Consider the following 64,344-nt stretch of genomic DNA (forward strand, 5'->3'; position numbering starts at 1 on the left):
CACCATCAAGTTCAGTGAGAATAAAGCCAATCTGGACCTAGGGAGTCCATAGTCAGCCATCCCGTTCACTTGCCCCTCATCAGAAAAATATCAAATGACAAAAATTAACACGGAAAAAAATACTGGGAGTGGCCAACTCCCTTCTAACAGAATTAATGATAAAGTTCCCTGGAGTATGGGCAGAGACCAGTCCTCTGGACTGGCCTCACATTGGCAGCCAATTCTTGTTCAGCTCTCAAGCTCAGCCTTGCCTATAGGTGTTAAACAGTGCCCCATCTCAAGGGCAGCTAAGGTGGGTATTAGAAAGCACAGCAGCTGCCTTAGGGATGCGGGAATTTTGGTCCCCAGCACTCGCCTTGGGACACTCCACTGCTCCTTGCAATTGAGCCTGTTCAGGACTTAAGTAAATAGGAAGTGGAAATTATCCACAAGAGTGGTGCAAACCCTTACACTTTGCTCAGCCTATTAGATCCAGGAAAAGCTGTATATATTGTCCTGGACCTGAAAGATGCCTTTTTCTTTCTACCCTAGGGTCCTGTGAGCCAACCTATATTTGCTTTTGAATGGACAGACCCTTAGTCAGGGTTCAGTGACCAACCGACCTGGACCTGACTACCACAGGGGTTTAAGAACTCCCCTACTCTGTGTGAAGCCCTTAGTGCAAATCTGCTTGAGTACCTCCAAGGACACCCAAAGGTCACCCTCTTACAGCATGTGGATGATCTCCTCATTATTGTGTGTACCCCGAAAGAATGCCAACAAGCTACTGAGGAACTGCTTAAAATGCTCTGGCAACTGGGCTACCACATGTCTGCCAACAAGGCCCAATTATGCTCCAATAAGATAACTTATCTGGGGTATTGCTTACAGGGTGGCAGCAGGACTCTGTCCTTGAGCAGGATCTAAGCTATCTTGAATATTCCTGAGCTACAGAATAAAAGGCAGATGAGAGAATTCTTGGGTACAGTTGTATACTGCAGACTATGGGTACCAAACTTTGCAGAAAAAGCAAAACTATTATACCAGAGTCTAGGAGAAAATGGACTCCTGATCTGGGAAAACCAAGAAAAGGAGGCATTCCAAAAACTGAAGGAGGCTTTGATGTCAGCCCCAGAACTCAGGCTACTGGGCATTACCAAGCCTTTCCATCTGTATGTGGATGAACGGCACAGGGTGGCCAAAGACGTACTGACTCAGACTTTGGGACTCTGGAAAAGGCCTGTGGCTTGTTTATCTAAATGCTTAGACCCTGCTGCAGCAGGATGGCTACCTGCATCTGGACCATTGCTGCCATGCACTATTGCTAAAGGAAACTGATAAACTGACCATAGGCGAGACAGTGTGCAGCTTGACCTGCTTAAGGGGCTCCTTGGCAGTGGGATCAGGATCCTTCCCTTGTGCATGCGCGGGCTCTTTGGAGACTAGTGCCTATGGTGGGGCACCTTATGCAGCCTTGGTGCAGGGGGAGGGGCTTGGACCTGCCTCAACTGAATGTCAGGCTCTGCTGACTCCCCATGGGAGGCCTTGCCTTGTAAGAGGTGGGGAATGGGGGATGTATTGGGGAGGGGGAGGCTGGGGGATGGGAGGAGGATGGAGAGGGGGATTTGTGGTTGGTATGTAAAAATGAATAGAAAATTTCTTAATTAAAAAAAGAAGGGATGGGACCCACTCCACCCTCTTTTGGGACCCACCCCTCCCTCTTTCCTTTTAAGCGATCATATATGTGGAACAGAAGCCATGCCCTAAGACTTATACCTCAAAGCTAATTGGTGGAATGAATTTCCACTACAGATTTCTCACACCATGATGAATGAGGTACTATCACTTGACAGACAAGGCCCGCTGAGCCTTAACAGCAGGAAGTACTTGTTGAATAGCTCTTCAGTGCTGTGCATAGGGGATGAACTCAATGCTGAGGCCAATTCCAGATGTGAGTCACAGGGAAAAAAATTACTGCACTGCACATCTAGATGGCCGACTTTCTTCTCTCTATCAGAAAGGTCTGAATCACATGGAATAGGTGGTTGTTATGGGCTGCCATGTCACTGTTTTCTGAGATTTGGGCATTAAGATTTGGGGGTAGGGGTTGTTTGCTTTTAAAATAGAGTGTCATTCCTCCTAGACGGACCTCCAACTCTCTATGTTGGAAGATGACCTTGACCGCCTGATCCTCTTGTCTCCACCCTCCAAAACTGGGATTCCCAGCATGCTCCACCTGGTTTTATTTTATGCTGGACAAGAACCCAGGGCCAAGAACCAGTGTGCATGCAAGGCACATAGAGAACTAGTCCTGTTGTTCGATTTCTGTGTTTTAGAGAGAGAGAGATATCACAGTGTCACCAAAGCTAGACTACTGCTCCTTATATAGCCCAGGCTGGCCTTGAATTTATGGCTAGTCTCCTGACTAAGCCTCCAGAGTCCTGGGATTATAGGCATACACCTTCACCCTGGCTCTACATCTAGTCTTAAGAAAAATGCACAAACTCCCTAGAACTGGCTAAATTGAGGGGTATGAGATCTCCCGAGGGGTGAGGGGACTAAACCTTGAAGCAGTGGGGGTGAGGCTCCATTTCATAGTGTCATCATCTGCAGGTCTGGACATGGGCTGGTTGAGGCTTGTGCCTTCCATCCTGTCCCACGGAGCTGCATAGAGAGTTAAATGAGACCAACTTGAGGGCCGCTAGTCAGAACAGTCCTTCAAAGCAGCCTGGCTACACAGGTGACAGTCCAGGGACTGCTGCATACTGACCTGAGTGTCCTTGAGAGGGCATGGGACTGGGACAGCCTCCTTTCCCTCCCTCCTGCCCAGATCACAGCTCACCAGCTTCAGAAGAAGAGCGGCATCCGGATACAGCTCATGTTTGTGGCACTCCAAAAGACTCTCAATAAAAAGACTAGGTCATCTAGAAAGGTTAAAAGAAAAAGAGAGAGAAAAAGTTCAGGGTCAATGGTGTAGATCTGTAATTCCATCAGGAGGTCTTCTCAGCTACATAGTGAGTCCCAGGCTAGCCTGAGCTACAGGTGTGACTCAGCTCTTGTCCAGCATGCAGGGGACCCTGGGTTTGGTCCCCAGGACCAAATAAACCAGGCTTGGTGGGGAATTCCTGTACTCCCTATATTTGGTAGGTGGAGGCAGAGGATTAAAAGTTCAAGGTCATCCACCACTACATAGATAATTTAAAAAACAAAACCCCTCAAATGCACTAAGACCAGGTGCACACCTGTATCCCCTCCAATCAGTTGGCTGAGGGCAGGAGGGTCGCCAGTCCTTGGCAGCCTGGACTACAGACAGAAAACCGGAGTCAAAACAAGAGGAGAGAAAAAAATGAGAGGATTCCTCATTAGAGGGGACTGGTAGTTATGCCACCATGGGGTTTAAGAGTCATGTGCTTTGGCAAAGAAAAGAAAAGTTCATGAGTATAAGGAATAGACAGTAGTGAGGGGTATGGGTAAGGACAGGGTGGAGAACTCTGCACAAAGAGTGTGTGTGTTTGTGCATGATGCATGCGTGACCACAGGTGTGTGTGTGTGTGTGTGTGTGTGTGTGTGTGTGTGTGTGTGTGTGTTTATGTGTGTTTGTCTGTCTGTCTGTCTGTCTATTCTATTCTAAACCTTTGAGCACACATGTAGATCAGGAATATTTATCAAATGCTCAAATGCTTTTACACCTTAATTTTTTTTCAAGACAGGGTTTCTTTGTGTACTTTTGGTGCCTGTCCTGGATCTCACTCTGTAGACCAGGCTGGCCTCGAACTCACAGAGATCCGCCTGGCTCTCCCTCCCAAGTGCTGGGATTAAAGGTATGCGCAACCACCACCTGGCATACCTTAGTTCTTTTTGTTTGTTAACCAGGCTTTCACCTTCATTTTTGAGACAGGGTATCTCACTGACCTCAGGCCAGCAAGCTCCCACACTTGCCTCTCTTCAGCACCAGGCCTCAGATGACATAAGGACACGGCCACATCCTGTTTTCACACAGTCCTTCCTTTCTCTGTGGTGCTTTAGCCATTCGCTCATCTCCCCAGCCCGTGTCCAGCTCTGATAGTTCAAAATATTCAGTATTTCCATATTCTTTTTGAGATGGGATTCCACTCAGCCTGCAACTCACTCCTGCCTATACTGGCCTTGAGCTTTTCATACTTAACAGGGCAGAGTGGCTCAAAACTGGAATTTCTGCCTTGGGAAGTTAGAAACAAGAAGATGAGGATCCTGCTCAAGGTCATCTTCGGCTACAGAGTGGCCTGCCTGGGATATATGAGACTTTGACTAAACCACAAATGCTAACAGTGTTCCAGTGCACCTAAGAGGAACTGAGGCCACAGCACCCTCAGGAATTTAAAGCCAGACTGGACTACATACTGAATTCAGTCCAGCCCGGGTTATAGGGCAATACTCTGTGTGAACACTAAAACCAGCAGATGAAAACAGTTTGTAGCAATACTATTCCTGTTGACCAAAGTAGACAGAAACAAATGTCAGAAAATAAAATGGAAGTGTGCATGTGACACCTTAATACACCTGTCAGGGAATGAAAGCCAATTTCCATCTTTGGTTGTAGGTGGAATGTGTTCCTTTAGCATGCTTCTGTGAGACTGTTATTATCAGGGTGGGTCATTCAAGGTTTTACGTGTGGTTTTTTTGGTTGGTTGGTTTTAATTTCATATATCTATTTCAATCATTGCAATTTTTATTTCATGTTTGCATTTAGGTTTGCTGTTTATAGTGATCTTCAGTGTTTGGTGATTCTCTGGGGGGTCTAATTTAAGACAGAACAGCTGACCTGCCTGGAAGTTGTTCATGTAGAAGGGAGACAGAGAGAGAGAGAAAGAGAGACACAGAGACAGAGACAGAGAGAGGTCCTCACCAGTGGCTTTATATTCCTGGGGATGGGGACAGGTGAACAATACAGTTGTCTTAGGGGGATCACAAGGTGAGAGGACAGATCTCCCTCCCAGGCTGGCCAGAGTCACCTGAGAAGTCCTCCTCAGTTTTTTCTGAGCAGATCCAGGATCCTGTGCAATGTACTTTCCCAGAGTTGCTGTCGGTGGGTTGGGAAGCATGGGGTTCTGGGGTGCTCTTCTCACCCCAGAGTGGAATAAAGTTCTCTTTTCTTCTCAGTTAAGCACAAAAAAATGTCTGTCCTAGGAGCTCAATGTTGCTCAGAGGACAGAACAGATGTGTTCTCCTAGTGGTAGAACACTATCAAGACACACTGTTGGACACAGAAGCCATCCTAGCAAGAGCATCATCCCAGGACCTTTGTTTTCATGTCACATTAGGGAGATACATAGACAGATGTACCATCCATATCAGTCACACAGACTTTTCTGTGTCTCATGCTCCAAATATCAGTGGCATGGCCATCGTATGTCTCCTTTCCAAAGAGTTCCGGAGCACAGTAATTCAGAGTGCCACAAAACCCACTAAGCCTCTGCCCAGGGATGACCTTAGCAGAGAGGCCAAAATCACACAGCTTCGCATTACCCCTGTGGTCAAGGAGGATGTTATTGGCCTTTATGTCTCTGTGGATGATAAATTTATCATGGCAATACTTCACAGCATGCAGTATCTGGGTAAACAGCCTTTGAACCTCACTCTCCTCTAAGGCCCCAGTTCCAGGATGTGATGCAGCAGGTCTCCCTCTGATGCACGCTCCATCACCAGGTAGGTGGTCTCCCTGGTCTGGACCACATGAAACAATTTAATTATGTTGGGATGGGCAAGGAATTTCATGATGTTGATTTCACTTTTGATAAGCGAAGCATACTTCTGATTTTTAAGAATTTTTACCGCCACACAGGATACAGTGGGGATATGAAAGGCCAGTTTGACCTCTGAAAACTGTCCTTGGCCCAGGGTCATCATCATCTTATAGTCAGCAGTGAAGGTCTCCTCAGCAGAGCAGTGGGCCTCCCCGCCCTGCTCCATGGTCAGGTCCTTGTTGATACGGCTAGAACCAAACTCTCAATGGGGATTTTTAAACAGTCTAAATCAGGCCCATGCGACTATTTATCAATACAAATTCCTACATACAAAAGGAAAAGAAAGTCAGAGATACTTCAGGCAACCTAACAGGGACTCAATGCTCAGGAAGAGAAGAAAGCACCTTCCAAAGCAGCAGACAGCAGAATAAGACACAGATCGGACCGGGCGGTGGTGGCACACCCCTTTAATCCCAGCACTTGGAAGGCAGAGCCGGGCAGATCTCTGTGAGTTCGAGGCCAGCCTGGTCTTGAACTGTCCTGGAGTGAGATCCAGGACAGGCACCAAAACACACACACACACACACACACACACACACACACACACACACACACACACAAAGGCACAGCTTCGGTTGGTAAGAATCAGCCAGAAACAGAGAATAAAACAAGGGGTCACAGAAACTAAGAGCCACTTCTTGGAAAGGATAATCATCCTCTAACCCTAACTCAACACTCACTGAGAGAGAAGGCACTAATAAAAATCAGATGCAAGAGCAGTTGATATGACAACAGACACCCCCAAATCCAGAGTGCCCGGGTGGGGAGATGGCTCAGGACTTCAGAAGACCTGTATGTGGTTCTCAGGACCCAGGTCAGGTGACTCACAACTGCCCTAACTCCAGCTCTAGGAGATCCTACACCTCTGGCCTCTGAGGGTATCCATACATATGTGTGCATGTGCTCATGTGGGCACACATGCACAGACACGTGAACACTCACAGGCACTATACATACTTAAAATAGTGATAAAAGTCTTTTTGTATTATTTCTTTTCCATGACCTAGAAGGTCAGAAGAGGTCATCAGATCCCCTAGAAGTGGAGTTTCAGGCAGTTATGGTGGGTCATGGGAGTGCTGGGAGGCAAACCTAGGTCTTCTGTAAGAACAGTACATGCTTCTACCTGCTGGGCCATCTCTCCAACCTACCCCACCCCAAATTATTCTGTTTTTTAAACCCACAGGGTCCTTCTCATTGATTGAAAAATGTGGATAAATTTGAAAAACTTCTAGATACAAATTCAACTTGAGAAGAGATGATAAACAAAAAAGTTGAAGTATTTATGAAAAACGACTCTGCACAGAAAAGCCCAGGACCAGGCACTTACTGATGAGTCATTCCAGCCCCTAAAGAACAAATATCAGCACTCCTCCAAACTGCACAAAATAGAAAGGACTTAACAGTTCCAAACTCATTCATGCCAAAGCCAGGAAAGGACACTATTAAGAAAAAAAAAAAAAGGTTGTTTCCATGATGAACATGGATGTAAAAGTCCTTAATAATAGTACTAATACTTCTCACCAAATTCCACAACACATTAATAAGGCCATACTTGATGGTTAAAACACACTCACAAGGATCCTTGCAAGGATTGCTCTGCATGCTTAGAGGACAAATGACACAATATAGAAACGGAATGAAGGGCAAGAGTGTCACAGTCAAGCCATGGGAAGCCATCCAGGATGAAACTGGGGCTCTCAACAAGGACAGACTGGAGCAGATGCTTTACCTGGGAAAAGCCAGTCCTTCAAATGTGCCCCTTGTTTTCTCTCCTCTGTGGGATTTGGGAGCAGGAGGGGGTCGTCAACTTAAAAAGGGGCTACTAGGAAAGTGGAGGAGGAAGTGGAGAAGAAAGCATAACAGCACAGGTTAATCACATGATTAATGTGATCAAAATGCATTACAGGTGTTCCTGTGATTATCATAACTAAATCGCTTTTATATGCCATATTCCATACCAAGAATAGGCTTGAAATGGGAGGAATAAATCAAGGAAAACATGACAAAAATAAATGAAGCGGTAAAGATAAACACCGAGGGGCTGGAGAGATGATTTAGTGTTTCAGAGCACCTCCTGCTCTTTCATAGAAGCCCGGTTAGGTGCCCAACAGCCACATGGTGGCTCACAACCACCTGTTACTTGAGTTTCAGCTAATCTGTCTCCCTCTTGTGACCTCCACGGAGACCAGGCTCGTAGTGCACAGACATACATGGAGACAAAATACTCATACCCATAAAATAAATATATCAAAATATTCTACCTCAGTAAACACAACCTAAAAATGAATAAAAACTGGTGGGCAGTGGTGGCACATGCCTTTATTCCCAGCACTCAAGAGGCAGAGGCAGGCAGATCTCTGAGTTCAAGGCCCTCTGGAGTGAGTTCCATAAAGGCCAGAGCTACACAGAGAAACCCTGTCTTGAATTACCCCATACACATCAAAAAGAATAGAAAGTCAAATAGAAGATAATAAAGAATATGAAAAAGTAAGTGCAAAAATAAAGCAAGCCAATAGACAAATTCACTGAGAACAAGAAACCAAATAAAGTCAACAGACTTGGAGAGAAACTCACAGTGTCGGGGTCCAACAGCTCCCAAAAGTCCAAGTCGACTCTTTCTTTCACCAGTGCCGAACACCACCTCTCTCCAACCAACTGACAGCTCCTGCTCTGTGAGGACAGGAGGCAGCCTCAGCCAGAGCTGTGAGTGCACAAGTGTCTGTCATTGTGACATCACAGCAAGAAATGGACCAATGAGGGCTCGGCACAGCTCACTGGTCTGGCCAGTGGGGCAGTAGGGGCCTGAGGAGCCTGGTTACACTCAAATGGCTGTCCTCAGTGTTGCCCAGTGACCCACCTCTTCCTGCTAGCCCACTTCCCGAGACCCAAAAATTCCCCAAATGGTGTCACCTGGTGGGACCAGTGTCCAAACACTCGATTCTTGGTGGGGCATTGACACCCAAACCTTAACAAGGACCCTTCCACTTTAATAATAAAACAAGGAGTCATAAGAATGACAATGGCTCCAGAGCATTGGCCCTGCCTCGGTTACAGACTGATAGTCTCCCTTAGTAGGTGGATAGGGTTTTGCTCTTCATTTGGACCCTAGCCTTCGGTGACAAGTTTGTAATAACTCATCATGTCTACTCTCAAAGAATTCAACTTATTTTTCTTTAACTCAGATTGATGGGTCCTATAGGATGACAGCTCCTGACTACCTTGGGATATTGTGAGAAAATACTGTTTTCCATGGCACCCCAGGACCTAGTATTAACATCTGTGGGGCTGAGAGAAAGTTGACAACATTTGTCTCATGGTCCCCATTGTTCCTAAAACTTCTCACCAAAGTCCAGGATCCCAGAAGACAGTGGCCTGATATGTTCAAAATGATCAAGAACTTGTCAGCCAGAACCCTATAGACAATATGTGTAGGAGATGGAGCCATATCCTGGCACCCTAGGCCTTCTGCCCTCAAACAAAATGCCTTAGTTTGTCCCTTATAAAAAACAGAAATTGGTTGCTTGTGTATCTGGACATTGGCAAAGCAAGATCAAGATACCAACAGATTGAGTGTGTAACAGGGCTGCTTTCTAACTCTAATTGGTACTTTGTATGTATTCTCACATGGTCAAGGAAAAGCATGAACTCAGTCTATCAAGCCCTTTTCTAAAGGCCACATGTTCTGCTGTGTGGCAAGTCTTTAGTGCTTGTGAGTGCCCAGATCTTTTTTTTTGAGTCCTCAGATCTTAATACTATTGTTTTGTGACTGATGTTTCAACAGAGACTTGGTAGGACACAGACACAGACTCACACTTATACACACACTACACACACACACACACACACACACACACACACACCTCACAATTAGACATGATACAACTAGCTGTGTCCAGCCTGAGAGGAGTCCTTCAGGGCAGCTGATGTACATTATATCGGAGCTCAATGGGAAAAAACAGGAAGTGTTATGGGATATTTGGTGGCACTGAGAAACTCAGAGACTGGTAATAAAATTACCCTTGGGTCAGGGGGTGGGGCCAGCAACTAGTTGACAGGAATTAGCCTAGAGAGGAAGGAGGAGGCAGGAATATGGATAGAGAGATGCACAGGATGGAGGAGGGAGGGACTTAGAGATTTGGGTCTTTTTGGTTTGGGACGAGTATAGAGACACTTCTCCTTGGGTCTCTGGCCAAAAAGGAAGGTCTTCTGGTTGCTTCTCGGCCTCTCTCATCTAGCAGGTTTAGGTTTTCTCCCCAACATCTGATTCCCAAGTCCTTATTGGTAAATAGAACAATAGTCTTAGTTAAAACTTATATTTGGCGGCTGTGGCTGAGCTGGCACCAGTGGGACCAGAAATCCCGCTAGGCCTCGGGCTGTATGGTGGGGTGCTGCCTCTGGGGCCTCGGGGCACTGATGGTAGTTAAAATATCAGTAGACTCAGGTGAGGCCACTAAACTGACAGAGAAACAACCAAAGTCTCATAAAGGTGAGCACATGCAATTATTAAAGCTAGGAGAGTGGAGGCAGGAGGAATAGCAGTTCTAGTTGTCTTTGGCTCCACAGTGGTCTTGAGGCTAGCCTGTGCTACAGGAGACCCTGTCTCACCAAACCAAAAAGCAAAAGCAAAGAGAAGAGCAAGGACTGCTTTTGTTTTGTACATGATCGAGCTTCCCACTGCTTCAGAAATATCATTTGCTGTGAGACACAGGGCACGGACACAGTGAGTGTGACATCAACAACTGAGGTGGGAGGGCTGTGGGCAGCCTTTTCCATGTTCTTGAAGCGACGCTGCTGTCACCTCCCATCAGAAGTCATTGGTTTTACACATTAGATGGACCTCACAGGACCCACCCAGAAGCAGCTATGTGACATGAGCCAAAGAAACTGGATGGAAGTTTCCAAGAGGTCAAGAAGGATGTTTTCTGTCAAGAAAATGTTCACACCACCTGAAGGCGTCACGTGTCTACACATTCCACACTTAAGCACTGGCTAGCAATTCTAGCAAACTAAATCATCACATGATGAAAAGGAGACATGGGTACTGTCCAGCAATGGGCACTGAAGTCCTACTTGCTAGTTCTCTATCAGGTATTAGGTTTCTGAAAGCCACAGAGGATAAGCCCTCCCTCATCATCAACACCTGGGAAATCCAGGAAAGAGACTGAAGGGCTTTGATGTTGGACCATGAAGGTTCTGCTACCCATCACCTCTCCCCAAAGATGAAAAGATTAAGATTGGAGGTGGTGGCACATGCCTTTAATGCCAGTACTTGGGAGGCATAGGCAGGCAGACCTCTGTGAGATCAAGACCAGCCCGGTCTACAGAGAGAATTCCAGGATAGCCAGGGCCACACACAGAGAAACCCTGTCTGGATAAACAAACAAAGATTTCTGTTGGTCTTTTCTGTGTCGAACACACAGATTGCAAGCCCAGCGCCACTTTGAGATCTTTGGCAACAGTTAACTCTGCAGCTCACACATGATTGAACCTATATCATAATGAGTATTCAGAGATGGGTAATTCCTGGGGGGCGCTCACCAACCTAAGACAGAGCGCCTGTGTGGCCTGGGCAGGTGTCTCCATGACAGGTAAGGTGACCTGCTGATGTCCCATGCAACCTAAGTCAGAAGCTCATTTTTTTAGTAAAAGGGGGACCTGTAGGGCCCTGGCCCCCGTTTTGGGTAGCTGTTGCCTTGCTTGCTTACCTTGACCTTGATATCCTCCCTATGCTAATTCCCTGCTGGGTTCCACCCTCCTGAATGCTTAAGGGAAGATCCTTGTCTGTATATCCTGCATAATTGGGCATCAACAGTTTAGATGCAAGATTGTAAAACATTGGTAGCAAACTTCTGCCCTCTGGGGTTCTCCCATTATGCTGTAAGCCTGTATTTAAGACCTCCTTCCTCCTTCAATAAACTGCATTCAGCATGAAAGAAAGAAAGAAAGAAAGAAAGAAAGAAAGAAAGAAAGAAAGAAAGAAAGGAAGGAAGGAAGGAAGGAAGGAAGGAAGGAAGGAAGAAAGAAAGAAAGAAAGAAAGATTAGGAGTTTTATTCAAGGCCAGGTTTGGGAAAATCAGGTAAAGACTGTCCTTGTCAATGAAATGTCCCCTCCTTTTCCAAAGGGACAGGTGTTTGGGGTGGGTCTGTGGAGTGCTGGGCATGATTCCAGCACTAGGTAGTTTTGTTCCTGGACATGTTCTTTGAGCTCGTAGGCCAGCAGAACTGATCCTTTGCTTCAAAATCATTGTCCCCAACCTCTGTGTGTGATAGCACACAGATTTAGTCCTGTGATCACACACCCCACTTAAGTTAGAAAATGAAAATGACCCATGAAAGGACAGTTTCCATCAGACAGGACAGAAGATGGTGGAGGGATAGGGTGTGGTAAGTCCCACCAAGGAAAGTTCTTTTCTTCCTTGAAGAACAGGCTCCTTTTAGACTTTCATTTTTTTCCTGTTTTTGAATTCTTTCCAGCTGCCCTGTTCTATACGTAACATGAAAAGAACGGAATCTCATCTCTGACCTGCTCGGAGCCATGACTTTTGAACTGCCAGCCTAAGTTAGCCACCTAGGAGGAGACTTTTTCCTAAAGCACAGACACCATGGATGCCCTTCCTTAAACACCTTCTAGCTGGGCAGTGGTGATACATGCCTTTAATCCAGCACTAGGGAGGCAGAGCCACTCTGATTTCTGAATTTGAGGCCAACCTGGTCTACAGAATGAGTTCCAGGACACCAGTGCTACACAGTGAAACCTTGTCTTGAAAAAAAAACACCCCCCCCCCCCAAAAAAAAGAAAGATCATCCAATGTGGCCTCTCAGTTCTTGGACTAAGAGTCCCCAAAACATAGAGTGGGAGGGCCTGAAATAAAAAGGGAAGCAGTGGAGACTTGGAATCAGTGGGCAGGAGTTAGTGAGATGAGAGGAATGTGTTCAAAGTTCATGGATATGCTTGGAAATGTCATTGTGAGATTACTTACTCAAGATGTACAGTTAATATAAACTAATGCCTGTTTTTTAATTGTGGAAAAGGGATAAATCAAAGTGAAAATGGCATAGATCAAGAAAGAATACAAAAATAAAGTGGGAGATTATCAAGAAAAATAAGAGTAAGGACAATCATTCCTGAAACCAACAGATGAATAAATAAACAGAAAAGCCACAAAAGCCGTGGCCTCAGAAGGGAACTCACTCTGATGAGGTTCAACAGCTGTGCAGAGTCCTTGTGGAGCTCACCAGTGTGGAGATCCACCAACCAACAGCTACCACACTGTATGGACAGAAACCAGCCCTAGTGCGTTCTGTATATGGCCAGATGTCTATCATTCCTCACAATGGCTCCTTGTGACATCATAGCAAAAGATGAACTAACCATGTATGGGCACAAATTATGCTGATTTCCTCAGTTTCTGCACTTGAGGACAGGGAAGGCATGGTAGCAGGAACGGCAGGTACCTAGGGCCGTAGGAACCTGAGGAAGCTGGTTATATCCAGTTCTCCCCTGTTGCCAGTGACTGACTTATTCTGGCAAGGCCCCCATTCCTAAGGTCCACACCTTCCCCAAACAGTGACTCCTGTTCAAACATATGATTCTTTGTGGGACATCTGCCATCAAAACCATAAGAAGGATACTTTCCACTTTAATAATAATAGAGGGAATGGTGGTCATGCCAGCAACAGGCTCCAGAGTGCTGTCCTTCAGTGGGTTGTGGACACTGATATTCAGCTATTAGTGGACAGGCAGCATGGTTCCTTTTCCACTTGCTCCCTAACACTTTAATAGCTATCTACTTATAAAGCTCGTCATATACACACTCAAGAAAGTCAATTCCCTTCTCATTAGACTCAGAGTATTGAGAAATGGATGGTGGTCTCTGGTTGACGTTGGGAGTCTGTGATGGCTAATCTTGTCAACTTGAGAATGTTAGGAATTAACTGAGAGGAATTTTCCTTGGTTGAATTATTTGAGGTGGAGACTCTCCCTAATTCTGGATCATATGAGTCAGCAGATCCACCCTACATCTGGCCCACACCTTCAGCTGGCAGAAGGAAGCTTGTACTTTCTCTGTCTGCTTGCCCTCACTCTCACTGGCAAGTTCATCCAGTCTGAGCCTTCCTTAGTCAGTGTTAGAACCCACTTCTTCTGGATTCCAGTGTGGACTGAAAACTGGAAGCTCTTTAGGATCTTCCTGGGACTCCAGCACCAGATTGGGTCTGCTAAGTCAACTAGTGTCTTGGTTATTGTTCTATTGCTGTGAAGAGACACTGTGACCAAGGCAGTTTGTAAAAGAAAAGCATTTAACTGGGGACTTGCTTACAGTTTCAGAGGGTTGGCCCATGACTGTCATGGCAGGGAACATGGCATGCCTGCATGCTAGGAAAGGCAGAGAACTACTAGCAGGAGTCAGTTTTCTTCTCTATTGTGCGGGCTCTAGAGATAGAACACAGGTCACTATGCTTGGTGGTAAGCCTTTTCCTGCCATCTTGTCAGCTCTTTATCCTTCAAATGACTTTTTATTGAAAACTGCATTGAACACCAAATTTCCAGCTTTACAATTAACACAATAATTGTCACACAAAAACAAAACATACTTCGAATAGCCGTTTTTTTTTCTATTTGTGACAGCTTTATGTTTATTCTTTTGTCATAAAAAGAGGAATATAGTCTTCTACAATTTCTTCAAATTTATTTTTAGATTTACTTATCTTTTATGTATATGAGTGTTTTGCCTACATGTATGTCTGTGTACCATACACCTGCAGTGCCCACAGAGTTCAGAGGAGGGTGTCAGCTCCACAGAACTGGAGTTACAGGTGGCCGTGAGCCACCATCTGAGTTCTGGAAATCGAACCCTGGTCCTCTGGAAGAGCAGACAGTGAGTGCTCTTAACTTCTTCCACCAGGATTTTTTTTTATTTTGAATATTCAGCAAGTTCATCATTAGCATATAGACTGTTATTACAGCAACATATAAAAATAAATGTAACTAAATGTATATAAACAAAATATATATGATGACTGATGGCATTATTTTAGGCTTGAGAATATGCTTTTTAAAAAACTTTTTATTTATTCTTTATGGCTTTCCCATCATGCATCTTGATCCCATTCATCTCCCCGTCCCTTCCTATCCACCCTCTGCCCTCACTGGGACCCCTCTTGGATGCCCTGTTGTCGTTCTGTGTTGTGGAGATCCTGCAGCTTTGGGTTCGAGGGACCAGCCCCTTCACCTGCTCCAGCAGATCATAGATTGGGGTGGATGTGGGCCACCTCATAGCCTGGTTCTGGGCTGGGGCGGCTGCAGGGTTGGTCAGCCCACCAGCTCTCCCCCATCCTCACCACCAGGGTAAGCTCTCCAGCACTGCCAGGCTAGTTCGCCCTATACAGCAAGGAGCAAGGGGCGGGGGCGGTTCTCCTGCTTTCATGTCCTCAGGGCCTGCTCACCCACCCTACACCACCAGGGCCAGCCCGACTGTTGCCCAGGTGAGGTGCAGGGGGCACTATCCTGAGTGCTGCAGCTCGGGAGGGGCAGGGACAACTCTCCTGGTCTTATGACCTCAGGGCCAGCTCTCCCACCTGCCACAGGCAGTGAGTGGCAGAGGTGGGGTGTGTGGAAGAGCATCTCTCCCTTGCTCACACCACGGTATAACAGGGGCGGGGTCAGATCTCTCAAGCTCACATTCTAGGAGTGGCTCACCTGCGCCACTGTGAACAGGGTCAGCTCCACTGTGCTGCCCAGGTGAAGTCCAGGGCCTTTCTCCTGAGTACTGCAGCTGGTGAGGGACTGGGTCTGCTCTTCTGCTTGCCACTGGTGGTGAGAAGCGAGAGGGGGAGGGTGTCTTTCCCTCACCACACCACCACATGGCATTGGGGAGGGTGTCTTTCCCTCACCACACCACCACATGGCATTGGGGAGGGCATCTTTCCCTCACCACACCACCACACGGCAGAGGGGTCTTTCCCTCACTCACACACCACTACATGGCAGACAAGGAGGGCCAGATCCAGCTCTCCCACTCTCATGCCCTCAGGGCCAGGACCCCACAAACAGGATCAGCTCCATTGGGCTGCCCAGGGGAGGTGTAAAACTCGCTCTCCCTAGGGTTGCAGCCAGTGAGGGGCGGGGCCAACTCCGTGCAGTTGTATCCTCTAGGCCTTTGGTGGTAACAGGAGCCGCCGACATCAACACAGACCAGACTGCAGCAGGGCCATGGGCACAGACATGGGTCTTAGCAGCACCCAAGTCCTGGACATCACCACGGCTTGCCACCCACCTCAGCCCACTCCTCATCACCTTCACCTCTTCAGATCTGCCTCTCTCCACAGGACATGAACTACCCTGTCTCTCTCTCCCATACCCCATTATATTTGCTCACCATAATAGTGTCCTATGGATGGGCCATATTTTTTGTCTCCTGCTCAGTCACAGTGGCTGAGAGTATCCTGTTATATTTTAAAACAGGGTTTCATTGTGTAACAGTCCTAGCTGTCCTGGAACTCACTATGTAGACCAGGTTGGCCTCAAACTCACAGAGATCCACCTGCCTCTGCTGGGATTAAAGCCATGTGACACCATATCCAGCTGTACTTTACATAATTAATGAGATTCACCACTCATTTATAAAAACAAGGGATTGAAATACGTACATATGTTTTTGTTAAAGGTATATGAATATTCACTCTTCTTACCTTAATTTATAATCCCAACATTTTTATGCACTCAAACAGTTAGCCACAGTGTATTTTATTATGAAAAGAAATAATTATGCCAGATGTGATGGCACTGCTCTACACTCCCAGTACTTGGGAGACAGAGGCAGGATGATTGTCTCAAAGTTTGCGACCAACATGGTCTACATGGTAAGATTCAGGCCAGCCAGGCCACATAGCAAGACTTTATCTCAGAAAAAAGAAAAAGAAAAAAGAAGTAGTTATATGTGCCAATAACAGTGTCCTTAACAATAAATGAAGAAGGCTTTTAACACCAAGATGCACCACACAGCATTAAACAAAAGGAATATCTTAAATTACTTAAACTTTCAAATTAAAAAAGGAGGGTGTGAGAAATTTGTTAATATCAACTGAATCTATTTGCATCTTACAAAACTACTTTGATTGAAAAAAAAAAAAAACAACCTAAAAAACCCTACAAGAGGGGTTGGGGATTTAGCTCAGTGGTAGAGCACTTGCCTAGCAAGCACAAGGCCCTGGGTTCGGTCCTCAGCTCCGACAAAACAAAAACAAAAACAAAAACAAAAACAAAAACAAAACCCAAACAAATAAACAAACAAAAAAAGAAAAAAGAAAAAAAAAAAACCCTACAAGGTACGATCTCATGTTACTTACTGCCATTCAAATGGAGAAACAATTCATGGGAACAAGCATGGGGAAGAAATGATAAAATCCCGCTAGGATCATCATTTTGTACATTGTGTGAAGATGTGTCTCTGTCCTTCCTCACCTGCCTAAGGCACCTTCTGGTTGGTTTAATAAAGAGCTGAACGTCCAATAGCGAGGCAGGAGAGGACAGGGGGGACTCCAGGGACAGTTAGGAACTCTGGGAAAGAATCTGAGGTGGGAGATTCACCAGCTGTTGCAGGATATTTGATCACTGTGTGAAAAGCACCTTCTGGTTGGTTTAATAAAGAGCTGAATGGCCAATAGCTAGGCAGGAGAGAATAGGCGGGATTTCTGGGGAGAGAGAGAGGAACTGAAGAATCTGATGCTTGAGATGCCAGCGAAACACAGAGCAAGTCGGATGCACAGAATCTGCCACGTGGCAGAATGTAGATTAGTAGAAGTAGGGTAATTTGAGCCACAAGAGCCAGTTGGGAACAAGCCTAAATTAAGGCCAAGCTTTCACACTTAATAAGAAGTCCCATGTCATTATTTAGGAGCTGGCAGTCCAAAGAAAGACATGTTACAAAATCCCCTTTATTGAATGATGCTGTCTCTAAGAGAATTTCCGAAATTACTAACAACTACTTTCAACAGCTTATTGCCAGATGTAAGGGCACTTCCAAGTCTTTGCTTCAGTTAGATGAAACGACTATTTTATTTTATTTACTCATTTGTTCATTCAGAAAGATTTATGTGTATCTGTGTATGTGTGTGTTCAACAAGTGCACACATGGGTACAAGTGCCCATGGAGGCCAGAAAGGGTGTCAGATGCCCTGGAGGTGGAGTTACAGGGGGTTGTGGGTCACCTGAACCAAGGTCCTCTCCAAGTCTGCTATGCTGTTCCTCCCTCCCCTCCCCTTCCTCTCCACCTCCTCTCTCTCTGTCCTTTTCTATCTGAGGCAGGGTCTCACTATGTGGCCCTGGCTGGCCTAGATCTCCATGTAGAACAGGTTGGCCTGGGACTCACAGAACCTGAGTGCTGGGATAAATGGCTTGTGCTAGGTACTGTGCTCAGCAACACGTGCTCTTGAGCGCTGAGCCGTCTTCCCAGCCCCAGTTTATTTGATTTACTTTTTGAGACGAGGTCTGGCCTTGAACTTGTTACACAGCCAAAGATGACCTTGAATTTCTGATTCTCCGTCCTCGAAGTCCTGGGATTCTAGGTAAGCATCACTGTGCCTAGCTAAACACCTGGTGTTTCTCACTTTATGTGTGATATGTCTATTACGGCACACACAAGGAATCATTGTCTTGTTGCTGTTTGCAAGGCACACAGGAGGGAAAAATACCTTGAAGCTGATGAATTTTTCACGAATGAAGTGCATGGTGCAAACTCTGCATCGGTGTTGGTCTGGCCAGTGCTGGAGGGATGGGGGTGAGAACGTTGGATTTGCAGCCATAGTTAAAGATGGTGGCAATGAACATAGTACTTTTACTTACTGCGTGGTCCACCAGGAGCAAAACAATATCACTAGCATCCATCCCGTGATGTGCTGTACTACCAAAGTCAGCAATGTAAGAGCAGAGTCCTCAGTGGTCACTTGGTTCAAACCTTTGCAAAGATATGGCCCCTGATCGCGCAGGCTTATTACTTCATTCAGAGAGGAGGAAGCTTGGGGGTGGGGCAGTGGAGATGGTGATGAAGTTCAAACAGATTACTATAATTCAAAGATTAAGTTTTTAAAAAAAAATAGAAATATGTGCAAGTGTATATACATGTGGGTATATGTCTGGTGTATGTACACGTGTGTGTGGATGTGAGTGCTATGCACACACTCAGAGGCCAGAGAAGGATGCCACTTAGACTCTCACATTTCTGCTTTCTCAGGGGTGTGATGTCTGCATGGCCCCTGTGTCTCACGGGCCTCTGTCTTTCTCTACAGAGAAATGTGTTCAATTCAGAGGACACCGCTATACTAGACACTTGTCATCACAGAACTCGGGAGACTGAGACAGGAGAATTTAGAGTTGGTGGCCACCTGGATTACAAAGCAGACACATCTCAAAAAGCAAAACAGTAAAATGTAGAAATTTACAAGCTCGTGCATGTGTGAGTTAGAATTAGAGCAGGTTCTCAGAAAACAAGGAATGGTGTGTGCCCGAAGGCCCTCCCGGGTTGAACTTGAACAACCACCTCAGCCTGGGAGAGCTGGAGACCTCGCCCTCTGTGCTTCGGTCCGGGAGTGTGCTCCCCACCCAGTGGTGACAGTGCAGAGTTACTTAGCTGGGGTATCAGGAGACGGAAGCAATTTAAGGTCAACGGAGTATTCTTGGCAGAAGGTGAAGGACATTGGCTAGAATTTCCCAGGAAACATTTTTAACGAGTTACAGACACTTAGGGTAATTCCAAAATTCCAAAGAAGGACTTCTAGAAAAAGAAAAGAAGGAGAAGACAGGACATCTGTTCTCACACACTTGTGTGTGTTTTTCTGAACTGGTGTGGAATCACTGTGTGCCCTGCCCTGCTCCTCACCCAGCTATCCAATATGTTCCTCTTGACTTTCCGTTCAAGGGCCCTACACTGGGTGTCTCAAGTTCTGAATGTTTTTTAAATGTGAAACAAATTCATCTTTGAATTATGTTTTCTAAGTGGTAGGGCACTGGGTATGCATGGGCTGGGCGTCTGGAGCCTCAGTGCACATATGGTCCCCTCTCATTACCTCCCGGCCTCGCTGCTGCCTGTCTCTTGCATCCTCACCCTATCCCTGCTCAGCCTTTGGCCTGGTGTGCTGTATCTGATGGGAACTAGAAGCATGGCTGAGCAGCATACATTCTTCCACTCCCAGTATCTTTCTGCTTATGGATGCCCTTCAGCTGGCTTCATGCTTTTAACATGACTAGGGATCACTGTCAGGCCTCCCTCCCCAGATTTAAAGAAGCATGAGTTTACCACAGGAAATGTGTTTGTTATCTACTGGTGTGAACACCACCCCGCAACTTCACGGTAACATTTGTTTGTTTTTCTTGGTTTTCGTAGGTCAGAAATGCTTGTTTTAGCTGGAGAGTTCTAGACGTTGCAGTCAGGATCTCAGCAGGGCTGAAACTGGGGTTGTTACCACTGAAGGATTTGATTGGGGCTGGTGGGATTGCACCTGAGCTGATGGCTGGCGTCCTCCATTCCTTGCTGGTATTGACAGGTTAGGATGACTCAAGGCCCTCTGGACAGGGCTGCCTGGATGTACTCAGGACACAGTGGCCAAGAGACAGCAAGGAAGGTATTACCATGCCATGTGGTTGAGTCTGTGTTCCCACTAGCGCTCCCACCACACTCTGCTTGTCAGGTGTGGCTCATACCTGACAGTCTTGCTGTCTTACTTAGGGTTTCTATTGCTGTGAAGAGACACCATAACCACGACAACTCTTATAAAGAAAATATTTAATTGGGGCTGGCTTACAGTTTCGGAGGTTCAGTCCATTATTATCATGGTGGGACACGGTGGCAGGCAGGTAGAAATGCTGCTGGAGAAGGAGCAGAAAGTTCTATATCTTGATCCTCAGGCAGCAGAAGGAACTGTGTGTCACCCTGGGCATAGCTTGAACATATGAGAGCACAAAGCCCACCTCCATGGTGACACCTACCCCAACAAAGCCACACCTCCTAATAGTGCCACTCCCTATGGAGGCCATTTCTTTCCAACCACCACACTTGCTCACCTTCAAAGAAAGGAATTAGGGATTTCATTCTGGAGGAAGTGTGCCAAAGGTGTTGTGATATGCTAAGAGAATCTTTTTTTTTTTTTTTTTTTTTTCTCTCAAAGCTAGGATGGAACCTAGGACTTCACTTATGCTAACCAGGTACCTACCACTGAGATCAAGAAATCTTCATTCAAATCATTGCAAGGCCTCTATCAAGAAGTTAGCAGTTTTCAGATGGGGGCCCAGCACTGAGAGAGGAAGTGGACCCGGGCTCCCACCCCTAACTAAGAAGCTATCTGCAATTAACACCTGACTGCAAAGGAAAATTTAATTCTCTCCAACGGAGTCTCACTGGGGATATTAACCACATTTCGGGGTAGGCCCCATGCCCAGCAGTAGATGGCCAGAACAAACTCAATGGTGTTTTTGCAGACTTTTTAATCTCATATTGCTTTGTTTGGCATTTTTTTTGTCATATTGTTCTTTTGCTTGCATATTTTGATTTCCATTTTTGTGGATTTGTGTGTTTCTTGATTTTTTTGTTTCGTTTTATTTAATTGTTTTTTAAAGAGAGAAAAAAAGGGTGTGGAGTTGGGTGGGTAGAAAGGATCTGGGATGAGTTGAGGGAGGAGAGAAGCATGATTAGAATATATTGTCTAAATTTTTTTTTCAAGGAAATCCTAGATTTTCATATTGAAAAGGAATTTTAGAACACTTAATAGAACTTTGGCTACCTGATAAAATTAGTTTATACTAGGATACTATAAAATGATGCAATGAAGCTGGCAGTGGTGGCGCACACCTTTAATCCCAGCACTTGGGAGGCAGAGCCAGGCAAATCTTTGTGAGTTCGAGGCCAGCCTGGTCTACAAAGTGAGATCCAGGACAGGCTCCAAAGCTACACAGAGAAACCCTGTCTCGAAAAAAGAAAGTTAATGTATTTACATATTGCATGTGAAAAGGATCAATTCATTTATATTCTTTTCTAAGATATATTTAGTATAAATTGCATACACTCCAACCATTACTTTGCTTTTGTATATGAAAAATAGGAACACTGACTTTATTTTTCTAAGTTACTAAATGGGCAATTGATCTGTATCAGATAATTTATAAAAGTAATTATTTTGGTGCTATTAGTATTGATTTTGTGTTTTTTTAGACTTTCTACATTCTTTTCTGGTATTATTGATTGCACCAATATAGAAACACGCATGTGCAAACAGAGGATGGTTATTGAATTTCACCTGCTTCCACACTAGTCATCTGATGAGATTCTGACCTACTTGTTTACCATGCCTCAGGCCTGGAATGTTCTCAGCAATACACGGTTTGTAAAATAATTGAAAAAATATGAATTAATCTTTGGCTATAAGTTATATTATCACACATACATGGAAAACCTTGTTAATAAGGATTAAAGATTAAATGGCCTATTTAAATGTTAAATGTTTTTCAATTAAAAAATAGAAGAAAACAGCAGTTTTATTGAGCAGCACAGACCAAGGAGTTAATTGGTACATAGTGATACCTAGGACTCACAGGAAGTAAAGGGAACTTTGGGTCGAGGTTCTGGGACTCAATATCCACCAACTAACCTTTTTTTTAAATCAATTTTTGGGTTCAAGTGTTGGGGAGTTTCTGTTTGAGTGGAATCATTCACATATACTGTTTTTGACCCAAGAAGACATTGAGGTTTCCATGACAGCTGCTCTCTGGAGACATGGCCTCAACCATAAGCTCCGTGGCACAATGTGAAGCACCTTTCTTTATGCTTCCCTGTCAGGGTGTCTCGGACCCTGAGCTCTGTAAAGGTCCTTGGGATGCCCAAGTGGGTGCAGTCTGGCCCTTGGTCAGGTATGCTGGGCTCTGCTGTTGAGCTGTGTGGAAGTGGGTAGAGTCTTTGTCACAGAGGTGTGGATGTAAGGCAAAGCACACTGTTTGCTGCCACTCACAGCCGATGCGCTGGCCCTGACCAAGGTCTGCATCCCTGGAATCCCATGATCTTCTGGGGTCATCTCGCCCTGGACTTTGTACTTGGCCAGGAGCATTAGGCATGTGTTCAGATCCCATCCATGTTCAAGGTGTCTGCACAATGGATGAGGGAAAAGGTGGCAGGCTGCAAGCCAGCAAGGCTCTGAAGGCTCAAGAAGTACTGAGTATCAGCCCCACTCTCTGTAAGGACACTGCAGAGGCCACGGTCTCCAGCCTCCTTCCCATACGACAGTGTGTCAGTTCCACTGGGATAAGGTGAGCAATTCTTTGTGTGTGTGTGTGTGTGTGTGTGTGTGTGTGTGTGTGTGTGTGTGTGTGTGTGTGTGATGGAGATTGAACCAGGGCAAATAGCTCACACTGTTGCCTATGACTTGCTCATATTTTGCTGAAGATTTTTGTACCTGTACATATGAGGCATTTCGCTCTGTCTTTTTTGTTTGAGATATTTGCTGGCATGATGGCAACCATGGCCTTACAGAAGGGGCTGCAAAGAAGGCCTGCTTCTGTTTCCTGGAAGAGACTGGATGATTCGTACAGCCCTTTTCTTACAGTTCGGCAGTAGAATGTACTGGAGAACCTGTCCTGGGCCTGTTATTTTCCTGTTTTGTTAATTATTAATTATATTATTTAATACATATCAGATTGTCTGTTTCTTCGTGTGTGGCTCTTATGTGTTTTTCAAGGAATCGGTCCCTTTCATTAGCTCGCAAGGCTTATTCACAGTCACATCTAAAATCCTTTTTGTGCTGTTGAGCTCTGTCCTGTAATGACTTTCCTCTTTCACCGCTGGTATTAGTAAGTTGTGTCTGTTTTTTTCTTTGATTAGCCTGGCCAGCAGCTTTTATAAAATAAATATTTTAAAGGTTTTAAAATAATAATTTATTTAATGTGCATTGGTGTCAGATCCCCTGGAACTGCCGTTAGAGACAGTTGTGAGCTACCATGTAAGTGTTGGGAATTGAACCTGGGTCCTCTGGAAGATCAGCCAGTGTTCCTAACTGCTGAGCCATCTCTCTAGCCCTTGCAAGAAGCTTTTATTAACCACTTTCATAATCTTTCCACCAACCAGCTTTGGCTTTGTTGATTTTCTCTTCTGATTTCCTATTTTGAGTCTGATTTCTCCTCTAATTTTTATTCTTTTCATCGGTATATTTTGGATTGGTTCTATAGAACAATTTGGGATATACTGATCAAGTTGGTCTTACAATTTGCTTTTCATTTTATAGCTTCCTGAGGTGGAAGAATACTGATTTTGGACCTTTCATTTTGGCAATAAATCCATCCCACGCTGTGTGTTTCCCTCGAAGCATTGCTCTTATTGTGTCCCGTACATTCTGATGGGGTTTATTTCCATTTTCATTTCACTAAAAGTGCTTTAAAATTACTCTAGAGAATTCTTCTTTGATATGTATTTAATGTAGAAATACGTTATTCTTTTTTTTTTTTTTTTTTTTTTTTTGGTTTTTCGAGACAGGGTTTCTCTGTAGCTTTGGAGCCTGTCCTGGATCTCGCACTGTAGAACTCACAGAGATCCGTCTGGCTCTGCCTCCCGAGTGCTGGGATTACAGGCGTGTGCCACCACCGCTCGGCAGAAATATGTTATTCAATCTCTAAGAATTTATGGATTTCCAAGCTGTCTTTCTGTTGCAAGTTTAATTTTGCTGCCTCTTGAGAGAATTGCATGGCTTCCATAATTTAATTAGTAAGAGTGTTTGTGGCCAGAATGTGGAGACCGCTGCCCGAGCTTGGAGAGAATGCATTTGTGCCATTGTGGGATGAGCAGTCTGTGTCCATTGGATCCATTTGGTTGATGGTTCTGGTGTGTTCAGCTTTACTAATGTCACACCCGCTGGATGTGTCCATGTCTTATAGAAGTACGTTGACGTCTGCAGCTACAACAGTGGACCCGTCTATTTCTTGAACTTCTATTAATATATATATTTTGAGACAAGGTCTATGTAGCCCAGGCTGGCCTAGAACTCAGAGATCTGTCTGCCTCTGCCTCCTGAGTGCTGTAATTAAAGGTGTGCATCACTATGCCTGGTTTTGTATTAATTTTTGTCTCAGGTAGTTTAGGGTGTTGCTAGGCACACATTATTTTCTTAGTGAGCTGACCCCTTGGGCAGCATGTGATGCCCCCTTTCTCTCCTGATGCTTTTCCTTGCCTTGAAGTCTGCTCTGTCTGAAATGAATATAGTGAGTTAGGCTTTCTTCTGATTACAGTTGGCACAGGAGTAATTTCTTTCACCCTTCACTTTAACCCACATGTGTCTATGTCTACAGCAGACTTCTTTTAAGTTTATTTTTTATGTGCACATGCCTGACTGTATGTTTGTGTACCACATGCACCCACAGAGTCAAAAGAGGGCCATCGGATCATTTGGAACAGGAGTTATAGGAGGGTGGGAGCGGCATGTGGGTGCTGGGAATTGAACCCGGGTCCTTCTGCAAGACCAAAAAGTGCTCCTATCTGCTGAGCCATCTCTCTAGCCTCCTAAGTGCTGACTAGGGATTCTTGTAGACAGCGTGTCGTTTGGTCTGAGAATCCCTACATTTGGTTGTTGTAATGGGACCACTAATATTTGGGGGTGCTGCTGACAGGGGTGATGTTTTCCATGACTGCTCACGTTTAACCACTTTTGCTCTGTCTTCGGCTCCTAGTCTGCATTTGTGGTCTTGATTAAGTATCTTATGTAGTGTCACGTTCTCTCTTGTCCTAGTGTATCCTGCCCCCTTCTTTTCCTAGTGTTTGTCCTAACACTCACAACACCCCATCTACACTAATCCAAATCCACTTTCAATAACCGGACTGCTTGATGGGCAGCAATGCTTCCTTCCCAGGCTCCACAGTAGCAAAGTGTTTCTAGTTCCTTCTCTGCCCTGGAGTCTGTGCTGGGCATTTCACTCACAAAAGCTGAATGTAATGCATGCATTGTCTCCAGAACTTGGACAAACTGTTGTCTGGTAGGCAAGAAAAAAATAAGAGAAATAAAGGATTGTTTTCTACCTTGACTTATTCTTTCTTTTGTGCTTTTTCTTTCTTTAAATAAACCCAAATTTTTGGTCTGTAAATCCCCCTTCTCTCTAAAGACTTCCTTTATTTCTTGAAAGCTATAATGAGTTTTGCCAGAGAATCTTCACTCCGCCCATCTCAAGGGTAATTTACAAGACACACCGAATACTAGTTTCCTCCCCCTCAGGGTTTCACTCTTTTTCCTCCCTGTTGTCATTTTGAGACAGGCTCTCACTGTCCAGCTTGGGCTGGCTGTAAACTCCTGATCCTCCTGCCTCAGCTTCCGGAGTGATGGGATTACAGGTGTGCATCACCATGCCTGGCTCTGATGCCGTTTTTATTGTTTGTTTTGCATGTATTCTGCTTGTGTTTTGTGAGTCTTCTGGCTCTGTGCTTTGGCGTCTGACTGGAGTTTTGGGAATTCAAAGTCAATATTGTTTGGACTGTTGTCTGTGTCCCCCCTTTTAAATACATGTTGTAGTTGCCCAACAGTTCTCATATTTTCTGTTCCCTGTTCCTAGTCTTTTCATCCTTGGTGTTCATCTTTAGAAGTTGGTAGGACTTATCCTTAGGCGCTGGGAGTCTTTCCTCATCCTGTGCACTTGTCTCTGAGCCTACCGAGTGCTCTTCACTCTGCTCAGTTGGTAGGATTCCTAGCAATTCCTGACTCTTCCATGGAACATGCATCCTCCCATGTTACTCACATGGTCTTGCATGTTGCTGGCCTCCTCCATTAGAGCTGCTGGGTAACCAGTTGTTTCAAATTCCTGGTCTGATGCTTCCCTGACTTGCTGATACAACCATGGATGACTGTCTCTTCGGTTTGATCGTCTTTTGCTAAAGGCTGACTCCATGTGTTGGGTGAGGAATTCCAGGAGCTGAGCCTTTAGTGATGTCGTCGTAATCAAAAGTGGGGGCGGGTGGGGGGGAGGGAGGTGTTCTGTCATGCCAAGATTAGCTAGCTGGGTGTGCTACTATAGCCTATTGTCCCAGATACCTGGGAGGCAGGAGGACTGCTTGAACCCAGAAGTCTGAGACCAGCCTAAGTAATATAGGGAGATCCTCTTCAAAGAGTGTAAAACAACAGAACTGAATATAGACCCTATGATCACGCTGTTTCGGTGGGCCTGAACTTGTCTTTGGTTTCCTCTCACTTGGCTGGGACAGGCCAGCTCTGGGGATTCGGCTGCGAGAATGTTCCTTCTCTCGGTTAGTCAAGGCTTCTAATGAAACCTGTGCCTGTCACGCTCCAGTGGAAAGGCAGCTTGTTGAAAAGAGCAGAGTGAGGTCAGGGGTGTGCTTGGCGGGGGAGCTCTGGCAGTGCTGGGACATCCCTGGCACCAGAAAAACAGCAAAATAAAACCCGGGATGCACTAGTTATATTCCACACTGGTCAATTGCCTCTTCCTCCCAGAAGCATTCCATGATGCTCTTCTATCTTTTTCCTGTGAGGTCATAGCAGAGCTCACAAAGTTAGACTTGCCAAAGTGTGGGTTCCTCTTTTCCTGGTCTCCTGGAGTTTGTTCCTTGCACATTTGTCCACACTAAGTTCTAGCACACATATAGCCTGATCAGGGTGCAGAACTGGTCCTTCTTGAGCAGGCCAAATAACACAGGTCAGTCAGCTGGAGCAAGCAGGGCAGAGATTCTGGAATGTACCGTGTACTGTGCTCAGCATAAGGGCAATAGCCTCAGGTACAGGCTGATCTAGCAACTGCAAGGTTTCAATGTGGGGTTCCGGGAGGATGTGAGAGGCCCAAGGAAGGAGTAGCTGCCAGACGCACCCAGTTTTGGAAGGAGCCTTGGCTGCAGAGTTCTGAGGAAGTGATAACAGTCCAACCATTTGTGGAGGGTGTTCAGACAGTGGAAGACAGACCAGCAGTGGACGGCTTGACCAGGGAGGCTGGGCTGATGGTGCTCAGGATGACTGAGAAGGCTCCTGTGATGGAAGTCAGTTTGGCTGTGAAGGTTGGTCCAGTGACTGCCAATGCAAGTCCCATGGTCGTCAGGTTCACCAAGGAGGCAAGTCTGGTTGTGGTCAAGGCTGGTCTGATGATGGATAGAAAGACCATGGTGGCCCATGACTGGGTCAGTGAGCTCAGCAGGAGATGAGGAAGGGGGTTTGTGTGTGCAGGAGCTGTGGATGCTGGTGCTGAGGGATTTCTCTGCAGGAGCTCACAGCCAACCAAGGCTTGGTGCAAGGCGTCCAGGATGGCCAAGGTGCCACGTGTACCCTCTGGAGAGAAACAAAAGGGTGGATTTCTTTATCTTGTCCACAGAGTCACTTCTCTCTTCAGGCTGCTACAGGCTTGCCTACCACTTGCCCCATACCACTGCCCAGCCCTGCCCAGCCCTGCCCAGTCCTGCCCAACCTGCCCCTGTGTTTCTTCTTAACACCTAGATCAGTAGTTCTCAACTGGTGGGTCGTGACTCCTGGGGTCAAACAACATTTTCATAGGGGCCACATATCAGATACCCTGCATATCAGATATTACATTACAATTCATAACAGTAGCAAAATTACAGTTATGAAGTAAGCAACAAAGTAATTTTATGGTTGGGGGGGTCACCACAGCATGAGGAACTGTATTAAAGGTCGCAGCATTAGGAAGGTTGAGAACCGCTGTCCTACATACTCCTTGTCTCCACTGGCAATGGGCTGTTTTAAGATCCTGCCAGCAGGTGAAGGCTCACCTATCTCTCCCTGGGAGGCCCTGGGAGGCAGGGTCCGGTGCAGGGCACCGCTGGTGGAGTTACGCTGCTCTCAGCTTCGCCTGGGCAGCGGAGGCCACAGGGCTGGAGCTGTAGGCAAATCCCAGACACCTGCAGGCTGGTTCTTGACTGTATGCCGGGTGACTCCCTTCTGATAGGTCAGCTGTCAGAGCTGGGGGACTTCAAGCACAGAGGCACTGCCTGGGTCCTGGGCCACCGTGGGCTCAGTGAGCAGTGCAGTCTGACTTGCCAGCAGGCTACCCCACCCTTGCCAGCTGTGCCCATGGTGGCTTCTAGTTGTCCCAGCTGCCTGCGGCTCTGCAGCTCTGTTTTGGTCAGACAGTTGCGTCTGCTTTTGAAGTCTTTCTTGACTATGGCCTGCAGGCATTGGGGTGGGATCAGAGCGGATGTTCTGCAGACAGTGCCGGAGTTTTGGTCCAGACACCCCACAGCTGCCATCCATTCTCTGCAAGGCGCTCTTGCCTACCCGGTGAGGGATTCCGGTCCAGGGCGGTCAGCAAAATCTTCCCCAGGGCTCTTTTTGATATGTTCTTCAAGAGAGATGGAGAGAGGCTGGATCAGATCATGTCCCACCCAGCAGGTGGAGAGTAGAGACTCCTGGAAGCTTCCATGAAGTTCCTTGGGGCTGGTCCCACATCCCCTCTCAATGTTCCTCTTTACCCCTTCCTGCCCCCATCCTCCCTTCCTCCCCACTCTCCCTTCCTGCCCCCCTCCCTTCCTGCCCCACCCTCCCTTCCTGCCCCATCCTCCCTTCCTGTCCTCTCATCTTGTCTTCTTACTCTGGACTCCCTCCCTGCCTCCCACCCCCAAGGCTGGCCACACTGGCTTCTCCGAGACCCTCAGTGGGTAGGGTGGAGCAGTGTGCAGGCTCCATTCCACCACAGGACCAATGAACCGGGGGGAAAACGGTGACCAAGGTCCTTAAGCATTTGTTCATCTGCTCCTCAAGTCAAGTTGTTTAGTGAGGGCTTCTAAGCAATGTGAGGCTGTGTAGAAAGGAATGACCAGAGAGAAAGAGGGCCAGGGCCACACCTGCAATCCCAGCACTCAGGAGGTGGAAGCAGGACCAAGATTTCCAGGCTAGCCTGGGCTACATAGTGAGATCCTGTCTCAGAAGCAAACAAACCAAAACAAAGAAAACACTACACACCTCACTGCTTCTGGGACTGGGCTGGGCCTCGGCCCTCTCAGGCTCATTCCCAGCTCTTTGTCTGCCCGGCTACGTGATACGGGGCCAGACCTGGGCAGCCATGTCCCTGGCAGCCTGATGTACAGCAAAAGTGGACTCTCAGAGCTCCCCCTGTCTCTGCCTCCCAAGTGCTGGGATTGAGTATGTGCCAGCATTCCTGGCTAGTTAAATTTTTTTTTTTCTTCTGGCGGTGGTGGGGCACACCTTTAATCCCAGCACTTAGGAGGCAGAGGCATCCTAATCTCTGAGAGTTTGAGGCCAGCCTGGTCTACAAAGCTAGTTTTAGGACAGCCAGGGCCGTTACACAGAGAAACCCTGCCTTGAAAAACAACAAACAAACAAACAAGCTAGAAACAACCAAAAATTTTTTTTTGATGTAGAATCTGCCAGGCTGGACTCACACTTGTGGCAATCCTCCTGCCTCAGCCTCTCTAGTGCTGAGATTACAGGCACCACTGTGCCAAGTCTTCTGGTCTTTAATAATTTAAAGCCATGTTTATTTTTTAACTATTTTGTTTAATTTTATGTGTATGGCGTTTTGCTCACTTGTATGTCTGTGTGTACCGTGTGTGCTGGGTGAGTGCAGAGGCCACAAGGTGTTAGATCCCTTGGGATTGGAGTTGCAGTTGGTTGTGAGCTGCCATGTGGGTGCTGGGAATTGAACCCTGGTCCTCTGGAGAGCAGTGGGTGCTCTTTTGTTATTGTTTTTGCTTGTTTGAGACAAAGTCTCTCTACATAGCCCTGGCTGTCCTGGAACCCACAGTGAGTGCCCTTAACCACTGAGCCATCTCCCCAGCCATGCAGCCGTGTTTAAAAGAGATGTTACATTATTCTTTCTTGGTTAAACTCCTTTGGTCTTTAAAAATTACTTATTTATTATTATTGTATGTGTATGCATATGTGTGGGCATGTATGCCATGGCACATGTATGGAGGTCAGAGGTCAACACTATGTGTTTTCTTCTTCACCTTATCAATGGTTCTAGAGATAGAACTCAGGTCTGTGGCTTTACCTGGGGAGTCATCTCGATAGCCAGCTCTGGGCTTTAATTACAGTTACACCAGACTCCTAAAATGATCTGGAATATCCTCTCTAGGTGGCTTCTAGGTGGCTTCTCGGAGCCTCGATTCTGAGGAGCACCTGCTGACTGTGGGAACCAGAGCCCTGGGCCTGCCACAGGCTCCCCTCAGCCTCCTGACCTCCCCTGGCTCCCCACAGTGTTGCCCTCAGGTCCCCTATAAACTCGCCTTGGCCTGTCTCACCAACGTCTTCCTCTGGGTCTCCCAGCTCACCTCCAGCCCCCCCCCCCCCCCCGCTTCCCTCCAGGACCCCCCATGTTCCCACCAGGTCCCGGAGCCTCTGCAGGAGTTGCAGCACGTCCACCAGCTTCTCTTCCAGCAGCGACAGTCGTACCCGCTCTGTCTCCACCATCTGCAGCTCCAGCCTCAGATGCTCCATCTCCACCATCCGCTGCAGTTCCGCCTGGGGTAAAGGGTCTCAGTGCGTTTCTTACAGCTCTTTCCCCGCGATGGGTGTTCATAGCTCCCTAGCAAGGTTGCTGGCCTCCCTGGCACTTTGGCAGAGATCACCTAATCTGGCCTCTTGCATGTAAGGTAGCCATGCAGATAAACCACCCTGGGGCCAGAGAAGCTAAGTGCCTGCCCTAAACTGCATGGTGAGCAGGATGGTGAGCAGACATACCCGCTTCTCTAGTCTAACAACTCCCATTCTCTCTTTTCTACTTTTTGGTTTCTTTTCTGTTTGATGAGTCTGTGTTGGTGGCAACCAGGAGAAATCCATGTGACTGGCTTACACAGAAGGAGCATACTGTAGGCTAGTCGATAGTTCCCGTTCCATCTTGTCCTAGGGCCCTGGCTGAAAGGACATTCCAGGCATCTGTCCACCTTTCCACAGCCGTGTGGCCAGGAGTGCCGCCAGGGTCCCAGAGTTGATGACAGAGGAAATGTCTGACGCTCACCCCCTAAACCAGGCATGTCATGTGACAGGCACCCCTTATTACCAGGGTGCTCATGATTCCCTCTGGCTTTGGGCAGGAGTACAAAAGACTCTGTGGATCCACCCACCTCAGAGAGGACTAGACACTGGCCCATTCTGGAGCCTTCCTGCTCTGTCACCTTGAAGTTTACTTAGAAAAGTGACAGCTGTACCTTTTCTTGGGTGCTCCCTGACTGCCAGTTCGTACTTCACATCTGACGGTGGCCCTTTCCCAGCAGCTGTCTGCTGGGGAGATCCTGGGTATCAGGATCAGGGTCTCAGGGAACAGCGCTGTGGTAAGAATGGAAACACAACCCAAAATACAGCAGACCAAACTAGAATCCTGGGTGGTCTTCTCCAGACGTTGACAGTCAGAGCTGAGCTGTCAAGAGCTCACCACCCACATCTACTCACTTGACACATGCATAGTGGCCCTGTGACAAACTTGGAAACTGAGGCACAGAGATGCTGAAAGAAGCACAGCATCACACAGGTACTAGGGCTGGCACTGAAGCCAGGCAGCCTGCTCTGGCATATACTGTGGGCCCTGCTCTGACCCACGACTCTCCACTGTTCAGGGCTTAGCTTCCACCCTGAGTCCAGAGCACGGGGAGACCTGGCTGCCATGTGTTCCTGGAGAAGTCAAGGGTGACTTCCCCAATGGGCCTGGAATGATATTTTGTCTACCTTAATCTTTACCAAAACACATGACCTGTAGGAACCTGCCATTACCTGTTACCCATCGGTCACCTCCTCATCCTTCCTTTCAGGAACTCAACTAGTCCTTCTGTGTGCATTAGACACTCAATATGCTGAAGCATTGCCTGGTTCTAGAATACCAAATAGAGCCAACTGAGATTTATTTTAAACTGAATTGTTAAACGCCATCCTTGACGATCCCTACCGTGACTCAAGGCTGAGGTTTCAGAGACACAGACAGGAGACGACATGTTTGTGCTCTGACAGTTGTGCCTGCAGCCCGTCAGCTGTCCCCCTCAGTTCTTGTGAGCTTCTCCTTTGTAACCAAGCTAATCTGGGGTGGGATTCTGTGACTGGCTATCAAAAGTTCCCATAAAGTGAAATGAGAGGAAACCACACCTACTGAGCTCTGTTCACAGCTCTGTGAGTGGCTATGGGACTGCAAGTCCCTCCTGCCGTAAGATCTAGGATCTTAGGGCCCTGCTGACCTCCTTCTCCGGTGTCCCCAGGGTCTTCCCGCTGCAGCCCAGGGTCTGCAGCTGATCCCCAAGCCTGGTGACATGGGTCTCCAGCTCTAAGGTGCAGATGCGGTCAGCACCATCACAGTGGCCAAAGGAAGTCTTGAGCGTCTCAGTTGTCTGCCCATCACACCTGCAGGAGAGAGAAGCCAGAACTTCAGGGACCTGCTGTCCCTGGGCTACAGCACTGAAAGCAGATGTTGTCATGGAGCCTGCCTGCTCAGCATCTTCCTGGAGCCCCTTGGCTTCTCAGAGGGACTGCCAGAGGTGTCCCCTCCAACCTGGCTGACACCCCCACTGTTAGGGTTCTGCCACTCCTCCAGCTTCATGACCGCTCACGTGCAGTTCAGTAGCTAAGCAAGGGGTCTTATGTCTTGTGTCATCCGTGTGCTGCGTGGTCACACAATTTGTGCATGCGTGGCGTGGCATAGCTCTGTAAGTCCACGTGAGCATATGCAGGGAGATCCTTAAAAAGCCAGTTACAGACTCCTCCCCTCTCTCTTCCTCCTCCTCACGCGTCTCTTCCACAGGCCTGGCCATGCACTCATCTGTCACCGCCCCCACTCCCCCTTCCTCATAATAAAGCTCTGATACTGGGTTTTGTCATGCCTCCTGACCTTTCCTCGAAGAGTAAAAGTGCTGCATTTAAAACCAACCCCACCACCACCAGCACACTCAGCCTGCCCCAGAGCCTCTGCCTGCTGTTCCCCCTGGACCCTCTCACACCATCTACATTGCTTGACAGAATTGCCTCCAGGTCTCTTCCCACCCTCCCTGTCTTCACACTCTCTGCCCTAGCTCCCTACAGTAGAGGGACCAGGACAGCATGGCAGCCTTCTCGTTATTATTGTCTCAATGGCTCAAACTTTGCCTGGCACACAAGCAGGTACTTAAGTGCTTTGTATGGACATAAAGAATGGGTGATACAACCACCCCTGAAAGCCATAGCACTTCCCAGTGTAATAAACGTACTGTCCCTGAAAGCATCTTACATCCTGACCTCATGTCCTCGAAGACAGTGTTACAGACCCACCTTCAAGACAAGGAGACCGCAGCCCAGAAAAACCAGGCAATTTGGGATACCCATGGGTACCGAGCTCATTTTCATTATCCTTTAAGATGATACAAGGGCAACACTGGTGGGTAGCTGAGAAAGAACCAGCCCAGGGCCAGGCTGGGGAGAGGGGAGGGCTTTGAACTGTGTTGTAGGAAGTGATGGATAGCTCAAAAGTGACAGAAATGGAACAAACAGGTCTTGGGACAGTGATCAAGGGAGTGATGGCTGGTGGGGACCGAATTCCCCCACAGGCTATGCTCTTGAGCGTCTTCTCACTTCATCCTTGTGCTTGGTGGGATGCTTTTCAACGTTTGAGCTATGACTCCCAGGAGGGGTTGTCAGGGGCCAAGTATGGCTGTATCCTTCAACCATCAGCTTCTCATGTTGAAGCATGTGTGAAGGGCTCTGCAAGGCAAAGCTGCCTTCCTGGGGGTTCTGTGTTTCTGGTCTCCACTGCCAGGCCAGGGCTATCCAGACACTTACCTACTCACACAGTCTGAGGGCTGCACCAGAGATACCTCGACACGGGCCTGTGGGGGCCTTGACTTTTCCTGCAATCTTTCTTCTTCTTCTTCTTCTTCCTCAGAGACGGCCTGGCCTTCCACGGAGCGGAACAGCTGCTCATCCTCTGCTGGGGAAACATATCATCTAGGAACTGGAGACCCAACCTGAGCACCATCCAGCCCTCCTCAGGAACATGCGTGAAGTGAGGTACTGGTGACACTGTCCCCTTCCCGTTACTGGCCCAGGGCCCTGGGGAATTGCATGGGAACCCCTGAGCTCCAGCCCTCATGTCTTCCATTTCCTCAGGTGACACGTGAGGAAGCATGTCTGGTGTCAGGGTTGAGCATCAGTTCCACTTCAGGACAAGCACCTGGATTGGGGCACTGGATAAGGGCTTTGCAGGATGTTAGCATCAGGTCAGAAGACTTTCAGTTCTCAGTTTTGGGGGGTTGTGGAAGAAGAGGTGTCCAACATGTGGCCTGTGGTCCCCAACAGCTTTGATGAACTTCATCCTGACTGGAGTGGGTGATGAGAGCTGCCCCGGCCTATTGCCCAACCGAAGCCCTCGTCCCCTGGAGCAGACCAAAGTCTCCTAGAGTGCCTGACCCTTTTCTGTACCCATCAGGCTGTGCCAATCAGAGGCATAGTGAAGGTTCTGGAAGAGCTGGCAACCCTCAGAAAACAATGTGGGGGTCAGTGAGTGTTTGGCCAAAATGAACTCAGAGGAGGGCTGGTCTTCCAGTTCTGGGCTTGGAGGCCTGGACATGGGGTGGAGCCAGGGAGGACATGCCTACTGAGAGTGAGTAATCTCAGGACAGGAAGGGGGGCAGCTAGGCATTAGAGGCGGCTCCAAGTCTGTAGACTCTTCTGAGAACTCATACTTGTCTTCTAGCCTGAGAAGTTCATGCTGACTGACATGATACTTTCAGACTCCCCTACTTGAAGCAGTACTTAAAACCAAAATGAGACTTTACCTCATGGGGGACCTTGGAAGCTTCTTGACACAGGCATCAGGGGTCCCTGGCTCTGGACATTTATTACCCCCTCCTGCCATCACCTATGGTTCCTCAGGGCTCCACTGTCTGGTTGGGCCACCCAGAACCACTGCAAGGACTTCTCATGACAATGTTCCTAGTATTGACAGTATATGTCCCTCCCTTGATTCCTTCTCTGTAACTCATCTGCATTGTCCTGGTGCCCAAGGCAGGGGTAGGTAGAAGGGCTCTGGGCCTTGGAGTGTGGGATGGAGACCTAGTCCCTGGCACACTGTGGAGGTGAGCTGCCCTGATTTCCAAGGTTCGGGTTCTCGTGAAGACACCACAAGACAAGCCGTTCAGGGTGCTACAAGCCAGCCTGAGTAGCAGGGTGGGGTTTTGTCTATACTTGAGCCCTCACAAGCAGGGATGAGGCATGGGCCTAGCAGCAGGCTGGGCATGTGGGGACTGACCTTCATCTGTGTCTCTGCTCCTTAAGCTGGTGTCCGACTGCTGGGCTACCTCTGAAGTGGTGTCCACACCTCGGGTTCCTCTAGCCTTAGGTTCAACGTTCTTGTTTTCTGGCTGTACACTGGCTTGTAGGGGGTTTAGGAGCTGAGGTCCCTCTGACCTGTGGGTAGGGGAGAGATATGTTTTGAGACATTTTTTATTCTGCACAGGTAAGCCACCATTGTCCTGGCAAAGTCAGGCTCTCATAGGCTAGAAAGCATGTTAAGATAGGTTCCAGTTTTCTTTGCCAACAAGGAACAGATGTGAAACCCAATTTTAGAAAATGGGATGTAAGGCAAGATCTGCAGACACTATGAGACAGCTTTCCATCTGTATAACAAGAACCATGAGAAAGGAAATGCCCTTTTTGGGGACAGTTATGAGGTGATGCTGTACTTGGTTGCAGCAGTCACAGTGTGACCTTGAACGAGTATCTGAGACAATTGCTCAGTAGCTGGGTAAGAGCCCCGACATCTTAGAGGCCGAGCTAGCCAGTCCTGCAGCTAGCCAACTCTGGACTTATATGGCTGACATTTAAAAAATATTTATTTTTATTTTATGAGTATGAATGTTTTACCTGCATATGTCTGTGTACTGGGTGCTGTGTGTATGCTGGGTGCCCATGGAAGCCAGAAGAGGGCACAGGAGCCCCTGGAACTAGAGTTACAGATGGTTGTGAGCCACCACATGGGTGCTGGGAACTGAACCTGGGTCCTCTGCAAGAACCGTGAGTGTTCCTAACTGGTGCTCCAACTCTCCAGTCTGGGTGGGTGGATTTTTAATATTAATTTATTTTATGTATATGGATGTTTTGATTGCATGTGTTTCTGTGCACCACACGTGTGCCTGGTGCCCACGGAGGCCAGAAGAGGTGTTGGATCCTTTGGGACTGAAGTTACAGATGGCTGTGGGAACTGCTGGGAATTGAGCCTGTTTCCTCTGGAAGAGCAGCTAGAGCTTTGAAAGGCTCAGCCATTTCCCCAGCCCTATGTGAAATTTTCAAAAGTTTACACCTTTCACTTTTTTATTTTTAAAGAGACAGTGTCTCACTGTTGTAGTCCATGTTGGGATTACAGACATATACCACTGTGCCTGGCTAGACTCTTTTCTTTCCAACATATTTTTACATAATTCTTATTACATTCTATGTCTTGGCCATGAAAGCCTTTAACTGAGGAATCTCCACTCCCTGGGATTTGGAAAACTCACTTCATTCCCCATCAGTCTCCTCGACACTCCAAGGTTCCCATGTTTCGAACATTTGTTTTCTACATCCCTGCAGTTCACAAGGTCAGATAACAGAGAAAAAAAAAACTGATATAAAATTAACATTTTTATTTACCTACTTAATTATTTATCTTTTTTTTTTTCAAAACTGGGGTTCTCTGTGTAGTCCTGGCTGTCCTGGTCACTCTGTATACCAGGCTGGCCACAAACTCACAGAGATCCTCCTGTCTCTGCCTCTCAAGTGCTGAGACTAAAGGTGTGCGCCACCACTGCCCAGCAATTCTTGCTGTCTTAGTGATGGGTTTCTATGCTGTGGTAAAACATCATGACTTAAAGCAACTTGGAGAGGAAGAGGTTTATTTCATCTTACAGCTTGTAGTCCATCATCCAGGGATGCCAGGGCAAGAACTCAGGGTAGGAACCTGAAGGTAGGAGCTGATGCAGAGGCTATGGAGGAACGATGCTTACTGGCTTGTTCATAATGACTTTCTTCACCTGCTTTCTTATAGAACTCAGGACCATCTGCCCAGGGGTGGCACCACACACAATGGGTTGGATTCTCCCACATTAATCACTAAATAAAATGCAGCACAGGCTTGTACCAAGAAAATCTGGTAAGAACATTTTCTCATTTGAGGTTCCCTCTTTCCAAATGACTCTCTAGCTGATGTCAAGTTGACAAAAAACTAACTACCTGTGACCCCCTCCCCCAACAACTTCTTCCAGTTAAGCTTCATCCCCTTAAGGTTCCATACTCTCCCCAGACATCTTAAGACTAAGTGTCCAAACATTTTCCCTTTCAACCATAGCAATAAATAATGCCATTGTCCCCATTTCACAGAGAAGGAAATGGAGACACAGAGAACCAGAGCTATCTGCCTACCTCAGAAATAGAGGACCCTTGAACTTCTTTCTCCAGACCACCCTCTAGGCCTTACCGAAGGGGAAGGAAGTCCTGGAGTGATACAGTATAGCCACTGTCAGCTTTGGGGACTACAGGTCACATACAAGGATTTGGGAAGAGGAAACCCCCGAGGCAGGGTCATGGCAAGGAAGTCAGGTGAGGAAAAACTTCTGAATTTCCCAAGAACCCCAGGTTGGCTGAAGAGGCAGAACCATTTTCTGAGCGTCCCGTGTGGCTCCTATCTGCTAACTGGGATTTAACTGAGTCCTCTGTGCTCAACACAGCAGGAAAATCCCTTGGTAAGTCACCAGGAGACACGCTATACTTCCCTGGCCTGTGTTCTCTAGGTACCTTATTGGGTACCATTCTCTTTTGGTATCCTCAGTAGAGTAAGGGTGTTTCTGGGAGATGTCAGGATGTCAGTGGTTCAGAAAGCATTGTTGGAGCCTCCCTGGTGGCTTGATGGTCCTGGAGAAATGAACTCTGGTGACGTCCACTCTTCCTTAGACCCAGGTCTTCTGTGTGGCTGGGTGTTCCCTCCCGATGGCCACATCCACACCCTCCTGGAACACCACTGAGCCTCTGACAGCTTCCATGTTTCAGTCCATGGCCACATCTGGCTGCCAGCCCAGAGGCTTAAACAGTCTGACAGGAGCCAGATGTTGCATTGTCTCCCTTCCATCCTAGAAGCTCCCAGTTCCTGACAGACTCCCTTCTTGGTTCTGTGATGCCAAGAGGCCTCAGAAGCTGCCACTACCCTGCAGGAGACCACGACTTTGCTGTGTGAACTCTATAGCTCCCTCACCCCCTCTGAACTGCCTCATTTCATTTCCTGACTTGTTCACCAGTGAACAATGATGGGGCTCTACCCTGTATTGATTATGAAATGAAGTAATAGAGTGCCTGCCTTCCCTGATGTTTGAGATGAATTTAGGAGGCACCCAGATGAACAGGGAGACTGTGTCTATCCAGCTAAGTATTTATTTCAATGTCTCCTAAAAATAGTGAGCACATTAGTTTATTATCTTTAAATTTTTTTTAATAGTGATGTGATATGACTTCCTTTAAAAATTATTTAAGCTGGGTTGGAGGTGTAGGCCAGGGCTAGTGTTTATCTAGTATGTGTGAGCATCTGGGTTCTATGCTAGCACTGCAAAGAGAGAGAGAGAGAGAGAGAGAGAGAGAGAGAGAGAGAGAGAGAGAGAGAGAGAAACAAAGTCAAAGGAAGGAGATGATTTAAGGGAAAATGGTGATTATATCAGGTACTCTATACATGTGGCAAACAGAGCTCAGGCCTTGGGAGAGTCTGGAGGTTAGTGTAGGGAAAGGGGCTGGCTAAAGAAACCCACCCCGAACCTGGAGCCCAGAATTAGGGAAGGATGACTCAGATAAGGCCAGTGAGAGAAACACAGTTTAGCTCAGATCAGAGCCATCTCTGCCCCTGTCCAACTGACTTGTGAAATCAACCAATCACAGAGCAGGACAGCAGAATCCTGGCTCTAGGGCCCAGGACCAGGGAAGGAAACACAGCCTGTGTTTGGGACTTGAGCCAGAGAAATGAACTAAGAAACATGCCCTGACTCTGAAACCAGTACCAAAGAAATACTCTTGGCCCCTAGAATCAGAGTCAATGGAAGAAATGTGCCCTGGCCTTAGAGGTAGTGTCAAAAAGCTAAGTAAGGTCAGTGAAAGAAACACAGTTTGGCCCTGAAATCAGGGCCATCTCTGCCCCTTGTCCACAAAACTAGCCAATCCCTGGGCAGAAAAAAACCTAGCCAATCACAGTTGACTCCGCCCCCTAGACATCCTATATAAACTGCCCTGCCTGATCAGTTGTGAGCTGTTTTCTCTATCCTGGTAGAGGTAGCTACTCTCCTAGACGACTCCTTCCCAAATAAATCTCTTTCTCAAAAGAGTTTTGGGTGAAGACCTTCATTCACTGGTGCACAGAAGAACCTTGCTGGGGCATGCCATAGTGGACTGAGCAAGAGGGGAGCTGAACAGAAGAACCTTGCTAAGACATCCCATAGTGGATTGAGCAAGGGAGAGCTGAACAGAAGAACCCTGCTCAGACTTCCCATAGTGGATTGAGCAAGGGGGAGCTGAACAGAAGAACCTTGCTAAGACATCCCATAGTGGATTGAGCATGAGAGAGCTGGTAACACTGAGCCAGAGATTGTGGCTCTCCAGGAGAGGAGCAGGATTGCTGTGTCCTATGGGGAGACCATCCCCCATCACACCAGGTATATCCTGACTTTCCCAAAGAGTCAGAATACCCTGACTTTCCCGAAGAGTCAGGATACCCTTCCCTGCTGAAGTAGTTCCACGCTTGACTCTCCCAAGAAGTCATAAAAATTGCCCTCCAGGGCTGAACTGTCTCCTTGCAGTTTCAGCCATCACAGCTGTGATATACAGCTCCAGGTGTCCAGGATACCTTCAGGGTAGAGCTGTTGTCCTGAGGAGCTTGAGGTGTCTGGGATACCTCACCCTCCAGGGCTGAACTGTCTCCTTGCAGTTTCAGCCATCAATTTACTAACATTTTTGGTGCAATTTACTAACATTTTGGTGCCAAAACCCGGGACACCAAACCCACAGAGTTGCAAAACGTGTAATTTACTAATGGTTAGCAAATGCTCAAATACTAGTAATGAGCACTTTGGGGCATCATTAGAGCAGGGCTCTTCCCAGACAGGCTTCCTTTGCATGGAGAGCCAAGTATCCCTGTAGGAAGATAAGGCCTATGAGGCCAAGAGATGAGTCTGCCGGAGGGCCTAGCAACAGGTGCTGTCAGAGGTCCTGATCATGTCTAGCCAATGAGGGGCAACCATGCAATGTCACCAGCTCTGGATGCAGCCTGGATGCTGGGAGGAGGGTATATAATAGGCTGAATAAACGAGTCTGCCGTTTTCCTTTTACCTGACTCCCAGAGTCTGTGCTGTTGACTCCACATCTTCTCATCCCCTCCCCTGAGGGAGTTGTTAGTACTCAGCAACATCTGGCACCCAAACAGGTTCTGGTCATCTCCTTCCCCTTACTAGTGGTGCTGAACAGCACTCCCAAGATGGTGTCTTTCAGTGAGACCTCAATGTTGTGTGTTTTCAGTACCTTCAGCAAGTAAGTGTTGGGACCCCCCCTTCTTTCCTTCTTTTGTGTTGTCTGTCATGTTTGTCTGCCTGCCTGGTTAGGAAGGTATGTTTTTTCTCTTTCGGCTTTCCCCAGCACCTCCACATAAGGGCTGACCCCCAGGAGGTGGAACCAAGGCTTGGCTCCTGAATGCTGTCCCTCATCTGGAGATACCATGTGGACATATGGCTGTGGCCTAAAACACCATGGAAGTCCCCCACTAAGTATAAAACATAAAGGTCCAACACAATTTTACACCCCTGTTGGCTGCCATCTTCTGACTGTTGCTTACCGGCTGTCTCCCTCTACAAAATGGGAAACCTCTCCATCACCTCCACCCCTCCCATGTCTGATCTCTCTACAGCATCCAATGATGATGAGGTAGACAAAACATGCTGAGGAGAGCACGGCCACAGTTAAGACCACATGTGCTGCTTCCCTGTCAGCCCCATTACCACTGCAGGAGGCTACACCTCTGTTGAGGTACCCTTGGAGTGAAGTGCCACAATATCCACCTGCCCAAGAAAGTGGAAATTCCCTCATACTGCATTATGTCCCCCAGCTGCTGTAGTGCCCCCCCTCAGCCTCAAAGGTAGGTAGAAGCCTTTCCAGTCAACCTGGGGGGAAAATGCCGCCAAACTTGCCCTGGATTCCCACCCCAATAGCTGAACTCTCCCTCATCTGGAAGGTGTCTAATGAGTTGGGCCTGGATTCACCTTATTTTGAATAGGGCCTCATTCAAAGGGTAATGCAACTACAGACATACTGTGGTTGGTATTGTCTTCTCAAAGCTGTGCTGGAGCCAACCACCTTTCTTAGCTGGAAATTGGCTTACAATGATCAAGCAGAAGCTCAAGCACAAATGAACCTCTTAATTAACATTCTAGTAACCCTTGACATGCTCACTGGATGAGGTAACTTTTTCCATCCTGTCCATCAGGTACAGATTGTCCATCAAGCCTTCTACCAACAGGTTTCTGATCTAGCCTTCAAAGCTCTTAAGGCATGCACCCCAAGGGACTCTTCAGCTTACTTCTGCAATTTTATTCAACAGCCAGGGGAACTTTTTACTGGTTTTTCTCACATGTGTTAATGAGGCAGTGGAGCAGAGAGTAGACCTGGGCCCTACTAGGGAAATGTTAATCAAACAATTGGTTTGGGAAGGGCTTAATGTCCCCACCTGCAATGTGGTCACAGAAGTCCACAATAAGGACATTTGTAAGTGGGTACTGGCCACAAGAGATCTTGACCCCAGTAATGGTCCCATTGCTGCCCTCACAACTTCCCTGAATATCCTCCTTGTGGACAGGCAGCATGCAACAAACACACTCAAGGGCCCCCAAGTAGACAGATCTTGCTGGAGATGCTGCAAACCAGGCCATCTGCCATGTAACTGCTCCTGGGCAAAACCTAGGACCTGATGCCCCAGATGAAATAAGGGATTTCATTGTGCAAAGGATTGCAGATCACAGCCTGTTGAAACACCAGCCCCTTTAAACTCCAGACAAGGTGCTCCTCAGCCCTGACAGTAAGAGGAGGTTCTAGTAACCCCAAAATCTATTGGACACTCCCCATTTTTCTACACTCCCCAATGCTGACTATCTATCTTGAAATCAGACAAGGGCAGAAGTTATGGCCTTTGACTCTTCATTTTTTGAAAAGGTTTAGCATAATATTAAAAAGCTATTTGATCCCTCCTGATTGGTAGGGTGGTATTGTTAATCCTTATTCTCTTTAAATGTCTCCTGCAGCATATTCAACAGCAGCAGGCATCAACTAAGGTGACTCTTCAGGTGTTAATGACTCTTAGATATCCTGCTAATAGACCTCCACAGGAGGTTATGCATGCCTGGTTCTCTGAAATTCAAAAGGCTACTGCCTAATCCTCTCCATCTGGGCAGCTCTCCAGGAATGGATATTCTTCCAGGGCTGGTAGTCAATGACAGGTGAGAGCTTTTTGGGCAAACCAACCTAATACAGGCACAGTCCAGTTGCTGAGCCCTCCTGAGGTAGGGTCAACAAGGCCTGAGCAGAGAACTCTGGGTCCTGCTGAGTGCCCACATAATAAATAAAAACAGGGTGGATATATAGAAAGATAAGGCCTATGAGGCCAAGAGATGAGCCAACCTGGAGTCTACTTGAAGGCCTAACAACAGGCCATGTCAGAGGTCCTAATTGTGCCTAGCCAATGAGGGGCGACCACATAATGTCACCAGATCAGGACATAGCCTGTGTGCTGGGAGGAGGGCATACAAGGCTCTCCCCATTGCTGAATAGATGAGTCTGCTGTTTCCTTTTACCTGATTCCCAGAGTCTGTGCCATTGACTCTGTGCCTTCTCACCCCCTCCCTCAAGGGAGCTGTTAGGACTCAGCAACATACCCCGACTCTAATGGTTTGAAGCCACGATGCTGCAAGGCATACATCTAGAATGTTCCCTAGAGGCCCATGTGTTGAAGACTTGGTGCCAGCTTGCTGTTACTGTGAGGGGATGAAGCCTTTTAGAAGGTAGGGTCTCAAAAGATAAAGTAATTTGGGGTGTGGTCCTGGGGGGTGGTTTATTGTTTTCCAATCCCTTCTTTCTTCCTTTGCTTCCTGGTCCTCCACCCACAAGCAAAGTTACAAATCCATTTCTTTAGCCATCCTACCACGCTGGCCACATCCCAAGCACTTAGCAGCCAAATATGGCTCTGACACCACTTTAGAGAGCACAGAGAGAAAGAGAGGAAACTTCTGGCTCATGTCAGGGCAGCACAGTCATGGATGTGGATCTAAACAAAGGCTAAAAGGTAAGTTTTTCACCACAGCCCCCAAACAGCACAGCTGACCAACCATGAACATTGATAATCATAGTCATAAGCCAAGTACCCCCTCTCCCATCTTCTGTGTTTGGGATTGGACAGAGGGCCTCATGTATGAGAACCCATGCTCTACTTGTGGCCTGTTTCTTAGGTACTTTGTTATCATGACAGAAAGTTGACTAATTCAGACATTGTAGAGCATTTCTCTGCTTTCTCAAACTAAGCCAAATAAATAGTCCACTTTTTATTTTGAAAGATTAATGTCATGATACTGTAACAGTAACTTAAATGGGGAAAAAAGAATTTTATATTACAATTCAGTATGAAATACGCAGATATAATGAAGTTTTCAGACACTTTCGGACACTACACATAATGGGTGAGTCTGAACTGGAAAGGGTCAGGGTAATGTTTATTTGTGTGTTGTTGGCATCCTTCATATATCTGACATTTTGAAACACAGGCTAAGAAAATGCGTTCAGATAGGAAGATAGGCAAGTAGACACACAGACTCATGAAGACATAAGTGTTAGAAGATACAGTGTCCCTCAGCAGTAAGGACACAGCTTCCACCATCTGTGATGTGGTTGGGAAATAATGAACAGCTCTTGTGGAATTCCAAACAAAACAAAGTATAATGCCTCAACTCACATAGCCTTGTGTTCTTGGAAAATTCTTTGCATATTATAGCTGTGCAGAAAATTGTTCACACATCACGCAGAGTTCAATTCTGATCTTAGATCATTGCTGTGGAAGTGTTTCACACACCAATGTCCAGCTGGCCATGCAGAAGCTTTGTAGGATTAGGATTCAGGGGCTCAGTTTCCTGGCAGGACCCCAGATGTGAGAAGCCCTGTCTCTAGTCATTCTCCCACAAGATTCCAAAGTGTCCTTGAGGAGACAACCTCTCCTTGTTCCTGATTGCTCCCCAATCTTGGCCTTGTGTCTTCCTGGCCAGCCTATTTCATGTTGATACCTTGTAGACAGGCACAAGGAGGTTGCTGGTCAGTCATAAGACTATGTCTGTGCCCTAGGAGAGTGCCATCAAAGGTCACTGTCTGCACATGGCCTGTCACTATCCTGCCTTTCCCTCTGGGGTCCCTTATGGTGGTGGTTTTGACTTGTAGCTGCTCTACTGTGGGTCAGTTCTGAGGCTTGCTTGCTGTCTTTTCAGAGGAAGGAGGCCACTCCAGCTGATGAGGCTGAGCAGGGGCTATATGAACTTGACACACAGTTGACACTTAGAAGATGCCAACTCTCATGCTTGCTCACAGCTTCCTTCCTGTTTACCAGGTCATCTCCATCTTTCATTTTGTTTCCTTCTCTTGGCTTCACAGTTTAAATCTGATCTACACTGTCCAATATGGCAGCCACTAGTCAGAGGTGTGGCTATTTTAATTTAGAATAATTAAAATTAAACAAAGCTACAAATCCATTTTTTTATAGCCACTGAACCACACCACTGACATTCCAAGTGCTCAGCAGCCATACATGGCTCTGGCACCATTTTTGAGAGCACAGAGAGAAGGAGGGGAATCTTCTAGCTCATGCCAAGCCAGCACAGTCCAGTCCTGGACATGGATCTAAACAAAGGCTAAGAGGTAAGTGACTAGTTTATAGTCATTTTCCCCAGAAATGTAATTCTCACTTGTGAAATACTACCTCAGTTCACTGCTATGCTAATGTGGTAAAAAGCCTGTTTTTCTGCCAATGATCTGAGCCCAGAATTGGACTCTGTTGTTCATATAAACACAAAATATACAATTGAGATTCTCCACACCATCCCTGCTGTGGCTTGAATGTGCGTTGAGAACTTAATCCCCAAATCAAGATGCTGATGGTATTCAGAGGCAGGACCTTTGGGAGGAGGTTAGGATCAGATGATATCATGTAGGGGAGTCCCCATGAGGGTATTAGTGATTTTGTTAGAATAGTCAGTGTCACTGAGCTTACCATGTGATGTCCTGCATCACCTTTGCTACAGTGTGAGGGTCTGGCCAGATGCTGACATCATACTCTGGGGTTTCCCAAGCCAAATAAACCTCTGTTCTCTACAAACTACCCAGCCTTGGGTATTTTGTTATGACAACAGAAAACAAACTAAGAAAGCTCCAGATTTTGGGAGGAATTATTTGACTGATGGTGAAACCAGTAGGAGGAACTGATGAAAAGCCCGATTGGGTTTCCAAGTCAAATGTAATTGAAGACAACACCCCTTGGCATGTAGAGAAAACTGGAATGACCCCTGTTCACACCCTTCAAAGGGGGGACTCAAGATCTCCGTGTGAAGGAAAAGCAAGCAGAACAACACACAGCGAATGAGTTTGTGACCCAGGGGTGGACAGCTCATTTCGAAAGCAAAAATTGCAAGGCAAAAGAACTTGATCACATCACAGCACACTGTGGACTACCCTGGGTTTCTTGGTTAAGGGGCATGGGTATTCTCCCCACCCATGACCCAACAGATTCTCTTGGGTGTCATCATACAAGGCATCCCGGGGCATATAGGATGATGCTCACTTAATGTCTTCTAAGGGGAGGGGGTGGCTACCTCTGGGATGGGTGGAGGACTGTGTGCTGAGGACCAGGCAACATGATCTGAAACCCAGCACTGAGCAGTTGAAGAGCACAGGAAGAGGAGGAGGAGGAGGAAGAAGAAGAGGAGGGGGAGGAAGCATAAGAGTACACAGTACCATCCATGCAAGCAGAAAACACATACTTTATAGAAACACACACAATGGAAAGGCAGAACCCTTTATTTGAGGGGGATTCCTCATCATGATGCATAGATACCTGCAGTTGCTGAGGCTCTGAGCTCACTGTGCATTTTCCTTCACTGCAGACCTGTGAGAAGGTATAGTATAAACCAGGTACAATAAGAGGTCAAGAGCAATGATTTCACCACACTGGAATAGTTACTACATCAGTTAAATAAGTCCTGTCTTAGTTTTCTATGCTGTGATAAGAGCACGACCAAAAGCAAGCTGGGGATGAAAGGACTTATTTTGTCTTACAAGTCTCAGGTCACACTACATCACTGAGGGAAATCAGGGCAGGCACTGAAGCAGGGGCCATGGAGGAATAGTGCTTACTGGCTTGTTTTCCCTGGCTTGCTCAATCTGCTTTCTTCTACAACCCAGGACCACCTGCCCAGGGGTGGCACCACCCATAGAGAGCTGGACCCTCCCACATCAATCATTAGTCAAGAAAATGCCATACAGATATCTGGTGGGCACATTTTCTCAAACTGAGAGTTCCTCTTCCCGGATGACTCTAGCTTGTGTTAAGTTGACATAAAACTACCCAACATCAACTAATGAAGGTGGCTGTGGAGTGACTAGTGGGTAGGTGGCCCATGCAGCATGGATATGCAAAGGGATGACAGCAAGATGGCATGGGATTTTATCACGCTTCCCAGAACAGTGTGCAATGTGAAGTTCATGCACTACTTATTCCTGGCGTTTTTCCATTTTCAGATTGTGAATGGCCAATGGTGACTGAATTCATGGACAATGAAACTGAGGGTGTAGGGGGGTGACTAGTGACCACTGACATCACAGGAGGAAGGGGACTGGGAAAAGAGGCAGAAAGCTGCTTCCCACCCCATCCAAGTTTTCTACTCAGGACACACAAGGTGCCCAAATGGCAGATCTGATGGCACCAAGGCAGCACATTAGTCATGAGGGTACTCTCATGTATGTACTCATGTATGTGTGCATCCCAGGACCTGCACACACTGGGCAAGTACTCTGCCAGATACCAGCATTTAATTCAGGAATGGACAAACTCTTCTTGAAAATATTTCAGGCTTTTAACCATACATGGTCTTTGAAGCACAAAAGCAGCCATAGAGATGCTTGGACGACAAACACAGCCGTATTCTAAGAAAACCTTAGACAATCTTCTCACTTAGAATTTCATGAAATTTTCATGAACTATCCCTTTTAAGATTTCTTTAAATTATTACAAACGAAAGATAATTCTTAGTAGATTGTCCCAAGCTAGCATGGGGCAGGGTTCTGTCTTCATGAGTTAAGTGATGATTTCTGCCAAGCTTGTCAGAGCAGGATGTGTTCAATCACCCGACAACCTTGTCCTCACCTTTATCCCGGGCTAAAATCTGTCCAGTGATGCCTGAGGCCCTAAGATAAACTATCCAGTCACTGGAACCCTGTGGTCACCCCACAGGCAGGATGGTTAATGCATTAAGAAAGACGGGGGAGCATGTTTCTGAAAACATTTCTTAGTTGTCAGAACCACTTGGCCTGGACTTTATATCTGAGGGCACAAATGTTATTATTTAAGCCACTGTGAGTTGGATTTGTGTGACTTGCAGTTGGAAGTATTATCATTACTAAACCACTTACAGCACTACTGGGGGGACGGGGTGAAATGAGGTTGTGTAGACAAGAACTCTGGCACATTGCCTCATGCACAGCAGGTACTCAGAAATGCTGGCTCCTGTCCTGTGTCCATGCCGCCTTCACCCACCTCAGCCCCACAGAACCAGACCCCAGCTGGAGAGGGCAGGCCACCATTAGCAATCTGTCATTTATGTATACCACGTCTGTAGCAAGCTCCAGCAAGGTTTTCTCTCCAGGAGGTGGTCTTGGGAGTATGGGGACCTGCCAGTCAAGGCTGAGGCCTACTGATATGGAGGGGCAAAGGCAGCCTGGAGTTCATAGACACAGGTGGCCACATCCATAGGCAGAGCCCCTGTCATCCCGAAGCCTCAACCTTGCTTCTGTGGTCTTCTGGGCTCAGCATCACGCCTTCTGTCCGAAAGCAAGTAAAGACTTTCCTGAAACATCTGCAGCTGGCCCCACAGCGACCCCAGCAACCTCTACCCGGAATCAAGGGACACATTACTGTGCTGTACCAAAGCCAAGGCGAGGCACGGAGACCATCTCACTTTTGGTTTTGGCCTTTTCTGGTACAGATGGCCAGTGACACAGGGGTGTTTCTTAGCCTCTAGTCTTTTGAGCCACTCTGTACCTTGGCAATTTCATAAAGCTATAAGGCTGACAGGCTCCTCAGATGGCAGGCATCTCTATGCCAGACTGCCTTCCCTGGAGGTCCTGGGGGTTCTACACAGTGGCTTCCTTTGCTGTGAGGTATTTCCTGAGCTGAGGAGCCTCCCGGACGTAGAGACCAGCGTATGAAACCAAGAGAACAACAGCAGGAAGAGGAGCCAGAGCTGCTGCCGGGGAGAAGTGGAAAGTAAGCCACGAAGAAGGCAGCATGTGGAGTGGCCCTGGGGTCTTCTGGGCATCTCTGCTGGGCAGATGCCCAGTCTCTGGTTCTGTGGGGGCCTATGCCCCCCCCCAGCTTGTCAGCCCACTGCTGATACTGTCCTCTGATCTTCTACAGCATATTGTGGGGCAGCCCTGTCCTTAGCAAGAATGGACCCGACCTCATGGCTTAGCTGGCCCCAGGGAGACAGACTTGAGGAAGTTGTCACAGAACAAAGGGATGATGGGAAGGACAGACTGTAGAGACAGCAGGGAACTGCTTTAGTGGGGTGGGGTATCTGGCAGAGACCTGTGATGGCCATGGGAGATCGATCTAAGGGCTGTGGAGGGGTGTGGTAGACTCAAGGGATGAGTGGGTTGATGGACATGATGCAGTGGGCCGTGGCAGAGCTAAAGCTAGAGGTCGCATCACTTGGAGCTATGAATGCCATGACAAATAGGCTGCAGAGGCTGTCCAGCTCTCTTGTGTGCACAGAAGGCCACTTTGGCCCTGAGTGTGTGATCAGTGACTGGGAGAGAGCTGGGCACAGGGTAGAAACCAGGACAGCCACCTGGAGACAGTGCTGGGCTAAGATGGGCAGAAGGCAAACAGGCAGAACCGAGAGAGCCACAGGCAGCCACAGGCAGCATCCGGGGCTTTCTGCCCACTCCCCTCGCCACCTTGTATGGCCTGTCCTCATGCATATCAGTCAGGTCTGCATATCAAGTCAGCCCTGTGTTCCGCCGTGGGTCTCCCTGGTCCAGACGGAAAGACCCAGGTGATATGCAACCTGGAGGTCAGCATTACCTCAGAGAAAGAGCCACTTGGCAGCCACACTAAATCGTGGCTGCTGGAGACAAGGCCTGGATACAGGCAAAGAGGTAAGATGAAGTTTTAGGGTGGTCTGTCATCCAGTTTATTGACTCAGAAGTGGCTGTTAGTGTTGTTCTCATTATCTCATTTTACAGGTAAGGAAAGGGAGGCTCTTAGAGAGACTTGCTGAGGGTCACACTCCACAGCTCAGCCCTGCCTCTTCTCACACAGTATGTACACCAAAAATGGAGGAACAGAAGTTTCCCTCACTTAATGGAGGAGGAACTTGGGCTCACAGAGGGGAAAACCCCTCTGGGTCCTGCGCAGCACACAGAAAAAGCTGGGGTTTGAATTTGGGGTATTCAGGCCTCTGAGCCTGGGCCTCTCCCCAGCTTGTCTCTGCTTTGGGCTTGTTCCATTGTCTCTGAAAGAAGGGCCTGTTCCTACCAGCAGCCACCCACATGGCCTCAAAGGACAATAGGGCAGATGCCCCGGCCCGCTTTGTCCTTTTCTCTGTCCTTCTGACTGGTTGGCTGTGGCCTCCAGGTCAGGCAGGGCTGCTGCAGTGGGGCGAGAAGAAAGGAGGTAACCCTTGAATGGCCTCATCTTTGTGCGCCTTTCACGGTGGTCTGCAGACTGAGCTATCCTCTGTCTCCCTCCCTTCCTGGCCTTTTCATCCTCCTGACAAACAAAGGCACAGAGGCCACGCCAGCCCCCGGGCCCCACTCAGTGGTAGGAGGAGAAGGGAGTTCTGTAGTCTTTGCTGGCTCGGAGTTCCTAGCCAGGTGTTCTGAAGGCTGGCTGCAGGACAGGGGAGGTCTCGAGATGGTAAGGCTACCAACGCACCAGAGATTTTCCACCCAGGGCCAGAATAACCCTTCCTGGAGGTAGTGCTAGCCTTCAGGCCTCCAGGCCACTCTGGACAGCCTGTGCTCAAGCTTCAGAGGCGTTTCTGAGGCTAGCACTCATCCACCTGTCCCTGTCACCACTCAGCTGTGTGTGCCATCTGGCTGTGTGTCAGGCCTGGGTTGGTCCTGACACAGAACACTGAGCCTGCTGTTTCCTTGGAGGGAACAGTTAGGGGAAAGGGATGCTGGGAATGATGATGTATCCGTGGACCCTGCCTAGCAAGCACTGAGGTGTCTGAGCAACATAGGTCATTGGGGGACAGAGTCCTCCCAACTACCCTCAGTGCATTTGTAGACAGGAAACCTGACATGGGACAAGCCTGGATTATGTCTGACTAGGTCCTTCCTGGGCTTCACTATCCAGAGCCTTGAGAAGTCCCAGGTAGGCTGCTCCTACCATGAGAATGGAGATTTGTGCTGTGAGATGGTGGTGGTTTGAAAGAAAATGGCCCCCAAAGGGAGTGGCGCTATTAGGAGGTGTGGCCTTGTTGGAGGAAGTGTGTCACTGTGGGAGGTGAGCTTTGCTCAAGCGACTCCCAGTGTTAGAGACTACTTTTTGTTAACTTCTGATCAAGATGTAGCCAGCACCATGTCTGCCTGCACGCTGCCATGCTCCCTGCCATGATGATAATGGACTGAACCTCTGAAAAAGAGTAATGAACAGAAAGAGAGAGAAAACAGGAGTGAGGTGGGTAGGCATAGTTGTGTCTAAGTTGGGAGAGGCCTCAGTAAAGCATTTGATCAGGCAAGGTTGAATGATATTTTATGAATGGGCGTACAAATGTTCCTTCTGTAACTGTTTCTTACTGCAATGAATCTCTCTCTTCCTCACCATATCACTTTAGTCTTGGAGGCAAAACCCTTTGCTGGGCCCAGGTGGCCTGCCTTGTGTGACTGGAGAAAGAAGCTAAGACCTCGGTTCACATGAGGCAGGGTGGGAGAGGGGCCAGCCTTGGGGACTGGAGCTATACGGCGATCCCCTTGGGAGGACTGCTGGTCTCAGCAGGTGGGAACTGGGCCAAGTGTGTCCTTGGGCACTTCTATACCCCAAGGAGACCTAAGACCTTTTTATACTTGGGGACTTTTGTCTGACTTGGGATCTTACAAGTCTGAAGGCACCAGTGGCAGCTTTGTGGCCCTTTGCACATGACACTTATATTCCAATATGTGTGACCAGGACCTGCTTCTTGGGGCTAGGAGACCATCTGAGTGTGGTGAGTGTTCATATTCCATTTCTGTATCCTTGAGGGATTTGGCACATGTGGTAGTGTGAATGAAAATGGCCCTCATAGGTTCACAGGGAGTGGCACAGTTAATAGGTGTGGCCTTGTTGGAGTAAGTGTGTCTCTAGAAGTAAACTTTGGGGTTTCAGAAGCTCAAGCCAGGTCCAGTGTCACTTTCTCTTCCTACTGCCTGCCAATCTAGATGTAGAACTTTTAGCTACCTTTCCAGTCCCGTGTCTGCCTGTGTGCTGTCATGCTTCCCACCATGATGATAATGGATGAAACCTCTGAACTGTAAGCAAGGCCCAATTGAATGGTTTTCTTTATAAGAGTTACTGTGGTCATGGTGTCTCTTCACAGCAATAAAACCCTAAATAAGACAATACAGGTCTTGGTCCATGGAGCATGCTTATAAAGTATGGTTTAATCAATAAATGAATGTCTCCAATTGTGTAAAGTATTTGTTACATTTTTTTAGGTTGGTGGGCAAGGTGGTGGTCTGAAACATTTTGGAAAGTTCCCTTCCATCTACAAACAAACAGATATCACGGATAAAACTTAACATGAAAAAGAACAAAGGAAAGTCAGAAGTAAGAAGAGGCCTCTAGTTCAACTGAGGAGCAGGCAATGGTGCTAATAAAATGCTAACATTTCCAATGTTATTTATTAGCACAATGGTGCTAATAAAATGATAACATTTCCACTCCCAGGCCTAGGAGTTTGATCCAGAGGTATGAGACTCAATCTCTCCCAAGAGTAAAATGGGAAACTCAATTCTAAGAAACTAATTTAAAGTGATTAGGATTCCATCTTGGTTCTTCAGGCTGTTGTGAAGACAGGGGCGAGAACTCCCAAAACTCTGCTTCTCTCTGGGACTCTCAAGGGCTGCACCTTTGCCATAAACTTATAGGAAAAAAATCACACAGCATGCCAGGAATGCATCATCACAACAGAGACCGTAGACGTAAAACACCTGTGGAAACTTGGACACTACAGCAATCCAAAGACTTAGTGTGGTCACTCAGAGTCTGCAGAAGTATGACTCCTGGATCTCCATGGACACCAAAATCCATGGCTGCTCAACCTTTGGCACTGTATTTTCACAGAACCTTCACACAGCACATACTTTAAATCATCTCTCCAGAGCTTTTAACCCTTAGCATGACGTTAATGCTGTGTGCACGGCTCTAACACTATGATGTACAGAAACAGTGACTCTACAGAACTATGTTTGGCAGAGGCATGGCCTTTTCTGGCTGTTATTGATCCTCCACTGATTGAATATGGCATATAGAAGCCTTGTTTAACAGAAGACCTACTATGTCTAAAAATTAGAGAGGATTGGATGGAACCTATAATACAAGGCAGAGCAGGATGGAAAAAGGAAGCTTGGTTTGAAAACATTCACTAAATGAAAGTAGTGGAGATAGGAAATTGGGCTGTCACTGGAGAGAGGTGGCAGAGTTTCAATTACAGCTGGGAACGATCTGGGCTCTGGTTCAACTGGGTTCTTGATCTGTGGTTTCAATAAAGCCATCAGACCCTGAGTCAACAAGGTTCCAACTCTAGGACATCCTTAATTAGCATCAGAGTGGAAGGTTCTTTGAAGACTAGAACAGGAAGTCAGATCATTCCAAATGGCTTCATGCTGTCCCCAAGACATATCTTCAGATCATTTGGAACATGTTAGTACGATGTCCCCTGGGAGGGCAGGGGTGGCTTCTGCTTGGAGTGTGGTCCCTTCCTCCCATTTGTCTTTCCTGGCTGCAGTTTAACCCCCAGGGACATCTGAATGTCTGACAATGCAGAAGCAGAGGGGGTGGATCGCTCACAGTATTCCCATTGTGGTTTGGATAAGACGTGTTTCCCAGGCTCACGTGTTGGGGTCTCAGTTGCTAGATGATGGGCCTTGGGGAGAGGATGGGATCTTGAGAGCTCTGACATCATCACTACGCTCAACCTCTTGATGGATTCATAATATGGTGGCGTTATTGAGAGGTGGTGAAAGGGATGTGATGGGGTCTGACTGGAGGAAATAGGGCACTGGAGCACGTTCCTGTGAGCTGGAGCTGACCCTGGTTCTTTTAAACTCCTTTCTTTCTGCTTCTTGGAGATCATGAGGTGAGAGGCTTTGGCTATATTTTGTTGTCACCCAGAATCAGTGGACCCAAGGACTATGACAGAAATATCTGAAACCCTGATCCTAGATAAACCTTTCCACACAGAGCCTGACTACCACACCCTCCTAGCTTGTAAAACATCCTGTGGATGTTTGGTGGAGGATGAGAGCGTGGAGAAACCCAAGAGGACTGTGCATCTTACCAGAGCCAAGCAAGTTGAGTAGCACTGGGCTGTGAAGGTGGGATTTCAATCCTGCCTGTTACTTACTGGGTCTGGCTAGCACATATTTCTCTGACCTAGCTTTCTCATCTGTGATACAATAAGAATGATCTTCAGGTTGGATTTGAGCACCCATGCACTGATGTGGGAAAGGTGCCTGGCGATGCTTAGTGTCTGTGGCTATTCTGCCTCTTTCTCTTCCCTTTCTTCAGAGACTGAAAACCTTCGCATAGGCCAGTCCACAGCCTGCTAGCTTTGGCTACAAGATGAGCAGAGGTCTACCTCCTGAGCCACTCATTTACCTAGTCATCCTGTGACCTTCACCCTCTGGTTCTTGTTTTTTTCCTTCCAGGCTCTAGGTTGTCTGGCCTTTCCTATTCTCTCCAGCTTTATTCCTCTAGACACTAGGTGTCTATTTCCTCTTCCTTAGGAATAGAACTCTGATGGGATTTGGGGGCACACCAGTACCATCAGACACCACTGTGGATGGCAGCAGAAAATGACACAGTTCTGGCCAGTGAGATCCAGGTTCACACTCCAAAGGAGAACACAAAGGCACAGGCTCCCTGGGAGAGCATCTTCTTCTTCCAGTGTTGGCTGCTCTTGTGCCTGAATGGTAAATACAGGACCTGTAGGCACGGTAGCCATCTTGTGATCCATGAAACAGCAGCGACAGCGAACATGTGGAGTAGAAAGGAGCGCACTGGCTGTGGGGCAGGCGGCCCTTCCTTCCTTTCTGGCTGCATAACCTCATGTTTAACCTCTTTTTTTTTTCCCAAAGCTGAGGACTGAACCCAGGGCCTTGGGCTTCCTAGGCAAGAGCTCTACCACTGAGCTAAATCCCCAACCCCATATGTTTAACTTCGTACAGCCTCCCTTTCCTTTCCACAGTCTGTGAAATGAGGATTGAGACAGCCAGGCCACCTTGTACAGTAGTTCCGAGGATGGAGCACAGCGATTGGTAGGAATCTCCCTTCTCTACTGTAAAGCTCCCTCCAATGTTGTAGCTGTCTGAATGTGTAAATGAGCAATTGTGACTTTAAGGCAGAATGAAGGAGACCATTTGTTTCTCCTCATAAACATGGACCGTATGTCAACCACCTCTGATCTGTAGCCCATCAGCTACATAAACAGGAAACAACTATCCAAACATTTGGAGCTGCAAGGGGCTGGTCAGGGTCAGCCTCTCCCAGCTGTGAGAGCCTCAGAAGTCAAGGATGAGGTCTCTCCTCTGAGGGCATAAGTTCAAAGCCACCCCTGGGGCTGTCCTCCCCCGACCTGGCTCAGATCACCCTCTCTTGGGGGGACAACTGTCCTCACTGGCTCCTCTGGGCTGTCTCCTTTTCCTTGTCCCTCCTCTCTGCCCTGTCACAGCTGAAACGGGGTAGCTTTTATTTTATTTTGGTTTGTTTTTGTTTGTCGTTTTCTTTCTGAAGTGCAATCTGCTTGGGCCATCCTGGCTTGAAACGTTTCCATGGTTTCATGTTCTCTAAGGAGAAGATAAAGGTTATGCTGCCTTCCAGGCTCCAGATGCCTGGCTTTTCCTGGCTTCTCCAGCTGGATTTCTCCAGTTATGCTGACTTCTGTTTAGTTTCTGGAATATGCTATGGTGGCCCTGAGGGCTTTGCCCATATTGTTCCCATTTTCTCAGCTTTTAGCTCCCACTTCTAGGGCAGAGGACAGGCTAAGCTCGCAGCAGGAACCCACCTGCCCCCAGCTCTAGCATCTGTCCCACCTGCCGCCTCACATCTGTTCCTGTGGAGGTCTCATGCTCCCTGACAGGGATTTCCATCTGTCCTGCTCACAGTCACATCCATCACCAGGTAAACAATGGCCCCAGAAAAGTTCTCAGCAGCTGTGCAGGTCAGGGAGGCAGACCTGCTTTGCCATGTGAGAAAAACAAGCACCCAGCACAGCCAGGCAGAGTCTCACAGCTGTTCTGCTCTGCAAAGACTCCAGTCTGCTCCACCGGAGAGCAACAGACTGGAGGAAAGCTGGTAACTTGCCAGAGTTACACATCTGTTAGCAGCCTTGCCAGAATCAGTGCCTTGGTCCGGAGTCTAGCTTCCTGCCCTGGTCCAGCTAGCACAAAAGGTCACTCTAAACCTGTTTCCTCATCTGAAGAACTGGATCATAACTGGGCTGTCCAAAGGATTAACTGAAGAAAGCCCATGAAATGCTTTGCTCAGGGCCCATACACAGTGTGCAGTCAATAACAATCAGGATCAAATTGAAGAGCTAAGAATCAGTATCATTGATTGCAATCCATGAGTAACTGAGTAAAAGGATTTCAGGGGTGAACAGGAGGGTGAACGGATGGACGGATAGAGGAATGGATCAGTGTGGGTGGTAATGGAGTCCACAATGACTTAAGAAACGGAAGAACCTACCGTGAATGCCTGAAGACAGAGATGAACACTAGAGTGCACAGCGGGGTGGCACATCTAGGTTTAGAGAACAGGACCCTCCCATCTGTCCCGTGCCAGTTGCTGCTCCGCTCACCTGTAACGTCTAAGCTCCGCCTCCAGTCGCTGCACCTGGCGCTGCAAGCGGGGAACGCACCGCGCCAGCGCCTCCAACTCCCGCACTCGGTGCAGGCTGCTCCTCACCGCCTGCCGGGCCTCCTCCGTGCGCAGCCGCACCTCCACCTGTCCGCGCTGCAGCCGCCGGGCGCGAGCCTCTGCCTCCGCCAGCGCTCCCTGTGCTCGCTGCAGCTTGTGCGCTGCGGCTTCCGGGATGTCCGACTGGCTCTTCCAGAGGCCTACCTGCCCGCGGGAAGCAAGAGTGAGTGACCCCTGCAGGAGCCTACCTGGACCTCCCCTTACACCACAAAGCTCGATCACTGAGCAGGGGGCACGAGCAAGTAATGCACATGTGTGCAATACTTACCCTTCCCCACCCCCCACCCCCCAAAAAAGGTTGAGACAGGAAATCCACAGTCCGTTTTTTGTATGGTGACAGTAATTCTCGAAAGTCGTGACTTCTTGGCCTAACTCCTTCATCCAATGTACACAGCTCCTAATTTTCTGGACTCATGGCATAGCTTAAACACCAAACTGGTGTTTCTGCTCTTCCTGAGATCTGTGCACTAGGTGCATCCTTGGAAATGGGGGTGGTCTATCTTGTTTACTGCAGTGTTCCATAGAGGAAGCTGGCGCAGTGTGCCCAGTAGACACTTGAGCGTGAAAGATGGACAGACCCTTTTAGCCATTCTCAGGCACCCCACACATGACTCTGCGCACTTCGAGAGTCTAACGCTTCCATGCCACACATACGAATCATGGAGGCCACCCTGCCAGGGGGCAGCAGCCACCAATGTAACGCCAGTTTTTTTTTTAGGTTCTCTTCCCATAAGGCCTTTTTCTCCCTTGGCCGGCCACCTGCCTCAAGTTTGGTTGACTGACCCCAAGGCCAGGCTAAGTCTGCAGTTCCGCTCAATGGCTCCATCTCAGTAACTCAGAGTGGACCTGGCCCTCAATCTTTCTCACTTATGGCCGAGGCCTGGCGCTGAGGGATTCCACAGGTTTCGCTGACTTGGGGAAGGGAGGTCCTCTTCTCTGTTTTCCCTAAACCTCTCAGAAGAAGAATGCTTGCTGACCCGTGACGGCCTAGACAGGCTCCTTCTTGGGTTAGAAGGGACAGGAGTGTGAAGCTGGAGTTTTAAGGAATGGTAAATTTGGGTGCAAGTTGAAATGAAGCGGATAGAGGTGGGGTGCCCCTGTCTCCACCCGCGGCGTCCCGCGCACCTGCAGGGCCAGGCAACGCGCGTCACTGCTCTGCAGCGCGGCACGGAGGTCCTCCACCAGCTCGCGTAGGCTGCTGTTTTCCTCTTCTAGATGTGCCACACGCTCTCCTTCGGCGCCGCCCTGCAGGCTCGGTGAGCCAGGCCGGCGGCGGCGGCGACGCGGACGGCGGAGGCGGATCTGCGTCTCGATGTGCTCGCTGAGAGCTCCTCGGGGCAGCCGGGGCCCCGCTCGGGTCCTGAAGTAGCCGCAGAGGCGTGCGTGGAACTGGCGGAAAGTGAGTTCAGGAGGCTCTGCGCGCAGAGCCAGGCGCGCCTCTTCCCTGACGTCCGCGTCCCTGCCAGCGACTGTTTCAGCAGCAGGGTTCTTAGCGGCCTCCTCCAAGGGGTTTGCGTCCTCGGTGGTCGCCTCCCCGTCGGCGTTCAGACCCAGTACGGCGCAGAGCGCGCGGAAGTCGGCGCGCGGCAGGCGACCCGCACCCCGGCAGTCCAGATGATGGAAGACTTCCTGCAGATACTGGTCCAGACCGGTAGCCAGCACTACGATCTCGTTCTCCACGCCGCGGTCTAGCCCGTAGTGGTGAGCCAAGGCGCTTAGCAGCCACTGCGTGCGCCGCGCGGGTCGCCGGTACGGGTCGCCCGCCGCGCCCTCCATGCCCAGACCCAGGCGACTCCTCTCGGCCCAGCGGCGCCTTCAGACAGCCGCCCGAGACCGCGGAGGGAGGGGCTGGGCGGCCACCGCCAAGCAGGAGAGACGCGGGACCCTGTCCAGGCAGCTGCGTGGGCCGTGCAGGGCATCTGCGTGTGTCCCGGTGGGGGGCGCTGGAGCAGCGTGCTCTCCCTCTGGGGCTGTAATGGCCTTGACCAGCGCTCCCCATTCACATCCCCCTCACCCTAAGCAGTCTCTGGGTCAAGTTCTTTTGCCTTCCCCAGACCTTTTGGCTCTTGCCGCCCGAGGCAGGAGCGCTTGTTAGCCATTGTGCTCTCCCGCACTTCCCAGTCCTTGCCCATCAACCTTCCTGGCGTCCTCTGCCCCTGGGAGGGCTCCAGACTGCTTCCTAAACTCCCCCTCCCCCTATCTAACTAGGACAGAGGAGGAAACAGACTTGGAAGTAGTTAGGGTTTTGATGGGAGGAAAGTTGTTGTCTACTGCCGCCACCTTCGGGCTCCAGGTGGTGACTTGGCGCTAGACCTGAGTTCCTTCTTGCGGGCTGGGATGAGGCAAACAGGGTTGTTTGGCCACTGTTTTCTCTGGTGCCCTAGAACTTGATTCTGGGAGATGGAGGACAGACCCGCTTCCTCTGGAGTTCTAACAGGCTTTCCCTTTCTCTTTCACAGAGAGCTGTGTTATTGGCTCCACTTGTTACCTGAACCGTTATCCAGCCATACTGGAGCAAAAGTCAAACTCAGCAGCCCTTGGCTATTAGATAGGCAGATCTTGTCTCATGTACATCTCTGATTTTAAATGTTAAATCCCAGTTGAGGAGCATTACCATTTTGTTTCCTTCACTATAGCACCCCAGACTAGTACTTTGTCCTTTGTCCTACTCATTCTTAAACACTGTCCAACCACCTCAGACTGGAAAGGAATCAGACATCCCAAGCATTTATATGCAATTAGCAGAATAATTAACATCAGCTCCACTTCTTGGCTCCTACCTTAGAGAACCACATGTACAGCATGTTCATTCAGCACATTACTGCGTATAATGGTCAGACGCTGATATGGTCAGCAGGGGCCCAGCCAGGACAGATCACCAAACAAGGATGGATGAGAAAATACGCTGCAGCAGTTTTTTGAATGTTAGTACATATGTGACAATAACAACACTACACACAGTATTACTAGATGTTTTCCACGAAGATGCACGTAAGGAGTTGCATAGGAGATTAATGCAGCTACAGCCAGATCTAGTTGCTATTTCCGGTGACAGTGAACTGTCACCGCACAGTTCACTGTGCTTTCAGCGCACTGGCTCTTTTGCTTAAACGGGAGATTGCATTTTAAGATACACACCTCAACAGTTTTTAGTGTGTTACAGTTGTCTAACCACAACTGCAACTAATACCTCAACATTTCCACACCCCTGGCCTCCCCACCCCTGGGTTCAATTCTCAGCACCCACAAGGTGGCTCACAACCAGTGCCCTCTTCTGGCCACCATGAGGACCACATGCATATGGCACACAGATGCATACAAGCAAAACACCCATACACATAAGATTAAAAGGGGGGGGGGAATTAAAGGTGGTCTTTTGTGGACTGGGTTTTTTTTATGAGACATATTAACATGTTTATTTGTGTTGTAATACGTACTAGCACTCTAATTCTCTTTTAGTTCTTAGTGATACTCTATTGCATGGATAGACCACATGTTACATGTGTTTTTCATTCATCAACTAATAGGTGTTGGGGTTTGACTGTCATGAGTGATCCTGCTATGGATTTTTTTTTGTATGAGTTCAAATAATTTACTCTCTTTTGGGTACATACTGAAGGGTGGGTTGTTTGCTGTGCTGGTTTCCTTTTTGGTGACTTGTCAAAGCTGGGATCATCTAGGAAGAGGAAATGTTGACTGAGGAATTGTCTCCATCAGATTGGACTGTGGACAAGTCTGTGGGGGCATTCCTCTTGATTAATGATTGATATGGGAGGGACCATCCCACTGTGGTACCACTCCTGGGCAGGTGGTCCTGTGTTGTATAAGAAAGTGGAATGAGCAAGCCATGTAGAACAAGCCAGTAAGCACCATTTCTCCATGGCCTCTGCTTCCGCTCCTGCCTTGGCCTCCCTCTGTACTACAGTGTCATCTGTAAGGCAAAGAAACCATTTCTTCACCAAGTTGCATTTGGTCTTATTTACCATAGCATTAGACAGCAAACTAGGATAGTAGGGTCCTGTGGCAGTTTGGGATCTTCTTGAGAAATGGCCCATCTCTTTTCCAAAGAGACCTCCCCATTTTCACCGACACTGACAGTGCATGCCATGTGATTTCCAGTGTGTTTAGTGATACAGAGATTGTCAGCCTGCACCTTCTCTACCACGGTTCCTGGTGCCAACCTCTTTCTTCAGGCCTGTGCCAGTCAGCTCCCCATCACTGTAACAGGTACCCCAGGCAATTAGAGAGGTACCTCTTTTGTATGGGGAGAGGTTCACTTTGGCTCACAGCTTGCTTTTGGGGCTTCTGGTAGTACACATGCATGCATGCATGGTGGAGTCAAAATGCCATACACTTCACGGATGAGAAGAAAAAGAGGGAGAGGATGGGACTGGGGTTCCACTGTCCTCCTCAAGGACGCACCCCAAGTGTCATGCTACTGGGTCTCATCTCTTGAACGTTTTACCCCCTCCAAATAGCCATGCCCCAGAGACCAAGGTTTTCACACAGAGACCTTTGGAAGACACTGCAGATCTGAACCATGACAAGACTTCCCTTACATATGCCCTAGATCCAACTGTAAGGCTGTCCAGTGGCTCCACATTTGAAACATGTCCTGAACCTGCCTCGTTCCTAGTGCCCTGGGATCACTCTAGGCCAAGCTCCTAACATCTCTCCCCTGTGTGGTTGCTTCACCCACTCCAAAGATTTGAACTTTATATGTATACTCAAGCCCTTGAACACCTTGAGGGATGCTATTAAATCTTAAGTCATACCATGACCCTCCTCTGCTCAGAACTCACTTGTTCCTTCTCAGAGGGATGAAAGGCAACATCATCATCTTGACCCCAAGGATGGCACATTAGAACCTATTGTCCCCTTTAAACACTGCCATTAGTGCTTCCCTTATAACCTTTCTGCTCTATAAGCAGCTCCTACCTCAGGCCTTGGCATATGTTCACCCTTGCATAGCTCCCACCCCTTACCTATTTGGAATCCTATCAGCCCCAGCAGAGCACATCTTCCCCCAATGGATCAGTTGCCTCTTGCATGAAACCTCAGACTATGTGGGAGGAGTGCTGCCTGCTCTGCTGATCTAGAATGGTGCTAACACACCAGAAGTCACAAACTTATGACTCCTGTTTTAGTGGCTTCCCCGTGGTTGCCACAGCAAATGGAACCGTGGCATGTTGCTTTTTGTCTGCCTTTTTGTTGTTGTTGTTGTTGTTGTTGTTCACAAATGAACAACATGTCTTTTATTGGCGTATGAGTTTTAAAGCAACCCTTATACCGCATCAGCTGTGAATCTCATACATGACCCGAGCCACACAGGGCTGGAGACCTGGTTTTCCAATGCTCATCACAAAGTAGCACTTGATTGTTTTGCTTTGCACGAGCATACTGTTGTAAATATGAACTCACAGCTTCAAAAGGGAAAACTACCTCTAGCAGGCATCAGTGGGATTTGAATATTTTCAAGCCCAGTGATGTTGGAGCCCCTATGGCTCCAGATATGGTAATAGAAGTCCAATAGAAGAATACCAAGAAGTCCTGGCCCTGGAGCTTAATGTGGGCATGTATAGCAAGTGTCTAGGCTGTGATGGAGTCTATCTTTGCAGATGAGCCTGGTTTTATTCCATGTCAGTCTTGAAGGCTGGTAGCTCAGCCTCAGATGCCACATGTACCATTCCCACTCACATGCTGGTAACTGCTTTGCTGAAGGACTCCTTCAAGCTGCAGCTTTCCTGGGCCAGTCAGTACTGAAAACAAAGCTTTTCGGTATCTTCCCATGAAGCTGTTGCCCAGCCTCCCGAGGCTAAGGAGGGAAGGATGCATAATGGCTTGCTGTTAGGCCTGTCTCTCTGTGGGCTGTGTTACTAGGCACCACTGAAACAATCCCACTTGGATCCAGAAGGCTTTTGTTGGAGGTTCAAAGCGTGCAAACTCTGAAGGTTTGTGGTTCCTTTGTACGTACTGGGGGGTGGGATATCTGTGGGGGAGAGTTGAAGTCCTGGCAAAGAAGTCACTTTTGAAGTCACTTCAGTATTGTTTGAGCTGCTTCCAATAGTGTACTGTTCAAAGTGTTATTATGAAGTCTAGAAATACATTAAGAAGCAAAAGTCACCCAAGATCCTGCCACCAGCTAACCCACAGTGTATTTGTGATGCATTTATTCTAGATTATTCCTTGTATTGTGGCATGAAAGAATTTTGGGGGGTTGATAGAACTGCTTTGTGGTGGGGCTCACAACACATCTGTCAGGACACTTTGAAAGGGTAAAGTTAACATTTTGCACATTAAGAGGACAGCAATTTGCTCATGAATCTGCGATGCAGGGAGGGCTTGGTGGAGACTGTTTCTGCTCTGTGTAGTGGCAGCTAGTATCTTACAGACCTGGGGGCTGACAATGGCGGTTGGGTGGGAGCTGTCGGAACAGCTCACGAGATCCTCGTGTGGCTGTCCGTACTGGTTGACAATATGGAGGCTATGTCTGTAGGCCCCAAACAAGACAGCAGCAGGGTTTGTAGGAGCTGACTTCAGAAGTCACATGATATTACTTCCTATGAACTTTATTGGCTGAGGTGGTCACACACATTTGTCTGACCCACTGGATGGGAGGAGTATTGGCCACACAAAGGAGGAAGAGCTTGTGAGAGGATGTCTGAGAGGTGGCATATCTTCAGAAAACACAATGCCACTGGTCCCTAAGCCCTGTTCTTGGAGAATTATCCCTGAAGGCCTGGAGTGAAACCTCAGAATATTATTAACATATTATTATTATTAAGGTGTTGTTGCTAACATTACTATTAAGCTGGGAATTTAACTAGGGCCTGACACATGCTGGGCAAGCTCTTCACCATTGAGCTATAGCTTCTTTTTACTTTTAATTTTGAGACAGAGTGTCCCTAAACTGCCCAGGTTGGTCTTGAACTCACGTTGTGGCCCAAGATAGCCTTGAACTTGTGATTCTCTTGCCTCAGTCTCTTTTTTTTTTTTTTTTTTAAAGATTTATTTATTTATTATGTATACAGTGTTCTGTCTGCACATATCCCTGCAGGCCAGAAGAGGGCACCAGATTTCACTACAGATGGTTGTGAGCCACCATGTGGTTGCTGGGAATTGAACTCAGGACCTTTGGAAGAGCAAGCAGTGCTCTTAACCTCTGAG

The 64,344-nt window shown here is 47.8% G+C and overlaps 1 protein-coding gene, 1 long non-coding RNA gene and 1 pseudogene across 2 annotated transcripts; all 3 read right to left on the reverse strand.

Annotated features, from left to right (window-relative positions):
- Window positions 1-1,790: 1,790 nt before the first annotated feature.
- On the reverse strand, window positions 1,791-8,464 carry LOC131907131 (uncharacterized). The gene is made up of 3 exons (XR_009378295.1): window positions 8,337-8,464; window positions 2,750-2,903; window positions 1,791-2,643 (listed from the first exon to the last, which is right to left on the reverse strand). It is a non-coding gene; the product is annotated as an uncharacterized LOC131907131 (long non-coding RNA).
- Window positions 5,178-6,170, reverse strand: LOC131907130 (sperm motility kinase X-like; annotated as a pseudogene).
- A 19,332-nt stretch (window positions 8,465-27,796) lies between the features above and the next one.
- Window positions 27,797-58,953, reverse strand: Efcc1 (EF-hand and coiled-coil domain containing 1). The gene is given in 9 exon segments (XM_059256768.1): window positions 27,797-27,926; window positions 27,928-28,043; window positions 29,007-29,070; window positions 31,074-31,211; window positions 32,912-33,074; window positions 34,482-34,626; window positions 35,950-36,107; window positions 57,059-57,321; window positions 58,303-58,953. Coding segments are annotated over 9 exon segments (1,719 nt in total). The 3' UTR covers window positions 27,797-27,905.
- Window positions 58,954-64,344: the final 5,391 nt, after the last annotated feature.

This window comes from Peromyscus eremicus, chromosome 3, assembly GCF_949786415.1.
Source record: "Peromyscus eremicus chromosome 3, PerEre_H2_v1, whole genome shotgun sequence".
Lineage (NCBI taxonomy): Eukaryota > Metazoa > Chordata > Mammalia > Rodentia > Cricetidae > Peromyscus > Peromyscus eremicus.